Source organism: Pan paniscus, chromosome 3 (genome assembly GCF_029289425.2).
Source record: "Pan paniscus chromosome 3, NHGRI_mPanPan1-v2.0_pri, whole genome shotgun sequence".
In the NCBI taxonomy this organism is placed as follows: Eukaryota; Metazoa; Chordata; class Mammalia; order Primates; family Hominidae; genus Pan; species Pan paniscus.
The window spans coordinates 19,849,095-19,921,183 of NC_073252.2; positions in this window are offsets into that span (position 1 = coordinate 19,849,095).

The following is a 72,089-nucleotide window of genomic DNA, read 5'->3' on the forward strand; positions in this document are numbered from 1 at the left end:
TGTGGCCATGTCATGTAATCTCTCTCAGCCTCAACTCTAAAATTAATTCTGTGGACTCGTTAACCTCTAATACCTCTTTTAGTTATAACATATTTTTCCTCTGAAATTGAGATGAGATTCTGTCTTCTCTGTAGGACTTTTCTTCTCCCCATCACTCCCAAGACTGAGTTAGGTGCATTCCTATATCGAGATACTCTATTGTAATTTCTGTTTTCCTGTAGATATTTCCATAGTCATAGACCTGTTTCCTGTAGACAGAAATTCTGCCTTACTCGTGATTCGAGCTTCAGCTCTTTGCATAGCGTCTAGCCCATGGTAGACACTCAGTAATCACTGACTGAGTTAAAAAAGAAAGAAAGAATGAAATAAATGACTTAATGGTATTAATCATACAAACAACAGCTTTAAACAACAGTGAACCTCTTGAACATCCAATTTTTTTTTTTTACTTCTTGAGTGCAATACTGACACTAGAGAAGCCTAAAAGGTAAGAGAATATACCCCTCTTATTTCACACAGGATGGTATGAACAATAATAGCTAAAATGATTGGGTGCTTAGTGCAGACACCATGAATGAAGACGTCTTATTTAATATGCACAAAATCCTTGATACAAGTATAATTAACATCATCATTTTATGGACAAAAACCCTGAGTTTTAGAGTTTTCTAATCTGTTCAACATTTCACAGCTAGTGAGCAATGAAGTTTGGTTTGTGACCAATCTGAACCACTACGTAATTGTCTCCAAGCCCCAACCTCTACAGCCAACTCAGGGTCTGAACTACGACTCCAGTTCTAAACGTTGTCCCATACCTCTAGCACATTCTGTCAATCTTCATGAAAGCAAAGTCAGTCATAACTAACTATAATTGGAATTATCTGCCCACAAGTTTTTGAAAGTGGACTGATGTTAATTCACTAGGAGTTGCCCTTGTTGCTTGTGAGTTAATGAAGTAGGGGGATGCACCAAATCTATAAATTTCCTTAGTCAGTTTCAGTCACAAAGAAAAACAGAGCACCACTAACTACAAAAGAATATGCAAAAACAACGTGGATGATATAGTTGTAGCATTTCCATATTATCAAAAAAGAAAATACAATGAGGAAATGAAATTTGGTAAGATGTTTTCAGATTATAAAGCAAGGTACTTGGATGATATAATGGCTAAAACACATCTTAAAAGCAGGAGTGGAGTGTTCATTGAGAGAAATAAAGAACATATATATTTCTGTGTTTGTGGACACATTGTATAGTATGAAAACTGACAAAGTACATATATATATATTTAAATGCATGTATTCCATATATGTGTAGGTATATCTTAAGATTTTCTGAAGTGAGGTAATTGTTTATTCCTTCTGTTTATATGAAATCACCAAAAATATCTTTTTCACACCTTGCCACCTAAATGCCTCTGATAATGTCATGACATGACTTTTGCCTGCCTTTTTTATCTTTCATTTTTTTACCTGGTTATATAGCTCCCTTTTCCGCGTCAATAGACACTTTTTTGTTTTGCTTCTTCATTCTTCATGAAGATGGTGCCAACAGCTGAAGGCAGGTATATGCGGGTTTTTTTTTGTTTTTTGTTTTTTGTTTTAATTTATGGTAGCCGTAACTCCTTAGCAATAGTTTACATTGAATTTAGAAACAAGGGCCTTTAAACCCTGCTGTGAATCTAAAACTTTTCAGCTGTATAATGCCTATGGTGTTGGAAATGATAACAATTCAGCTATAATGTTTTTATTAAGTGCCTTTTGTTCAACCACGGATAGCAAAATAGTGCAAGAAAAAAAGAAAAAAACGTATCTTCTTTCCATTTAGACTTATTAAATATTCAAGTGATTCCTCAAATATACTCAGCCTTGCTGTGGCTTCATTAAAGTGCAGCTCCATTGCATTTTACAATGGAACACTGATACAATATGCTTCCTGCAGTGGCTACCCACAAGCAAACAGATTGCTGCATTCCTCACCAGCCGAAGCTCAAAAGTAGCCCAAAGTCAAGAGTATTATAGTAATCAAGGCCGCAGGTTAGAGGCATGGATAATGATGGCAAAATCCACATCAGTGAAAAAAGAGGCCACAACTTCCTCATCAAGTGCAGATGGAAATAACAAACAGCTATTCCTAGTCAAGGCTTAGTGCCCCTTATTTAAGAAGTCACTTCTGAAGATCTGCCTCAGAAAGCTTACATCTCCATCCGGAGGTCAATTCACTAGAGACAGTATTTGAAGTGATTAAAAATGAACATTTGACTATGTTAAAAAATAAACTAAATGCCTACTGTGAAAAAATAAATGAAATCAAATCACAACATGAAGGAATCAAGCACATTTGTGAATTTTGATTGCAATTGCTAAAAGTATATGGCCATAGGGACTGAGATTAGAAAAATACACAGCAAACCTTAAAACCTATAATGATAAGTTCCATTGTTTGAGCAACTATTTCAAGCATTTCTTGAGGCTTTTTATTTATATTATTGTATATAATTCTTTAAACAATCCAGATATGTAGATATAGGCACACATTTATAAATAGGAAAACAAAGCCACTGCTACAAAATGTGATGTGCCCAATGATATATAGCTAGATAAGCATATAAAACTGTGTTCTGTGGGACTCTAAATAATTTCCACTATGCTATATTACTTTCTCAGGATAAACATTATTTGGTCAGATGACAGAATTATACGTAAAATATATCTTTTATTTTTCTAATTGTATTAAACTCATTTTAAATTAACGTTTTTAAATCTTCTTTGGAATATACACAAATATCATGTTTGTGTCTAGCTGTAATAGTTCAGATGCTCCTTCCAGAGGTTTTTCTTACTTAAGTGCAGATACTGAGTCATGCTGGAGCTGCTTTTTGTTAGCTTTAGCTCAGATTGTCACTCTAGTCTTTTTAGAAGAAATCTGAACACAAGCTTATAGGGAACATTCAGCCTAGAAGGTTCAGTTTTGAAGTGAACTGTGCATTATACCATTTGAGGTGGAATTTTGAATCTACTTTGGAACATGTGATAGTCTCTTCCAAAGTCTTCTGCAAAACCTAATGATATATTGGTGTCATTACTTCTGAAGTTCTCAGAAGTCACCATAGTTATGCTAGGATGATCTATCTGTACAGATAATCCAATGGAAGTCTTTGGACATAAAATAATGAAATATATTTTAAGTAAAATATCTTTAACACCTGCATCCTCCATCTCCATCCCCTCCAACTTCTCTAGAAGAAACTGCCTTTAATTGTAGGTTGTAGTCAGATTTTCATTCATTCATATATGATAGAAATATTTGTGTGTGTTTTTATTGCTGGGTACTCTCACAGCCCTGGGGAAGGGAAGGCGCAGTAATTATCAATAGGCTGATAGACTCTCAGAGAAGAAAGTCAAGTAAAAAGGCAATTACAGTAGGATTACAAGCACATGACTCTTCAAGATTAATCTTTTGGCAAGTGTGAATAATAATGGCTCTTAAATAAGATAAACTTACAAACCTTCCATACCACTGCCTAACAGAACTGGAATAATTAGAAAGGTTTTTGTCTCTCTTCATAATCAATTGGTCATTTTGCAGGCTGCCTATGAAAATTCAGTAAATCAATTTTAGTGCAGTCCATAAAGAAAAGTCAATATATTCAGCCTGAATGCCCTCAACATATTTATTATTTTTTTGCAAAACATCAATACTTATCTTTGGAATATGTTAATTCATCTCCATCGCTCTTTTATGTAGGATATTTCTAAACATATCAGTGACCAGCTAGAGTCAACTACTGGCAAATACAAGAGACCTAAAATGTTTAAGAATTTAAAAAGCTAAAATTTAGAAGGAATGCAAGCTTATTTTATAACCCGTTTCTTCATTTGTTTCAATATTCATTCTCTTAAGGCAAGGAGAGAAAGCTATGTGTGTTGTGGGGATAGGGGTAGATGTGTAGGTGTGCGTGTACACTGCTAGGCATTCTGTGGGTTCAGGATCTGGGGAAGAAGATGAGGTATTATGCTCCTAAGTAGCTTATGGCTTCCATCTCCAAGGATCTTACAGTCGAGTGGGTACATATGAAATGAATAATTATCTCATCAAAAAGGGTAAAATAATAAGCATAAGAGATTGTTTGATAGAAGCTTAAAAGAAGAGAGAGAATGTCAATCTTAGGTCAAAGTTTTATAAGTGGCATTAAATAAAAAACTAAATTCAGAAGACCTTAAGCCCCAAAGGCTATAGTTTTTCAGGGAAGAGCCAAAGAAGAAGTCTTCTTTCTAGCTTTAAATTCAGTGATTTGACCCTATTCTGTGTGCTCCAGGTAAAGTAATGATGAAAATTATTTCTTCCTCATATGATACCCTAGAATTAAGGATTTTTTTAAATTGGGAAATAACTTCTATTAAAGATGGATATCAAGTTAAAAATTAGACTTAATATATCATAGATAAAATTAGTGTGTTTATTATTTTATTTGTCCTTATAAATGACATTTTTATTATTTTGTTTTATTTTTATTGGTATAAATTTAGTGAGGACAAGTGAAGTTTTGTTACATAGATGCATTATATAGTGGTGAAGTCTGGGCTTTTAGTATACTCATTGCTCAGTGGATACACTAAATTACTTACTGCACCCATTAAGTTTTTTCTCATCTCCCCTCCCCTTTCACCCTCCCTTCCTTCTGGCTCTCTAAGGACTGTATTAGTCCATTCTCACACTTCTATAAAGATCTACCTGAGAGTGGGTAATTTATGAAGAAAAGAGCTTTAATTGATTCACAGTTCCGTGGGTTTAACAGGGAGCGTGACTGGGAGGCCTCAGGAAACTTACAAACAGGGCGGAAGGTGAAGAAGGAGCAAGCACTTTCTTCACAAGGTGGTAGGAGAGAAAGCAAGAAAAGGGGTAAGTGCCACACACTTTTAAAACATCAGATTTTATGAAAACTCACTTACTATCATGAGAACAGCAAGGGGAAAATCAGCCCTCATGATTCAATCATCTCCCGCCAGACCCCTCCTCCAATTTGACATGAGTTTTGGGAGGGGACACAAATTCAAATGACAACACTATTATTCCACATTCTATGTCCATATCTATACTTTATTTAGCTCCCACTTATAAATGAGAACATGCAGTGATTGACTTGTATTAACAAATAAAAAAGTTGGTTCAAAGATTCTTGTCTTCCCAGTAATGTTTTCTTGTAAGTTACCCTAAATTGCTCATCCTGTCTTCCCCATATCCCGTCAGAGACAAAAATCAAATTTAGTGCATACACTCAGCTAAGTGAAGCTAGTAAGGGCTACCATGTGCCACAGTCTTTAATTACATCATTTAATGAATTCTCAATACAGCTTTATAGAGGTGATATATTCTTCCTCTTTGATAAAGAGGGATCTGTTCTTGCGATAGTTTACTGAGAATGATGATTTCCAATTTCATCCATGTCCCTACAAAGGACATGAACTCATCATTTTTTATGGCTGCATAGTATTCCATGGTGTATATGTGCCACATTTTCTTAACCCAGTCTATCATTGTTGGACATTTGGGTTGGTTCCAAGTCTTTGCTATTGTGAATAATGCTGCAATAAACATACGTGTGCATGTGTCTTTATAGCAGCATGATTTATAGTCCTTTGGGTATATACCCAGTAATGGGATGGCTGGGTCAAATGGTATTTCTAGTTCTAGATCCCTGAGGAATCGCCACACTGACTTCCACAATGGTTGGGAATTGAACAATGAGAACACATGGACACAGGAAGGGGAACATCACACTCTGAGGCCTGTTGTGGGGTCGGGGGAGAGGGGAGGGATAGCATTGGGAGATATACCTAATGCTAGATGACGAGTTAGTGGGTGCAGCGCACCAGCATGGCACATGTATACATATGTAACTAACCTGCACATTGTGCACACGTACCCTAAAACTTAAAGTATAATAATAATAAAAAAAAAGGATCTGATGTTAAATAAGCTATTTAGTAATATTTAAAGCCAAACATAATGTGTGTTAGTCTGTTTTGGCTTCTATCACAAAATGCTGTCAATTGGGTAGCTTATAAACAACATAAATTTATTTATCACACAGTTCTAGAGTCTAAGTCCAAGATCAAGGTGCTAGCAGGTTCCGTGTCTGAGGCAACCCATTTCCTGGTTTATGGATCATGTCTTCTGGCTGCATTCTTCCATGGTGTAAAGGGTCAGTTAGCTCTGTGTGGTCTCTTTTTTATGGGTGTTAATCTCATGAATGAGAGAGGATCCTTTAATGCCTAATTGCCTCCAAACGGGTCTGTCCCCCTAATATCATCACTATCATTTTTTATTGATAAATATACAGGCAAATTGATGCCATGATATTTGTTATTTCATAGCATTATGCACAGACCAGTGAACACATAAATGTTTTGAATAATGTAAATTTCATGGGCTTTAGGGGATTTTGTTTGCTTGTTTAATGTCATTTGGTAAAAATATTTTTCTTCTAAATTTTAATAGCATTTAAAGTTTTCATTTACTCTTAGACTAAGATGTAGAACAAGCATAAACAATAATTGAAAATTCTAGGTAATATAGATAGATGATGTATAAGGTGTAGGTTTAAGGGCAGCTGTAAGTAATAGAAATAGATATCAATATAGATGTAGACATATACAGATAGAGATAAAGATAGAGAGAGAGATATAGAGAGATCACACTAACATTTAAATTCTGCTTACTAAGCACAGGGCATGATTCTGAGTACATTATATAGATTGACTCCTTAATTCTCCTAAAACCTCTATGAAGCAAGTACTATTTTCACCCTCGCTTTACAGCTGGAGAAATTAAAGTAAAACTAGGTGTTACTCATTTCCTTTGGCATCTGCAGCAAATAATCACAAAGTGAGTGATTTAGAACAAGAGAAATTTATTCTCACAGTCTGGAAACCTGAGGTCCAAAATCATTATCATTGGGACAAATCAAGATGTCATCAGAGTTGCACCATCTCGGGGCTCTAGGGGCACATTGTTTCTTGCCTTTTCCAGCTTCTGGCTGCTCTCCTGGCATTCCTTCTTTGGGGTTGCATCACCCCTTTATGCCTTCATCTTCACACTGCTCTCACCTTTGTGTGTGTGCCCTTTGTCTTCTGTCTGTGTCAATATTCCTCTGCCTTTCTGTTATAGGACACTTGCTATTACAGTCATTGCCCAGCTGAAAATCCAGGACAAAATTATCATCCCAAGATTGTTAATTCAACCACATCTGCAAATATCATTTTTCCTTATTAGGTAACATTTACAGGTTCCAGAAATTAGGAATTGATATCATTGGGTGACTTTTATTCAACCTTCTCCACAGCTAGGCAACTTATGAAAAGATCACACAGCTTGAAATTTGGGGAGCCTGTCAAACACACAGTGCATATATATTCTATATATCAACAATTCTTATCACTGACCACTGCCTATTACTTCTTTCTAGAATATTGCTGAGGATAAAGTGATTCCAAGAGAATGAAATGTTTTCATTTTATAATAAATTAGTCTTAAATTATATCCACTTCATTCATAGTGACTGTGAACAACAGGTACCAATGACTGTCCACAGGAGGCCAGACCTAATCTGTGATAGTTGGGGCCAAACTATGTCATGTGAATCCATTGCTCAAAAATTGATATTTGAGTCCTTCTATGATGCCACAACAGAGTAATAAAAAGTAATCAGAATTTATTTCAATCTTTTAAAGTTTATCTCAAAGGCATGTTTTGATTCTAACAGAAAGCCCTTTCTTGCTTGCTTTATAAGTAATTATTTCATGTGGTTTAAACATTTTCCTAAATTTTATCTCATGGCAATATGAGGAAAATTTACAAAATAATCCGTTTTTTCAAAATAATCCAATTAATTTGACCCCAAATCATTAATGCCACATTTAAAATAGTGTGTTTATGCTTTAATTTGTCCTTACAAATGATGTTTTTATTATATTGTCTTACTTTTATTGGTATAAATTTAGAGGGGACAAGTGCAGTTTTGTCACATGGATGCATTATATAGTGGCGAAGTCTGGCATTATCCTATCATTGAGGATATTTTAATATTGATTTTCCCCAAGACCAGTGAAACCACCTGAAACACTGGATGCTTCCATCAACACTTTGCAATATAGCAGGATTACAAAGAACCTTCTGTTGAAGTTATTTAAATTCCTTAGTGACAGTGCTGCAAAGAAAATTACTCGAGTACAAACTTAGTTAATTTTATTCTGTGTAGGCAGTCTGATATTAATTATAAGGTATGGTATAACTACCACTTTCTGGATGGGTTGCATAATCAACTGAATAATAATGTGTTTATACTTAAGAATACAGTTGTTTGATAGATTTTCAAAGTGTTAAGGTTTGTGAATATTATGACATATTATGAAGGTAAGAATATAATATAAAATAATATATATGTATTTTGTTATATGTAATATCATATACTCTTGTACCCTCTTATGAAACGTCAGTGAAGATTTGAATACAGCTTAGAGAAAACTTGTCATTAGCACAGTATGAGCTGAGTGACACCACAGAACCATGGATATAGGATGAACTAGAGTTCTAAATATAAGGTTGATTTCCTGGCTTTCTATTAATTACTGGGTATAGAGTCTTGGACACTTTTGCTGATCTCTCTTAGGCTCAGTTTCCCTGTGCCACCTATCTTATAAGATGGTTGCATTGGTCGGAATTGAATAGGGTGTGTTTTTCAGACTGCATGTCACCTTCAAGTGTTTTCTGTCTACACTGTTAATGCATCCTGACATTTGAGGAGGGGAACCCTTTACATACGTGAAAGTCCCAAGGCTAAACCGGATGAAACTGTTGCTGTAGCAGGATGCCTAAGACCCATCCTCTATCCTCCCTTATTACTGCTCACCTAACCCCTACATCTGGCACCTGCATAATGGAAACCCAGGGATCGGGGGAGTAAACCCATAAACACACACTGCATTATCTGCCCTTAAAGATAAATGTTTTAATTCCTCTCTCTCTCCCTCCCCTACCTCTCTATTGAACATATATTTGACTAAGTGTCTCCTCCCATTCCGGGGGCAAGGGGCAAAGTACAAATGGATGCCCACATTATCATATGTCTAAATAATTACAACATAAGCTAATATTTATTCTGCTAAATAAAAAATATCTTCCCTCCTGTATTGAGACACTTGCTTCTAAATGACCTAGAAAGCCAAGTTCAAACTGAAAATTTTCAGATTTCTTGGAGTTCTGACCTCTGGTCCCTGACCCCCAGCATGTTCTCCCTCTTTTCCCATCTCCAATTTCATCCATACCATGACAGGTGTTGTACACACACAAGTGGACATTCCAACCAATATGTCAAAACTTTATCCATCCCAAACAGCAAAAAAGCTCATTCTATTCTTAACCACCACTGTGGCCTAGGGGTGCTTATATTGGCAGAATGATCATTCCTTAGGACTGATCTGGGAAATAGGCTCTGACAGACCATGAGAGAGGGTACAAAGCCTTTGGAGCTTGGACTCCCAGGGCTGCAGGTCCTTGACGCGTATGGTAGAAGGAGAGTTTTGCCTATTAAATGAACATGTGTTCTTAGTCCCTGTGACTCCTTATCCCATGGGAAAGGTAATTAATAAAGAAAGGATTTTTTTTCCTCTTTACAAATCTAAAGGGAGAAGAAGGTTCCCAATTTTGACATAATTTTTCAGTTGTAATATTGTTATAGTTGAGAGTTATTGTGTTGATCCAGGCATCTTTCCCTACAGTTGCTCCTGGTAACTGAAATCATTTACTTGACCAGCATTTCATAAGGAAATAAAATTCTGAAGGCAAATTAGAGACAATTCTTGTTTTCAGCTTCAATAGTAGGTGATGAATTTGGGTGGGTATATTAGTCTGCTAGGAATGCCATAACACAATATCACAGACTGAGTGGGTGGCTTAAATAACATAAATTAATTTTTCACAGTACTGAAGCCTGGGAGCCCAAGATGAAGGTGCTAGCAGGGTTGTTTTTTTCTGTGATCGTCTTTCCTGGATTGCAATCTTCTTCTTATGTCCTCACATGTCCTTTTCTCTATGCATGTGCACTCATGATGTCTCTGTCTCTTCTTATAAGGCCATCATTCCTATTGTATTATGTCCCCATTCTTATAATCTAATTTAAACTTAGTTGCCCTATCTCCAAATACAGTCACATTGGGGGTTAGGGCTTCAATACAGGATTTTAGGGAAGGGAGGCAAAATTCAGTCCATAATGGCGGGTCATATAGATTCCAATCAACAGGTTTAAATATCAGATACAAAGAACTGTGCTAGGTACTCTGGAGAATAAAAAGACTAAATGGCTTAACTTCACCCTCTTACTTCCCTGCACACTTACTCCCAAAACTTTGCAAGTTGGACAATCATAAAATTTTTGTTAACTAAAAAAGTTGGTCCAAAGTTTCTTACCTTTCCAGGATTGTTTTCTTGTAAAGTTAACGTAAAGTGTTCATCCTGTCTGCCTTATAACCTATGAAAGAGAAAAATCAAATTTATTACATGTTCTCAATTAAGAGAAGCTAGTAAGGGCCCACCATGTGCCAGGGTCTTTAATTCCATCATTTAATGAATTATCAGTACTACTCAATACAATATAAAAGTGATATATATCCTCCCTATAAAGGAGGAATCTGAAGTTCCTCCTTTAAATTGTTTAAATATTACTAAATAAGTTGCTTAGTAATCTTTGAAGCCAAAAACAATGTATCTTCATGTGTTTGAGATTCTATAACAAAATACCATAGACTGGGTAGCTTATAAACAATAGAAATTTATTTCTCACAGTTCTGGAGGCTGGGAAGTCCAAGATGAAGGTGCTAGCAGATTACCTGTCTGATAAGGGCCCATTTTCTGATTTATAAATACTGTCTTCTAGCTGCATCCTTACTTGGTGGAAATGACTAGTTAGTTCTGTGAGGTCTCCTTTCTACAGGTGCCATTCATAAGAGAGGATCCCTTACAACCTAATAATCTCCAAAAGGGCCTGCCCCTGTTAATGCCATCACTTTTGGGGTTAGAATTGTATATTAATCATGAGAGGGCAGAAATAGGCCATAGCACTGTGTGATATCACCACTTTGTCCTGTCGCAGTAGCTCTGCTGCAGGTAGACTGGGATCTTCCTTCCTACCCAGCTCATAGTTTCCTGAGGCAAAGCAGAAAAATAATATGCTGCACTACACAATTTAGATCACCACTAATTCTTTAAATGAATGGTAGTAGAGGCATAGCTCCAAGACCTAGATATCTCTATATTCTTGAATTGACAATAGCAATAACTTTGTATTAAAAAATTGATATAAATTGAAGATAATTTTTAAGCCATATGATTCCATAAAGTAAAATTTATCACAAAGTAATTGATCCTATTGTCTTTGGTTTATTTTTTTCTTTATCAATTCCTGCTAAAACATTATCCTTGATGAGAATGTGAAGGCTTCCTTGAAGGCAGTAAGGGAAATTTAACTCCCAATAATGGTAATCACAATAATGAACAAAGGAGGAACCCTAAAAATAAATCGAATTGAGAATATTACTTTGTTATTTTCTGGCAGTATTTTGATCACAATATCCCATCATTGCTGATTTGTAAGAAAAAGGGAGGAACTTAAGGCTTTTCTTTTAAATTCTTCTCTTCTTTGGAAGATAGTGACAGAGCAAAGCATTGGCTGCAGGAGACATTACTTGCTATAGCATTTGTCTCTCCTCATGGCTCCAGATGTGGTTTTACTGACTATATTGGAATTGCCTCTGGTCCTGGGTTTTTGGAAGAGGCTGTTCTGATTTAACTAGAAAACCTTTCTTCCTAGAAGCTGTTCTCCTTTGAATAACCTTCAATTTTAATTTGTAAACTAGGAAAAATATAAGTGAAAATTTTGGGGGTCTATTTTCCTGTAATACAAATATAAAGCAAGTCAAATATGCAAAAAATATAATTTTCATTTGACTCACTCTAGTTAAAATTGTGCAATTATAAGTAATAATATATAGATGATTGTTTCAGCAAATTTGGAATAATTCACTAAATACAGTGGCTTCTTTTTTTTTTTATTTATTTGTATTTAATTTTTTATTTTATTTTATTTTTTGAGACGGATTCTTGCTCTGTCACCCAGGCTGGAGTGCAATAGCACGATCTTGGCTCACTGCAACCTCTGCCTCCAGGGTTCAAGCCATTCTCAATGCCTCAGCCTCCTGAGTAGCTGGGACTACAGGCATGTGCCACCATGCCCGGCTAATTTTTGTATTTTTTTATTAGAGACGGGGTTTCACTATGTGGGCCAGGCCAGTCTTGAACTCCTGACCTCAAGTGATCCACCCACCTCAGCCTCCCAAAGTGTTGGAATTACAGGCATCAACCACAGTCCCCGTCCCAATTGCTTCTTTAAAGACAGATTTAATAATAGGAAAATATATGTTTTGCAGGTATTAATTTTATGATCATTATTATTATTAACCTAATTATAATGTTATGACATCAGAAACCTTTTTACTATTCTGTTATATAACAAGTTTTGCTTTTTATTTTTTCTATTTTTAAAATACCTATCAGGATAATTTTTGCAGAAAAGAGTAAGAAATGCAAGCATTCTCCAGATAACACGAATGATAGGAAGTTGAATGAGGATAATAATGGGAATTAGATTGATCCAATATGGACATGTTTCATAGATCTTTAAACTATATTAAATTATCATAATAAATAAACTATTTAAATTTTATTAAATTGTCCATTTAAAATGTTTATTTATGGGACAATGATGTGAGTTGAATGTGCAGAGTGTGGAACATAAAATGTAAATAGTTTGGTACATAGTATGGAAACAATAGTGCCACAGAACTAGTCTTTAAGCCTACCTAGATGGCATAAATAATAGAATCTTCTGGTTATTTTCCTAAAGATAATTTTCATGGCTAAGAAAGAAATAATATTCAAATGAGGTTGAGCTACCAAGTCATAAAAAAGACCTGAAGAACTTTAAAAGCATATTGCTAAGTGAAAGAAGCCAATCTAAAATGGCTACATCTATATTATTCTAACTACATGACATTTTAGAAAAGGCAAGACTATTAAGAGAGTAAAAAGATCATTCATTGGCTGGGGCATTGAGGGAGGGTGGATGTATAGGTGAAGTCTAGGAGAGTGTATGAGCCGTGAAACTACTTCGTATGATAATATAATGCTAAATATATGTCATTATACGTTTGTCAAAATCCAGAGACTGTACAATATGAAGAGTGAATTCTAATGTAAATTAGGAGCTCTAGTCACAAAGTGTCAATATTGGCTGATCAATTAAAACAAATATAACACACTAATGCAAAACATTAATAACGGGGGAAATGGAGAGGGGGGATTTGTGAGGTGATATATGAAAACTCTACTGTGAGCTCATTTTGCTGAATACTTACAACTGTTCTAACAGCAAAGTCTCAGGATACAAAATCAATGTACAAAAATCACAAGCATTCTTATACACCAATAACAGACAAACAGAGAGCCAAATCATGAGTGAACTCCCATTCACAACTGCTTCAAAGAGAATAAAATACCTAGGAATCCAACTTACAAGGGACTTGAAGGACCTCTTCAAGGAGAACTACAAACCACTGTTCAAGGAAATAAAAGAGGATACAAACAAATGGAAGAACATTCCATGCTCATGGGTAGGAAGAATCAGTATCATGAAAATGGCCATATTGCCCAAGGTAATTTATAGATTCAATGCCATCCCCATCAAGCTACCAATGACTTTCTTCACAGAATTGGAAAAAACTACTTTAAAGTTCATATGGAACCAAAAAAGAGCCTGCATTGCCAAGTCAATCCTAAGCCAAAAGAACAAAGCTGGAGGCATCATGCTACCTGACTTCAAACTATACTACAAGGCTACAGTAACCAAAACAGCATGGTACTGGTACCAAAACAGAGATATAGACCAATAGAACAGAACAGAGCCCTCAGAAATAATGCCACATATCTACAACCATCTGATCTTTGACAAACCTGACAAAAACAAGAAATAGGGAAAGGATTCCCTATTTAATAAATGGTGCTGGGAAAACTGGCTAGCCATATGGAGAAAACTGAAACTGGATCCCTTCCTTACACCTTATACAAAAATCAATTCAAGATGGATTAAAGACTTAAACGTTAGACCTAAAACCATAAAAACCCTAGACAATACCATTCAGGACATAGGCATGGGCAAGGACTTCATGTCTAAAACACCAAAAGCAATGGCAACAAAAGCCAAAATTGACAAATGGGATCTAATTAAACTAAAGAGCTTCTGCACAGCAAAAGAAACTACCATCAGCATGAACAGGCAACCTATAGAATGGGAGAAAATTTTTGCAATCTACTCATCTGACAAAGGGCTAATATCCAGAATCTACAATGAACTCAAACAAATTTACAAGAAAAAAACAAACAACCCCATCGAAAAGTGGGCAAAGGATATGAACAGACATTTCTCAAAAGAAGACATTTATGCAGCCAAAAGACACATGAAAAAATGCTCATCATCACTGGCCATCAGGGAAATGCAAATCAAAACTACAATGAGATACCGTCTCACACCAGTTAGAATGGCAATCATTAAAAAGTCAGGAAACAGCAGGTGCTGGAGAGGATGTGGAGAAATAGGAACACTTTTGCACTGTTGGTGGGACTGTAAACTAGTTCAACCATTGTGGAAGTCAGTGTGGCAATTCCTCAGGGATCTAAAACTAGAAATACTATTTGACCCAGCCATCCCATTACTGGGTATATACCCAAAGGATTATAAATCATGCTGCTATAAAGACACATGCACACGTACGTTTATTGCGGCACTATTCACAATAGCAAAGACTTGGAACCAACCCAAATGTCCAACAATGATAGACTGGATTAAGAAAATGTGGCACATATACACCATGGAATACTATGCAGCCATAGAAAATGATGAGTTCATGTCCTTTGTAGGGACATGGATGAAGCTGGAAACCGTCATTCTCAGCAAACTATCGCAAGGACAAAAAACCAAACACCGCATGTTCTCACTCATAGGTGGGAATCGAACAATGAGAACACATGGACACAGGAAGGGGAACATCACACACTGGGGCCTGTTGTGGGGTGGGAGGAGGGGGTAGGGATAACATTTGGAGATGTACCTAATGTTAAATGACGAGTTACTGGGTTCAGCACACCAACATGGCACATGTATACATATGTAACTAACCTACACGTTGTTCACATGTACCCTAAAATTTAAAGTATAATAATAAAAAGATCTATCTATATATATATATATATATAAAGTCTGTTAATTCAAAAAATAATAATCAGCTCCTCTCTAACAAGAGCAGCGATGGAGTATGCTGTTGGCATTCATATGTCCCTTCATACCACAAGAACATACAGATGAGCATAAAGATGACAGCTTTGACAGATGTCAAAAGACAGCTGTAAGGGACAGGGAAATTGACAGGTAACATTCCACTATTGAATTCCAGTTGTTACTGAAGTCCAAATTTATTTCTGATTTTCCTATATTTTTATTGCTCAACTGTTCTTACTTGTGTTCTGGGATCAGCATACTATTCTCCCTTCTCAATTTTCTCACTAAAATCATTAAAATTAAGTTGTTTGTTGGTTTGTTATGTATAGCTAAGAGTGCTAGTACTGCCAGAGACATGAAGAGTGAATTGTACCTAATCAGCAAGCTTATCTATCATTGCATTTCAAGATTCAAATAGGCAGTTGTGTACCATTGTGCCAGCTTTTACCCTTATGTTGATTATGTAAGTTAATTTTTAATCTTACCATAGCCACAGATAGAGAAATTGAAGACAGTGCATCTTTAACAATTGAGTGTTCGCAAAATCACAGGAAACAAAAGAAAAGTGTGTGCTTCCCAGTCATCTGCATATATTTCCTTCCTAAATAGGATCACCAATTTAGGAAGATGAAAGTGTAGTAAAAATTTAAAAAACAGCTGTCTGTACCTAACATGTGAAACATGGGGTTGGGAAATAGAGCTATTGTGAAGATTTAGAAATCACTCTAATTGTACATGAGCACCCCCAGGATTATTATTATTTTAACATACAGTAGGACAAAGTCATTCACTTTTCTATTTTCTAGACCTAAGAAAGTTTGGTGCATGGTCCCAGTATCTCCATCATAGTCCTTCAAAATTTAGGCCTTGGGGGTCAGGTGTGGTGGTGCACACCTGTAATTCCAGCACTTTGGGAGTCCGAGTTGGGTGGATCACCTGAGGTCAGGAGTTCGAAACCAGCCTGACCAACACGGTAAAACCCCATCTCTGTTAAATACAAAAAATTAGCTAGGTGTGGTGGTGCATGCCTGTAATCCTAGCTACTTGGGAGGCTGAGGTAGGAGAATCACTTGAACCCAGGAGGCAGAGGCAGAGGTTGTAGTGAGCCGAGATGGTGCCATTGCACTCCAGCCTGGCCAACAAGAGTGAAACTCCATCTAAAAAAAAAAAAAAGAAAAAGCAATTTAGGCCTTGGATAATTGTTCTAATTTTGTGTTCCCCAGGGTTGTCAATCTTTGATGTCATTGGTTTCAATGTTAGAAAAATGCTAGATTTCTGCAGAAGATCATTCATAAATACTGAAAGATATTGCCTACTGGTTTCAAAGGTTTAAAGTCTGGGATATATTGATAGGGTTCATGGACTCTATTCTACATATAGATAGAAAAATGCATGCAACATACTATCCTTTTCAGGTATTAAATCAGCTGACCAAAGGGTATCTGTGTTTCTTCCTTTATCTTATATTTTTAAATGATATCTCTACATTACTGTGTTTTCAGACCTAATAATGAGGAGATAAGTTGTACAGATTTGAAAGCATTTTGTACTACTTATGCAGTTGCAATAAATTATCTTTTTAAATTATTTATCTTCTCATATATATTTCAAACTGTATTATTATGTAGATTTTCCACAGCATTTCAGATAATTAGTGTAACCTCGACCCTGATGTTCAGAAAAATTTGCAACCAAAAAATAATATTTTGATTTATTTTGATTTCTTAACAATACTTTGATGTACTTGGTTGTATAAATGAATAGAACCAGAATTCATTATTTTTACAAGGAAGTAATTATAAAATATACTTAAAAATAATATGTAAGTGATATCACACCACAATACGTGTGCATTTAAAAAATGCTGAAAAAACTGTTTTCAAATGAATAATGGTTAAAAGTTGACTATAATATATTAGTACCTTTGTAGAGTTTCAGATTGTCATTATATAATTTCACTTATTTGTTCATCACAATAGGACATTTCTCCCCTTCCCTTTTATACATAAAAGAACAATGAACCTCAGGAATTTAAGTGACTAAAGTGCCCAGAAATCAGGCAGACAAGCTGGGTCATGTTTTTGCTTGGACTTGAACCACAATATTCTACCCTTATATTCATTGCATAATCTGCTGGCCCACAACAACATTGACCCATTCTTTCGCCAAGTATTTTTAAAGTACACTATATAAGCCACATTCTGAGGATTTCTTTGTAATGTGCAAAAGTTATACTTTTCTCCATGGTTGTTTCAATCTAATGAGTAAAACAGTGATCCAAGTAACAATTGAAAATGTAATCAAGAGGATCTTCAAGAGAGCTGACTTGAAGCATCTGCTACTCACCCCCTCCACAAGAAGAACTAAAATAGAGAGTAGATAATCACACTAGAATAGATCATCTAAGAAAGAACATTGGAATTCAACAGAGAAGTGAGAGGAAACACCTAAAGCAAGAAAGGAGAGGGAAATGAGCCAGCCTACTTGGCCATGATCAGCTCAGAGCCTTGAGAGTCTTCCAAATGCAGGGAAAGCATAAGCGAATGACCCCCAGCAGTCCACATTGGCACTGCAGACTTCTGGAAGTCTGCAGCCATGAGAAAGCCCTTAGACTCATGTGGACCCTAAGACTGACTTAGGGAGCTGCCTGGAGACTGTGGGAAGACATTGCTCCAGAGAGGAAGATAATCCTGGGTCCCACACACCCCCCACCCATGCTCTAAGCAGCTACAGCAAGATGCCATTTGGAGAGCCCAGCCGCCACCAACCCCCATCCTACCTGGGAGCCAGTAGCTTCTGTATCTCCACATCTGTGGAGCCACATTGACATTTCCTGCCCACAGCTCCTGTTGTCAGGGCTGAAGCATAAGCCATTGCCAAAGACCTTCCTACATCCAGCAATGACACCTCAGCACATATTTACACATTTGTAGGGCAAGCTCCCTTGACCACAGCAACTGCTGCTGTGGGCTGCCATTGCCAGGGAGGAAATGCAAGAGAAGTGTGTGCTTCCCAGTCATTTGCATACAGCTGTTGCCACTGAAAGCAACCCCTCTCACTTGGAGCAGGGCTGCAGTGCAGCCACTGCCATCATGACCTGAGCATTACAGCATAGGTCTAGTATCACCTCCCACCCACACCTACTCCAAGAAGCACCTGCACACATCACCAGAGGTCCTGAGAACAGGTCTGACTGGTCTGGCTCCAACCCCCAAGTGCCCAAGCACACCTTCTGGGGGCCAGAGGATTGCATAGCCCAGTCCACGACAGTTGACACCTGAGAATTCCTCCCAGGTGACTGAGTTTGGGCGCACCAAACCTGCTGCTATCAGCTACCTGTGGACCTGGTACTGGCCTGCCAAGCCAATCACTGTCGCTGTCAATACCGGGATAGACAACTCAGAAGCCAGAGGTTTGTCCTGCCACGGCTACTGATATTGCCCATAGCATACTTCATGCCCAGGAGCCCAAAAACCTGCCCACCCAACTGGCCTACTGCTGTCACTACCAGTAACCAGGCAAGCCACCTGGAGGTTCAAGAATCAGCTATCTGGACTAGCTAACACTAATGCCATTATACACTGCCCTAGATCCCAAGGAAAGGAATATTTGGCCTACCACTGCCGTGACTAGAACCTGAAGACACGCCTACCTGGCATCCAAGTCACCAGCAAAACTTCACCATAGCCTGTACTAACAACTGCACCTTAAGCCACTGAGGAAATCACAGACACTGCTGACACTTATAACAGCTGAAGAAATAATATGTAGATTACACTACTGCAAACACCCTGAATTGAAACCAAAATGTCCTGCCCAAGCAACATCATAGATAATATGTTTAGGAAAAAGTTCTTCCCTACAATAGCAAAATCAAAAATTTGAAAAAGTGACTGTCACAGCCGATGCAGAGATAGCAATATAACAACATAAGAATCATAAAAAAACAAGGAAATATAATACCTCCAAAAGAAAACTATAATTCTTCAGTAAAATATTCGAATGAAAAACTATAAAAAATCACAGAAAAATAATTTATATTAACAATATTAAATAAGCCAAATGACATACAAAGAATGCAGAAAAACAATACAAAGAAATCAGAAAAACAACTCAGGATACTAATGACAAACTTACTGAAGAGAAGTATCACAAAAAAGAATCAAACAGAAATTCTGGAACTGAAGAATTTATTAGATGGAATACAAAATATATTCAAAAGTTTCAACAATAGAATAGATGAAGCAGAAGAAAGAATTTTAGACAAAGATTTTTCACAGGAATTTGTTTAAAAAGCTAATTTGACATATGGGACATCATAAAGCAAATAAATGTTTGAATTTTCTGGATCCCACAAGGTTAAAAAAAGGGATAGAAATGCTATTTAACAAAATAATAGCTGAAAACTTCTTAAGTCTAGCAAGAGATTTAGAAATCCAGTTACAGGAAGTTCAGAGATACCCAAACAGGCACAATTCCAAAAAGTATTCTCCATAAGATATTATAGTTAAATTCTAAAAAGTCAAAGACAGAGAGAATTCTAAAAGCAGCAAGAAAAAATGTCTAGTCACCTATAACGGAACCCCCATTCGACTAACAGAGGGTTTCTCACCAGTAACCTTAAAAGCCAAGAGAACATGGGATGATATATTCAAAGCACTGAAAGAAAAATATTGCCAGCCAGGGATACTATACCCAGAAAACTTATCATTCATACATAAAGACTGGTCCTACAAGAAATGGGAGTCCTGCACCTGGAAGTAAAAGGACAATATGTACCATTATGAAAGTACATGAAAGTCTGAAGCCTGCTAGTAAAGCAAACACACAAATAAAGAAGAGAAAGAACTCAAATGTTACCAATACAGAAAAACCACCAAATGACAATAAGAAAAAATAAAAGAGAAGGAAAGGAATAAAGAATAACAAAAGATAGGAAACAACCAGAAATTATTTAATATAATGACAGAAATAAGCTCTTGCATGTCAATATAAGCCTCACATTGAATGTAAATGGTTAAAATTCCATTTACATGGAATTTTATAAAAGATATGTTTTATAAAATATATAAATTTTATAAAAGATATAAAGTAACTGGCTATATGCAAATAAATGAGTAAACAAAAAAGACCCTGCTATATGTTGCCTACAAGAAAACTCATCTCACCAATAAAGACACATGTACAGTGAAAATAAAGGAATAGAAAATATATTCTATGCAAATGGAAACCAAAACAATTCTAAGTAGCTATATTTATATCAGGTAAAACAGACTCTAAGTCAAAAATAATAAAAAGAGACAAAGAAGGTTGCTATGTAATAATAATAAAGTATCAAATAAAATAATTTAGAACAATCCTAAACATATGCACACCCAACACTGCAGTAACCAAAAGTATAAAGCAAATCTTATGCCAATACAATAGTAGTTGGGACAGCAAAACCACACTGTCAGCATTAGACAGATCATCCAGACAAAAACTTTAGAAGGAAATATTGGAGTTAAACTGCAATTTAGAACAAATGGAAACAGCAGACATATGCAGAATATTTCATCCAATAGCTACAGAATACACATTATCCTCATTAGCATATGAAATACTCTTTAGGAAAGGCCATATATCAGGCCACAAAACAAGTGTCAACAATTTTTTTAAAATCAGGTTATATCAAGTATCTGTTTGGACCATAATAAAATAAAAATAGAAATAAATAATTTTTTAAAAACTTTGTAAATTGTACAAATCCATGGAGATTAAACAGCATGCTCCTGAATTGCCAATGGGTCAAGGAAGAAATTAAGAAAAAAATCAAAATATTTCTTGAAATAAATTAAAAATTTAAAAAATCTTAACAAAACCTGTGACATATGGCAAAAGCAGTACTAATAAGAAACTGTATAGCAATAAATGCCTATCTCAGAAAAGTATAAGTATTTTTAATAAAGAATACAATAATGCACCTCAAAAAAAATGGAAAAGCAAGAGGAAACCAGGCACAAAATTAGTAGAAAGAAAGAAAGGATAAAGATCACAGCAGAATGAAAGTACTGGAGATTAGAAAAAAAAAACAATAAGCTTTGTATTTCATTATATATAGATATAGTATATATATTCATAATGTATGTATATACATATAAAATACAAAGAACAAATGAAATGAAAAATTTGTTTTCTGAAAAGACAGACAAAATCAACAAATTGTTAACTGGACTAAGCAAATCAAAAAGAGGAAGACAGCCTAAATACACAAAATCAGAAATGAAAAAGGAGACGTTACAATTGATACTACTGAAAAACAAATGATTATTACAGACTACTATGAACACCTATATGCTAACAAACTGGAGAACCTAGAGGAAATGGATAAATTCCTCAATCCATACAACCTACCATGTTAGAATTAAGAAGAGAAAATCTGAATAGATCAATAATAAACAATGAGATGTTGTCAGTAATAAAAGGTTTCCCAACAAAGAAAAGTCAAGGACAAAATGGCTTCACTGTCAAATTCTACCAAACTGCTAAAGAAACACTAACACTAATTGTTATCAAACTTTACCAAAATATTGAAAAGGTGGAAATTCTATTTCTATGAGGCCAATATTACCCTAATACCAAAACCAGATGAGGAGACAACAACAAAAGAAAACTGTAGGCCAATAACCCTGATGAACACACATAGATGCAAATATCCTCCACAAAATACTAGCAAACTGAATCTAACAGCACATCAAAAAGATAACGCAGGGCAGGCATGGTGGCTCACTCCTCTAATCCCAGCACTCAGGGAGGCCAAGACAAGTGGATCACTTGAGTTCGGGAGTTCGAGATCAGCCTGGCCAACATGGTGAAACCCTGTCTCTACTAGAAATACAAAAATTAGCTGGGCATGGTGGCAGGCACTTGTGATCCCAGCTACTCGGGTGGCTGAGGCAGGAGAATGGCTTGAACCTGGGAGGTGGAGGTTGCAGTGGGCCGAGATTGCACCACTGCACTCCACCCTGGGCGACAGAAGGAGACTCTGTCCAAAAAAAAAAAAAAAGGTAATGCATCACAATTAAGTGGGTTTCCCACCCCACCCCCCCAGGGATTCAAGTATGGCTCAACATATTCAAATCAATAAATTCAATTCACCACATAAGCAGAATTAAAAACAAAAAACATATAATTATCTCAATAGATGCAGAGAAAGCATTTGATAAAATCCCTCAACAATTTAGGCATTGAAAACACATACCTTGCAATTATAAAAGCCAAATATGACAAACCCACGGCCAACATCATACTTAATTGGCAAAAGTTGGGATCATTTATTCTAAGAACTAGAACAAGACAAGGATGCCTATTTTCACCATAGTACTGGAAGTCATATTTAACCTATCACTGGAAGTCCTAGCCAGAGCATTTAGACGAAAGAAATAAAAGTCATTCAAACTGGAAAAGAGGAAGTCAAATTTCCTCTGTTCAATGACGACATGATCTTATATACAGAAAATCCTAAACACTTCTCCAAGATACTGTAATTGATAAATCACTTCAGTAAAGTTTCAGGATACAAAATCAACCTTAAAAAATTAGTAACATTTCTATACACCAATAACATTCAAGCTAAAAACCAAATCAAGAACTCAATCCCTTTTACAATAGCCACACACAAACACAGATATGCAGGGATACATTTAACTAAAGAGACTGGCAAAAGAAATCTCTACGCAAATACTACAAAACATCAATTAAAGAAAATACAGGCAACACAAACAGATAAATATCTCATGCTCGTGGATTGGAATAATAAATAGCATTAGAATGTTAATACTGCTCAAAGCAATCTACAGATTCAATACAATTCCTATCAAAATATCAACATAATTTTTCACAGAATTAGAAAAAAAATTTTAAATTTACATGAAACCAAAAGTGCCTGAATAGCCAAATCAATCCTAAGCAAAAATAACAAAGCTGTATGCATCACATTTGCCAACTTCAAATTATAATCCAGGGATATGTTAACCAAAACAGTATAATACTAGCATAAAAATCAACACATAGATGAATGAAATAGAATAGAAAACCCAGAAATAAGTTATTTACCTACAAGCAACTGATCTTCAACAAAGTTGACAAAATATACAATAGGGAAAAGACATCCTCCTATTCAATTAATGATGCTGGGAAAATTTGCTAGCCATATTCAAAATAATGAAGCTAAACACTTAGCTCTCACCAGTTACAAAAAAGTGATTCATCATGGAGTAAAGACTTAAATGTAAGACCTGGCACTGCAAAAATTATAGAAGATAACCTAGGAAAAAGTCTTCAGGATAGTGTCTTAGGCAAAGAATTTATGACTAAGATCTCAAAAGTAAATGCAATGTACACCAAAATAGACACAGAAATTCTATCAAACTGAAAAACTTCACAGCAATAGTAATAATAATCAACAGAGTAAACAGCCTGCAGAATGGGAAAAATATTTGCAAACTACGCATCCAACAGAGGGCTAATATCTAGAACCTAGAAGGAACTCAAACAACCCAAAAATATAACAAATAACCTCATTACAAAATGGGCAAATGACATGAACAGACATTTCTCAAGAAATGGACATATCAACAGCCAACAAACATATTAAACAATGTCCAACATCAGAGGAATGATAATTAAAACCACCCTAAGTTAGCATCTCACCCAGTCAGAATGGGTGTTACAAAAATGAAAAAATAATGTGGGCAAGGATGAAGAGAAAAAGGGAACACTTACATTCTGATGGTGGGAATGTAAACTAGCACAAACTCTATGCAGAACAGTATGAAGATATTTCAATCAACTGAAAACAGAAATACCATTTTATGCACCAACCCCACTACAGGATATATACAGAAAGGAAAATAAATTATTGCCTCACAAATACACCTGCACTTGTATGTTTATTGCAGCACTATTTACAATAGCAAAATCATAGACTCAACCAAATTGTCCATCAATGGATGACTGAAACTGGATAAAGAACATGTGGTACATATACAGAATACCATGCAATCATTATGAAGAATAAAATCATGTCTTTTGCAGCAACATGGAACTGGAGGCCCTTATCCTAAGTGAGATAATTCATAAGCAAAAAGTCAAAAACCACATGTTCTCACTTATAAGAGGGAGCTCAAAAATGGGTGCACCTATGGACATACAGAGGGGCATATTAGACCCTGGGGACTACAAAACTGAAGAGTGGGAGGGGGGTGAGAATTGAAAAATTAGCTATTGGGTATAATGTTCACTATTGATTTAATGGGAACACTAGATGCCCAAGCCCCACTACTACACAGTCTGTCCATGTAACAAACCTGTACATGTACTCCTCAAATCCATAAAAATTAAAAACAAACAAATACATAAATAATTAAATATAACTCATACAAATGGCCAACTCACTAATAATCAGATAAATGCAAATCAAAACCACAAAGAGATATTATCTTACCCAGTTATAATGGCTATTATTAAAAAGACAAAAATACTGAGAAGGCTGTGCAAAAAAAAGGAATTATTGGTGGTGGGAATGTAAATTAGGTCAGCCACTATGGAAAACAGTATAAAGATTTCTGTAAAAAGCCAAAACAGAGCTTCCATGTGATCCAGCAATCCACTACTAGGTTGATACGATTTGCCTCTACCCCACCCAAATCTCATCTTGTAGCTTCCATAATTCCCACAGGTTGTGGGAGGGACCCAATGGGAGATCATTGAATTATAGGGGAGGGTCTTTCCCATGCTGTTCTCATGATAGTGAATAAGTCTTACAAAATTTGATGGTTTAAAAATGGTAGTTCCCCTGCATAAGCTCTCCTTGCCTGCTGCCATCCATGTAAGATGTGACTTGCTGCTTTCTGCCTTCCAGCATGATTGTGAGGCCTCCCCAGCTATGTGTAACTATAAGTCCATTAAACGTCTTTTTCTTTCCAGTTTTGGGTGCATCTTGATCAGCAGAATAAAAACAGACTAATACATGTGTATTTATCCAAAGGAAAATAAATAGTATATCAAAGGCATACCTTTATTTATTATTTATTTATTACAGCATTATTCACAATTACAAAGATAGGGAAGCAATGTAATGTTCATTAACAGGTGAATGGATAAAACGTTAAATATATATGCCCAGTGAAATACTATTTGGCCTTAGTGAATAATGAAATCTTGTTATTTGCAGCAAAATTAATGGGACTGGTGGTCATTGTGTTAAGTGAAGTAAGCCAGGCACAGAAGGGCAAATATTGCCTACTGTCACTCATATGTGGGAGCTAAGAGGTTGAACTCATGGAGGTAGAGAGTAGAGTGACAGATACCAGACACTGGGAAGGATGTGTGGTTGGGGGTAGATAAAGAGATATTGGTTAATGGTTAAAAACATACAGTTAAACAGAAGGAATAAATTATAATGTTTCATAGTAGACAGAAGGAATAAATTATAATGTTTGATAGCAGACAGAAGGAATAAAATGTTTGTTAGTAGAGTAGGGTCACCATACCTTACAACAGTGTATTGTATATTGCAAAATAGCTAGGACAGAGGACTAGAAATGATGCCAACACATAGAAGTGATAAATACTCAAGGACACACTCAAGGATAAATACTCAAGGGCACCTGACTTCATCATTGCACAGGCTATGCATATAATAAAATGTCACTTGTACACCATAAACGTGTACACATATGTGTATGTATTATGTATATTTACACATAATAATATTTTCTCAAAAACTTAAACATGAAACTTTCATGCAATCCATCATTTCTCCTTTAGGGTATAAACCCAAAGGAGTTCAAGCAGGGACTCAAATATTTGTACACTGAGGTTCATAGGATGATTTTTCATAATAGCCAAATGAGAGAAAAAATCCAAATGCGCATTGATTGGTGAATGGATAAGCATAACGTAATATATATGTACAATGAAATATTCAAGCTCAAAAAGGAAGGGAATACTGACGGATGCCACAAAATAGATGTGCCTTAAGATGTTATACTAAGTGAAACAAGTCACTCACAAAAGACAAATATTTATGTGGTTCCATTTTATATGAATAAGAACATAAACTTGTGAGAATCTAAAAGACATTTTTTACAAATTTCAGATAAGCCCAGAAACTTTTACAAGACCATCATTTAAAAATTTGCATATCAAGCATTATCTATATCCCAAATACTCCCAAGTGAAAAATAATTTGCTTATTTCATTTAGAGAAAGATAGATGTTAAAGTTTAGGTTTCAAGAATTATTCAGAAATGTCCATTTAGTATGAATACTTTGTATTTTTAGTAGACCACATGTAAAGAATGTGTCTGTTTTTTTTTTATGAAATACATTTTGGGTTGCAAATTTCTTTTGTTTAACAATAGTCTGTGTCCCACCAGTAGCAGGAAAGAATCATGGAGGCATTTAAATATATTTATGATAAATCCAGGTTTGTTTGTTTTTTTCATTCTAGCTGACAGTTCAGGAGGAAAGTTTCTTGGCTCTGACAGATAGCCCACTCCTCTACCTCCACAAAATACTGAGATACACACAGGGGAACAATGCATATTTTCATTGTTGTTTTTTGAATTTGAAATTTTAGTTGCGTCATGAGTCTGATACCAAAAAGCAGCCTTAGAGGAAAATACCTTTTATTGACTGCAATAGTATTGTGAAAAGTTTCAATCATGTGGATGCGTATAGACCTTGTGTTTGAAGATAAACATTCAATTGCAGTAATCTTATTTTGGTATTGGGTGTCTTATTAGGAAATGGCATAACTCACTGCTCAGTGAGTCATATAAGTGGGTCAAAAGAGGTGAATGCAAGTTTATGGTTTGGGACCAACCAATTTGATAGTGATTATTTTGATATTTCTTAAAATCAAGTTGACCATTTATGGTCAAAATAATAATAGAAAAACACAATATGTCCATTGTACCTTGGCTTAAAAAATACATGAACATCATTTTCTAAATAGCATTTTGTATTATCTACCTGGCTTGTAAAGTAGGTAGAGCAAATCTGGAAACAAAGACACAAGAACGTGTCTGAAAACCTAAAATTAAAAGTATAAATATAGGGCATTGGATTTGCCTTTGTTTTGGTTTTATTTTTAAATTATATTTAAAAATTGATAGATAAAATTTTATGTATTTACCATGTATAACATAGTGTTTTCAAGCATATGTCTATTGTGAAATGACAAAATCTAACCATTCAAAATCTACGTTACCTCACATTGTCATCATTTTTGTGTTGGAAACATTTTGCATAGGAGCATCAGATTTGAAATTTAAAACAAGTCTTCCATTGATCATTTCAAATCATTACACATATTTTGAATGTATACATCTACTTGTCTTCACAAAACTTTTCTCTTTTATTCTAAAGTTTCCTTTTGGCTTATGAGTATGCTCCATAACAACTACTTCCGTGCTAAATTTATTAATTTTTTTATTTATTTTTTAAACTTTAAGTTCAGAGTACATGTGCAGGCTTGTTATATAGGTAAACTAGTGGCATGGGGGTTTGTTGTACAGATTATTTCATTACCCAGGTATTAAGCCTAGTACACATTAGTTATTTTTCCTGATCCTCTCCCACCTTCTCCTGCCCTTCACCTTCCAGTAGGCTCCAGTGTCTGTGTGTGCCCCCTCTGTATGTCCATGTATTCTCCTCCTTTAGCTCCCACTTATAAGAGAGACGGTGAGATTTGGTTTCTGTTCCTTCGTTAGTTTGCTGAGGATAATGGCCTCTAGCTTCAGCCATGTTCCTGAAAAGGACATGAACTTGTTCTTTTTTATGGCTACATAGTATTCCATGGCATATATGTGCCACATGTTCTTTATTTAAGAAACCATTGGTGAGCATTTAAGTTGATACCATATCTCTGCTATTGTGAATAGTGCTGCAGTGAACATACATGTGCATGTATCTTTATGACAGATTGATTTATATTCCTTTGGGTATACCCAGTGATATGGTTTGGCTCTGTGTCCCCACCCAAGTCTCATCTCAAATTGTAATCCCTATGCATCAAGGGAGTGACTTGGTAGGAGGTGATTGGCTCATGGGGGTGGTTTCCCCCACGCTGTGAGAATGAGGGAGTTCTCATGAAATCTAATGGTTTTAAACTTCCTTGCTCTGTCTTGCTCTTGTCTGCCACATATAAGATGTGCTTCGCTTCCCCTTTACCTTCCGTCATGATTGTAAGTTTCCTGAGTCTTCTCCAGCCATGCAGAGCTGTGAGTCAGTTAAACCTCTTTTGTTTACAAATTACCCAGTCTCAGGTAGTGTCTTTATAGCAGTATGAAAATGGACTAACATACCCAGTAATGGGATTGGATTGCTGAGTTGAATGATAGTTCTGTTTTTAGCTCATATAGGAAAAACCCACACTGCTTTCCACAATGACTGAACTAAGTTACACTCCCACAAACAGTGTATAAGCATTCCTTTTTCTCTGCAACCTCACCAGCATCTATTATTTTTTTCACTTTTTAATAGTAGCCATTCTGACTGGTGTTAGATGGCATCTCATTGTGGTTTTGATTTTCATTTATCTAATGATCAGTGATGGTGAGCTTTTTTTTATGTGCTTGTTGGCCACATGTATGTCTTCTTTTGAAAAATGTCTGTTCATGTCTTCTGCCCACTTTTTTGTGGGGTAGTTTGTTTTCTTGTAAATTCATTTAACTTCCTTATAGATACTGTATATTAGACCTTTGTCAGATGCATAGTTTGCAAAATTTTCTCTCACTGTAGATTATCTGTTTATGCTGCTTATAGTTTCTTTTGCTGTGCAGAAGCTCTTTAGTTTAATTAGCTAACATTTCTCAATATTTGCTTTTTTTGCAGTTGCTTTTGGCATCTTCTTCATGACGTCTTCACCCTTGCCTATGTCCAGAATGGTATTTCCTAGGTTGTCTTCCAGGGCTTTTGCAGTTTTGCATTTTACATTTAAATCTTTAACCCATCTCGAGTTGACTTTTTTTATATGGTGTAAGGAAAAGGTCCAGTTTGAATCTTCTGCATATGCCATATCCCAGCACCATTTATTTACAATGGAGTCCTTTTCCTATTGCTTATTTTTGTCAGCTTTGTCAAATATCAGTTGGTTTTAGGTGTGTGGCCCTATTTCTTGGCCTCTATTCTGTTCCACTGGGCTATGTGTCTGTTTTTGTACCAGTACCATGATGTTTTGGTTATTGTAGCCCTGTATCATAGTTTGAAGTTGAGTAATGCGATGCCTCCACCTTTGTTCTTTTTGCTTAAAATCGCCTTGGTTATTTGGACTCTTTTGTGGTTCCATATGAATTTTAAAATAGTTTTTTTTTCTAGTTCTGTGAAGAATATCATTGGTAATTGGGTAGGAATAGCATTAAATCTATAAATTGCTTTGGAGAGGATGACAGCCCTAAATTTAAATGAGCTTTTCTTAATAGACATTTATTTCATGTTTACCTATTCTATGGTTTCTCAACCATGGCACTATACACATTTTGGCTCATATAATTCATTGTTCTGGAGGTTGTCCACTGCATTGTAGGATGTTTAGCAGCATCCCTGGCCCCTCTACCCACCAGATGCCAGAATTATCCTTGCTTTCCCAGTTGTGACAACTGAAGATGTCTTCAAACATTGCAAAATGTCATCTGGGGTTTTAAATAACATCCAACTGAGAACAACCAATTTATGCAAAATATTTATATAACTTCATTTACTATTTGGATATGTTTGGGTACTGATAAGCCTAAAGATTCTTCCTTTAGTTCAGTTGCTTGCTCCTTGCTTAAGTCTTTGGGCTGGTTCACAGGGAATTAAGTAAAAGCCATTGTCCCACAACGGGTCTTATGGTGGGTATATTTCTCCTTTTAGGAAGACGTACAGGCTGGTTGACATAAGTACCAACAACTCTAGCACTGGCTGAATGTGTTTTGCCAACTGAGTAATCTAGGTTGATAAGCCAAACACAGTTGGCAGGAGGATATCTTTCTCACCAGAAGCCTTGGCCTTGAAGTGATTCTAGTTGTGGGTACATGATTTTATCTTTGTAAACTTCTTGTTATGGATTATAATATTGGTAATTATCATCAACTAATAATTAACAAGAAGAAGGGTATTTAATGTAGACCCAAGGCAGAAGTTGATTTCCCCCCCTTTTTTAGTAAAGGAAATAACAATTCCAGGTTTTAATGATCCTGGTGGTACTGAGTCCCTGACCAGTTTTTTAGGAATTATCAAAGATAAATCTGGATTCCATTTTAACATTAGGAAATCCAGCTTAATACTCTTAAATTCAAACCAGTATGCTAAGTGTATCCGTTTTCCCAAACTTTAATTACTCAAGCAACAGAATATGGCATACTAGAAATCTATAGAAGGCAGGTAGCATTTTTTGGCTCCTTCTAATTCCGTATACTCAGTAAGAACTTGAACTTATCACGTTATTTTAATATTTACAGTGCTTATTGCCTAATCTTACCATCACACCCTCAAAGAGGTTAAGTAACTTACCCAATGTCTAACAGCTAGGAACAAGTAGCGCCATGGTTCAAATTCAAGTATTTCTGTTTTCAGAGCCCACTCTTTCTAAACTACTCTGCCTTTAGTGACAATGAATCATTTTTCCTGAAGAAAGAGATGATGTTTCACACTGCATTTGAGCGTAGTACAGCACACCTGATGTAGAGAAAGTAATTGTTTCTTTCTCTTTGTTTATCTTTAGAGATGCATACTTTATATACTTCTGCTGAGAGGAATAGGACATAAAGATTCCTACCACTAATAAACTGCTACTGGTTTGATTACTGAGCCTTAATAAGTCCATTCAAGAGCGTTATTTGTAAGGCATGGAATAATATAATTCTGATATAGTGCATAAAGTGTGCGAGGAAACTCATAAGCTCATAAAAAGTGAGAATTTATACTTTTGATTCCGAAGTATTATTATCTATTTTATGCCTGTCTTCCACATGCCGACTTTATGCTAGGTATTTGGGGTAAAACGTTATATAAGCATAGTCTGTTTCCTTAGTTCCTAGGGCTGCTATAACAAATCACCACAAATGTGGTGGCTTAATATGACATACATTTTATTCTATCACAGTTCTTTAGGACAGAAACAGAAATCAAGGTATCAGTAGTACCATGGCCACTCTGAAGGTTATGAGGGAAAGATTCCTCCTTGCCTCTTTGAGCTTCTGAATGTGGCTCCCAGAATTCCTTGGCCTTTGGCTGTATGACACTAATCTCTGCCTCTGTCTTCACATGCTCTTATCCTCTGTCTGTGCTTTTCTCCTTTGTCTGTTATAAGGACATGTATCATTGGATTTAGGACCCTTGCAATCCCTGCCCTTACAACTTAGATCTGGGAGGGTTTATTGTTAAGCAGAAGATTTCTAATATAGAAAGTGTGATCTATTTTAGTCTTCACTATGATGTCATATTAAACTTGAAACTTGTGTTTAGGAAGAAACTGGACATGTTGACTGGGGGCCAGGACATCTTCTGGTCACTGGCTATTTCTGTTCCTTCAAAGGCCTGGCCTGCTAATCAAAAAGAACTCATCTGATATCCACATCACTCTATATGTGGCCCCAAATCCCATAATATTCTTACACAGCATGATAACTACTGGCAACACCAAATCATACATTGCTGTAGGTCAGACAATATTTGGGCTCTTCGCATGGCTGTAGATTTGGAGACGTTTGGACTTGCTTGTTTTCAGATAACAAATGTCCACCTAAATCTGATAATTGGTTTATTATGTAATTTATTGGTTTTATTTTAGTAGAGAGTGGTAACCTACGGTAAGATTTTCAGATAACCTGGTAATCAGATAACTCAGATAATCCAGGATGATGTTATTTTGATATCCCTAACTTAATTACTTCTGCAAAGACCCCTTTTCCAAAGAGAGTCACATTCAAAAGACCTGGGGTGTCGGGCATGGCATACTTTTGGGGGCCACCGGTCAAGCCACTGCAATTTCTTCTCTGGAGGAATTCAAAATTTAACATTGGAAATTGTCAGGCAAACAAATACATGCTAGAATTTTACAGATCCTGTGACAGAAGTCTGTACATGGCATAGTAGAGGACACAAAGGAGTAAAACACGTACCATCTGGAGGGAATTCAAGAAAGGCTGCATTTAAAAAAAGATACTTCTTCAACTTGTTCTTGAAACCAAAGAATGAAAATATAGGAGAAAGAAATTATTTGGGCTTCCTAAGCAGAAGTAATACACTGTATTTCATTGCCTGCAGATGTATTTTGTTTGGCCCATACCATATTTGCCTACACAATGTTTAAAAATTAACTGAATTAGTTGTCAACGTTTAAATCCTGAAACATTTTGCACAATAATCTGGATTTCCTGCTTCTTTTTAAAAAGTGGAAGATCTAGCATTATTAGTCCTATATTAATGTTTGACAAAAATCAGCTGGAGCTGAGTGGAAATACTACCTTTGGATGAACCTGCACTTTCCAGTTCTAAAATATCCATAGAACTCCCTCTCATTTATGACATAATTAGGCCAAGTGTCAAGTGGCATTTGTTGTTGTTGCTGCTATCATACTTGTGCTGTTTTCTGCATGATAGAGTTAGGAGTAAAGACAAACATTAACTGTGTCTCTATGAAAAAAAGCTAAGTAATGATAGAGAGGACTTTGTTATTTAAAACAATGTGAGAGTGCATACTTGTATATAGAAGGAAATAACTTTTTTGTCTTTAATATGCAAAGTGTGTCTGGGCTGAAAATAGAAAATGTTCTTATCCTTGCTCACTTGATTCACTTGATTTATTGATGTTCCCTGTGCATTTTGCTTCTGTGGGCATTGGAATTGCAACCCCCGCCCTTACAACTTAGATCTGGGAGGGTTTATTGTTAAGCAGAAGATTTCTAATATAGAAAGTGTGATCTATTTTTGTCCTCACTATGATGTCATATTAAGCTTGAAACTTATGTTTAGGAAGAAACTGGACATGTCGACTAGGGGCCAGGACATTTTCTGGGCACTAGCTATTTCTGTTCCTTCAAAGGCCTGGCCTGCTAATCAAAAAGAACTCATTTGATATCCACATCACTCTATATGTGGCCCCAAATCCCATAATATTCTTGCACAGCACGATAACTAATGGCAACACCAAATCATACATTGCTGTAGTCCAAAGAATATTTGGGCTCTTCGCATGGCTGTAGATTTGGAGACGTTTGGACTTGCATGTTTTCAGATGACAAATGTCCACCTAAATCTGATAACTGGCTTATTATGTAATTTATTGGTGTTATTATAGTAGAGATTGGTAATCTACAGTAAGATTTTCAGTTAGGATTTGAGATTATGATAATAACTAATAGAATATTTCTAAATTGGAATTAGAAGATTGTTGTATGACAGAGAGTCAGGACTTGCCATTTGGCAAACATCAAAGTCATTGTTTGGTGTGTAATAGTACAAAATCATCTTGCTTAACAGAGAAAGGATATCTGTTGCTCCCGAATGAAACAATTTTCCTGAAATAGAGGGCCCAGAATTGGTCTCTGACAATTAATAAAGACATCAAAGATAGCAAAATAATTTTTATATCTTAGGGCCAATACTACCAATTTAATAATTAAAACAAGTTCTGGTGAGCTCTGAACTTGGCAGAATTGGTGGCAACATAGACTTTGGATTTTCCAAATTCCCCACATAAAACAAAGGGGATCAACTAGATAGAAAAACCAGAAACCTTTGGAAATATCTGTTAAAAAAAGAAAAAAAAAACTTGCAGTAAGCAAGTGCAAAAACGTAAACAAAACAAACAACAACAACAAAAACACCAATAGTCACAAAACTCTTATATCATCACTGGAAATCACGGAAGGATACTTGACAACAGCTGAATCTGAGGAGGTCTTTGTTCACTCAAAAAATTAGTTAATACAAGGGGTTGTTGTCAGAGATTTTAGGGGCTAAAACTGTCTATTCCCTATGAATTCTAGAAATGGACTATCTGGGGAGCTGTATTAAAACAGAACCGAACACTGGAAACAGTGCTGTAAATGGAAGAAGAACTGAGAAGGATAAAATAAAAATAGATGAATAATAGATATGATTAAAATACAAGTGGAAGGGGAAAACAAAGCCAGGGAATCTCAGGAAATCAAGACATTATATTTTAGTTTACACCACAAAAACAACAGAAAATGAAAAAAATTAGAAATACATAACTTTAGAAAAATATAATTTCTTCTAAAAGTTAAAAAGCTAAATTTATATAAAAATAAATGACAGAAATTTATAAAGCCAAAATCCGATGCAATGTTACTATAAAACATAAAAAGAATAAAGAGCAAAATAACATCCCTGGAAATCATGAAAGCACACTGCATAGACATGCTCACAAAATCAATGCTGTAATATACAGTATCAAAGCAAGCTAGAAGACATTAGAAGATGATACCAGAGTGAAACAATATAAACCATAATTTAAGAAAACTAATAAAATACTTGAAAATAGTCAACAAAGAATTAAAAATAAAACCTTTTTCAGAATTAAACACAAAATATGAATAAAATTAAGAACTAACAAACACAGCAAATAATGATTCAAAAGAAATAAATACTGAAAAGCATAAAACTTTATAACAAAAAAAGAGCTAAAAGGATTCAAAAGAGAAAGAATATTAAAAATAGGTAAAGAAGATACAACTTATAAACAATAGAAGTCCCTGAATAATAAAAACAAAGCAAGAGAATAGAAGAAATACTAAATGCTACAATAAAGAAATCTTTCTTAAAATTAAGGAGAGAGAGAGAGAGACAGAGAGAGAGAGAGAGAACTACATATCAGAAACATACATTATATGTCAAATCAGGAAAATCAACACTAAAACATATTCTAGTAAAGTTACGTGAAAGAAAACAAATCATTTAAATAATGGACCAAAAATAGCACACAATATATAATTAGACTTTTATCTGACTTCTTGACAGCAACACTTTATCCCAGAAGATAATGAAGTAAATTTTTTAGGAAAAGGAAAAGAATGTGAACCAAAGAGTTTATATTTAGCAAAGCTGAATGAAGAGCATAAATAAAATGTGGTCAGCATGCAATAATTCAACAAAAGCCTAAGTTATTCTTAAATCTACTAGTGAATGATGTCAGACAACCAAAATGACTAGAGAGACATGTATATTAAGACTAGTAAAGATAATTAAATATGTAAGTTTTTATAGAATTGCTATTGAGGATTAAAGGAAGATACTAACCTGTGTAATAGCTATGTGATCTGACAATATGGACATAGACAAACTCTAAAAAGGGACACTGGAGATAGCATGCATGAAAATATTTAATTGTTTTTAGTAATCACAAATGAATACTTTTTTAAAAATTCTTTATACCCTTGAGGACCTGGATTCTCAGTTTGGAATCAAGGAGATAAGAATGTAATAGAGAAGAAATTACAATATGGTAAAAACACCATATTTCTGAATTTAAATGGGAAATTGTGGATGAACTCAGTGTGCATCATCTATCTATAAACAATAAATAACTCAATGTCAGTGAGTATCTCTAGCACCCAGATTTTGGTCCTAAAATACTATCTATTATTAAAAATGTTGAGACTTTTGCAGAAAAGATGGCTGATTTCAAGTCTGAAGAAAAAATGCACACTAAAACTGGAACATCTTTATACATCACAAATGAGACTACTAGTGTCATATTAATAGACTCAGAGGCAAACATGAAGAGCTCACCACTGACTTCAAATAGGAAATTTTTAGCTCCAGTAAGGATAACAATGTTAGTGGATTGAAACTCATCAAATATATTTAAACTCATGAGTTTATAATAACATTAAAAAACAGCTAATTGGTAATTTTGAAAGATGATGAGGAACCAACTTATTATCTTGAAAACTGAATATGTAATGGAAGAAGTCAAGCATTTATTTTTCTTTTCTATATGAACTGCACAACTGAGTAACCAAATAGTGTGTAAATAAAATCACTACCTTATAAAGTTATCTCTGTTAAAATAAAAGCCAAATTACAAAATTTAAATCCAGACATTCAATGTCAATGGCTGCTAACAACACAAAAGAGAAAGCAGGTACAATGATAAAAGAACAAATCTATCCAAAAGTTTATCACAGGGATAGAACTCAAGTCTGATCAAGACTCCACCAGTCCATTTACACTAAATACAGAGTTCAGAAGAACATGTTGGAACACAGCACAATATACCATCAACAAAATCCAGATTGTAGGGAATTCTGTGGGTCAAATGTTCTGGGTCTTTGAGAGATAAATTATTAAGGAAAAAAAAAATAAAGAGAGAAAGACATGGAGTGGAAACTATAGCTTTAAATAAAAGACATTGTCAAGTTGAAAGAAAATGTGCTGGCCATGTTCTGCCTAAGTTTGAAAAAAATGGTCTAGAATTTCTACCTTTAAGTCACATGACATCTAGACTGTTACTAATCTCAGTTTGACATTCTTCTAAGCAGTTCAATAAACATGCGACTTTCTGGAATTAGAAAGTAATTTTCCAACTGGAATAGTTGTTTACAAAACATGTTAAGAATTTTTAGGATAAAAAGGAAGAATATATGTTTATTTTAACTCAATTTTGTCCTCTTTCCCTACTCAGTGCTTTCAAATATGCCATTTTCTGTGTCTGAAATTGGATCTGATAGCTCATCATCCTTCATTTCTGTGTCTAACATGTCAAATTTTGAGACAAGCTCCTCTGTGATCACTCTTTAAGCCAACTTCTGTTCCTTATGAAAACAAATTCTTGTTTTATTGACTCTGCCCATGCTGTGTAGAGTTGCCCATGTGAGAAGTGTTGCCCGTATCTCAATCAGTAGCAATTTTGGGGATCTCATTAGAAACCTGTTGGGGAACAGGACCCCAAATCTGGCCATAAACTGGCCCCAAAATTGGCCATAAACAAAATCTCTGCAGCACTGTGACATGTTTGTGATGGCCATGACTCCCACGCTGAAGGTTGTGGGTTTACCAGAATGAGGGCAAGAAACACCTGGCCTACTCAGGGTGGAAAAACCGCTTAAAGGCATTCCTAAGCCACAAACGATAGCATGAGCAATCTGTGCCTTAAGGACATGTTCCTGCTGCAGATAACTAGCCAGAGCCCATCGCTTTGTTTCTGCCCATCCCTTTGTTTCCCATAAGGAATATTTTTGGTAAATCTATAATCTACAGAAACAATGCTTACCACTGGTTTGCTATCAATAAATATGTGGGGAAATCTCTGTCCGAGGCTCTCAGCTTTGAAGGCTGTGAGACCCCTGATTTCCCACTCCACACACTATATTTCTGTGTGTGTGTGTCTTTAATTCCTCTAGTGCCAATGGGTTAGGGTCTCCACAACCGAGCTGGTCTTGGCAGAAACCACCCCTTGTTTTCTCTATCCATTGCAACCGAGTATCTGTTAAATGTCTCTCACAGGCCTCTCATTACACTGTATATTTTGCAACTCTGGAAAATGTTTTTCTTTAATATTTCCCAAAACATACACAGAATCTCAAGAAGCAAATTTATTATAGGCTGTGTAGCTTATAATCATACCTTTTAATGTATATCCTTGAATTTCGTGATCATTTTTAGTCATCTTTTTAAAAAATGTGGCAACATACATGCAAAAAATTTTGCATATATATGTATACATTGTATTCTTTATATATTTATTGCCCAGTGTCCCTACACATTAGAAATGATGGTTCATGAAAGCATTAAATGTGTATCTATATATTTTTTCATCACAATTCCCAGTTCCTAGCATTATACATGAAAGAGAAGCCTGTTGATATCTATTAAGTAAATGCCTAAGTGTCTAAACAAATTTAATTTGTTAGTATCTTTCTTTATGTGCATTACCCAGTATAAATACATGATTCCAAATGTGATCTATGGCAGAGTGCAGTGATTCCACATGTTCCCTTAATCTGAATGTCCTCCAACCAACTTTTATTATTGACATTTTTAATACAGTGAAATTTGATTGTTATTTATCTTTGTTAAATTTTCTTTTACATTTTCTAATCTAGGAGTCCAACTTGTTGAGATCATTTTGGATATTCCAAAATATGAGCTGTCTTTCCCAGATTTATAGAAGCAACAAATTTGCCTTCATACAAGGCATTGACAAAAATATTGCACAATGAAGCCCACTATAGAATACTGAGGGCCTAAATGGCCTTTTCTTTTATAGGCGAGGGTCTCAAAATCAACTACATTTATAATATTCTTCCTCAGAATTGTAATCCAACTCTACTTTATTCTTTCTGTTTCCAAAGGTTGCTTGAGGAAATTTCTCAAATGATGGGATGAAAACAAAGTGAGACTGAAACTTAAAGAGAGAAACAGAGGAAATGGGAAAGAGAGAACTATTGATTAAATAATCCGTTAATGTGATCAAGATGAAAATGAGGATCATTTGGCATAGTTTATTTTTAACAAAAGTATTTTTGAATTCCTGTGATACTGCCTTTATTTCTGAGTCCTAAAATATTATTCAGTTAGCATTGCTTTCTCAGAAAGTTGTGGAATTCATTCATTGTTTCCCTAGTTTAGTTTTTAAAATATATACCTTCTTTCCCTTGGAAATTTGAGAAAATATTTGCATAAACACCAGCCTTTATCAACCTTAAACATTTTGTATAATTATGCTTGATGGATTTCAAGAGGCTTTATAGTAAAATATACATATTAATTTTATAATAAATATTTATCAGATATTAATTTTGTCAGAGTGTTGGGAATCTGGCCATACTCTAATAGATATTACAGATAGGTGCATTTATTTGTTGAAAAATATTTGGAATATTTTTCAGCAGCATCTGATAAAGACTAAGATTTAATTTTTACATCTAATTTATTTTACATCTAATTTATTTATAAACTTTCTTGATCAATTCTGATGGCTCAGACTTTGACTTCACTTCTAACCGTTGCTACTGCCACTTAACTAGACAGGTAAACTTTTCCCCATTTCTTAAACTTGCCAGCCTTTCTCCTATTTGTGTTATGAGATAATAGTCCTTTACATAATACAGTTTTGAAAAATGAAAGTAAAGTGGTAGATTTAAGGCAATTTTCATAGTACTTAACACCTAAAAATATCTCAATAAATGTTTATTTTCATAATAACTTCCATAATGAAAAAGACTGCAACTGCTCATTAATGTGCATTTGTGCAATTCATCTATTAATACATTATAAATGAGCTAGAATAGAACCTAAAACCATAAAGTGTATTTTTCTGTATGCATATGTTTATATTCTCCTTATTTTGGATCACCCAGCCTAATGCAATCCAGATTTGACAGAGGACAGAGAAAAATTAGGTTGGGTGGAGCCTTGTAAACTTCATAACATAACAGTAGGGGGCTGTTTTTGGAGTAAGATTGTTTTATAGCCAAACAACAACAACAACAACAATTCTGAAGAAGCAATGGTATATATTCTGAGACTTGGCCTGAAAGACACCAAGCAATTCAGTTTCCTGACCAAAAATAGTTTCTGTTATTTCTTTACCACAAAAATCAGAACAGTCTGTAACATGCTTTTGGGAAATGAAAAGATACCAAAGTTCAAATTAGGAAAATATATGGAAATATGAGAAATGAAAGACTTGAACCAATTTGGCTTTATCTACATTTTATAATAAAGAGGTTTAAATCATTGGGATTTTTCTGACTATCAGGCTTAGAAACATTGTCATTAAAATAAAACATGTGGTGGCCATATTAAAAATGAGAACAACTAGTTTCTTCATTCTTAAGAAAATGCATCATCAGGCTTGATTTTGCCTCTGAACTCTGAAATATGGAATGAAAAAGAAAACCCATGAAAGAACTAAACTTGGGCTTAATTTGTTTTGAAATTATTATTCTCTTTGGAAAAAAAGAACAAAAAAATCATGTTCCTCCTTATTAGTAAATTAGAAGACCCTTAAGAATTTTCTGAGAAACTTCTGTAAGTCTGCCCAATAATACTCTGAAGAATGTTTGCAAACTATTCTCACTTAAGATTACAGGTTATCCTGGCAAAATATAATTTTTCTTGGTCACAATAAGTAGGTTTGATTCTCAGCTACCTCACCTCTTATGTCATTGTGGAGAAATTACTTAATCTCTCTAAGGCTCAGTGTCATCATCTGTAGTAAGGTGACAACAGTTTTAAAGATTAAACATGATAAAGAGTATAAAGTACTAAGCACAATACTAGGTACATGTAGGGTCAATAATAAAAATAATAATATAAAATGTATATTAATAATATATAAATATATATTATGTTTATAAATGTTATTAATTATATTCAACTAGTAATTATAAATGTACAATATATTTATAATATAGTATAACTTTATAATAAATATAATATAATAATATTAGTAGTATCATTGTTTTTGTTATTTGAAGTCAAACTGTTCAGTTGTAAATCATCCCAACTCTGCACTTCATTAGTTATGGCATCTAGAACAAGTGAGAATCATTTTGTGACTTAGATGTTCATCTGTAAAATGGGAATAACAGTAGCACTTACCTCTTAAAATTGCTTTTAAAGATTTATTGAGTTAGGGTATGAAAAATATTCACATACAAAGAACTTGCACACAGACACAGCCAGCTACCTAAGAGCCAGTGTTATTATTTTTTCCTTCTTTCCTCCTTCCCTTCCCTCGCCTCCCCTCCCCTCCTCTCCCCTCCTCTCTCCTTTCCGTTCCTTTCCTATTTTTTTTTCTCTTTTTTCAAGACAGGGTCTCACTCTGCTGTCGTCCAGGCTGGAGTGCAGTGGTGCCATCATAGCTCACTGTATCCTCAACATCCCAGGCTCAAGTGATTCTCCTGCGTCAGCCTCCTGAGTAGCTGGGACTACAGGCACGTGCGACCATGTTTGGCTAATTTTTTTTTTTTAACTATTATACTTTAAGTTTTAGGGTATATGTGCACAATGTGCAGGTTAGTTACATATGTATACATGTGCTGCTGGTGCACTGCACCCAATAACTCATCATCTAGCATTAGATATATCTCCCATTGCTATCCCTCCCCCCTCCCCCCACCCCACAACAGGCCCCAGAGTGTGATATTCCCCTTCCTGTGTCCATGTGTTCTCATTGTTCAGTTCCCACCTATGAGTGAGAATATGCGGTGTTTGGTTTTTTTTCTTGCGATAGTCTACTGAGAATGATGATTTCCAATTTCATCCATGTCCCTACAAAGGACATGAACTCATCATTTTTTATGGCTGCATAGTATTCCGTGGTGTATATGTGCCACATTTTCTTAATCCAGTCTATCATTGTTGGACATTTGGGTTGGTTCCAAGTCTTTGCTATTGTGAATAATGCCGCAATAAACATACGTGTGCATGTGTCTTTATAGCAGCATGATTTATAGTCCTTTGGGTATATACCCAGTAATGGGATGACTGGGTCAAATGGTATTTCTAGTTCTAGATCCCTGAGGAATCGCCACACTGACTTCCACAATGGTTGAACTAGTTTACAGTCCCACCAACAGTGTAAAAGTGTTCCTATTTCTCCACATCCTCTCCGGCACCTGTTGTTTCCTGACTTTTTAATGATCGCCATTCTAACTGATGTGAGATGATATCTCATTGTGGATTTGATTTGCATTTCTTTGATGGCCAGTGATGGTGAGCATTTTTTCATGTGTTTTTTGGCTGCATAAATGTCTTCTTTTGAGAAGTGTCTGTTCATGTCCTTCGCCCACTTTTTGATGGGGTTGTTTGTTTTTTTCTTGTAAATTTGTTTGAGTTCATTGTGGATTCTGGATATTAGCCCTTTGTCAGATGAGTAGGTTGTGAAAATTTTCTCCCATTTTGTAGACTGCCTGTTCACTCTGATGGTAGTTTCTTTTGCTGTGCAGAAGCTCTTTAGTTTAATGGGATCCCATTTGTCAATTTTGGCTTTTGTTGCCATTGCTTTTGGTGTTTTAGACATGAAGTCTTTGTCCATGCCTATGTCCTGAATGGTAAAGCCTAGGTTTTCTTCTAGGGTTTTTATGGTTTTAGGTCTAACATTTAAGTCTTTAATCCATCTTGAATTAATTTTTGTATAAGGTGTAAGGAAAGGATCCAGTTTCAGCTTTCTACATATGGCTAGCCAGTTTTCCCAGCACCATTTATTAAATAGGGAATACTTTCCCCGTTGCTTGTTTTTCTCAGGTTTGTCAAAGATCAGATAGTTGTAGATATGCGACGTTATTCCTGAGGGCTCTGTTCCGTTCCATTGATCTATATCTCTGTTTTGGTACCAGTACCATGCTGTTTTGGTTACTGTAGCCTTGTAGTATAGTTTGAAGTCAGGTAGTGTGATGCCTCCAGGTTTGTTCTTTTGACTTAGGATTGACTTGGCGATGCGGGCTCTTTTTTGGTTCTATATGAACTTTAAAGTAGTTTTTCCAATTCTGTGAAGAAAGTCATTGGTAGCTTGATGGGGATGGCATTGAATCTGTAAATTACCTTGGGCAGTATGGCCATTTTCACGATACTGATTCTTCCTACCCATGAGCATGGAATGTTCTTCCATTTGTTTGTATCCTCTTTTATTTCCTTGAGCAGTGGTTTGTAGTTCTCCTTGAAGAGGTCCTTCACATCCCTTGTAAGTTGGATTCCTAGGTATTTTATTCTCTTTGAAGCAATTGTGAATGGGAGTTCACTCATGATTTGGCTCTCTGTTTGTCTATTGTTGGTGTATAAGAATGCTTGTGATTTTTTACATTGATTTTGTATCCTGAGACTTTGCTGAAGTTGCTTATCAGCTTAAGGAGATTTTGGGCTGAGACAATGGGGTTTTCTAGATATACAATCATGTCATCTGCAAACAGGGACAATTTGACTTCCTCTTTTCCTAATTGAATACCCTTTATTTCTGTCTCCTGCCTAATTACCCTGGCCAGAACTTCCAACACTATGTTGAATAGGAGTAGCGAGAGAGGGCATCCCTGTCTTGTGCCAGTTTTCAAAGGGAAAGCTTCCAGTTTTTGCCCATTCAGTATGCTATTGGCTGTGGGTTTGTCATAGATAGCTCTTGTTATTTTGAGATACACCCCATCAATACCTAATTTATTGAGAGTTTTTAGCATGAAGGGTTGTTGAATATTGTCAAAGGCCTTTTCTGCATCTATTGAGATAATCATGTGGTTTTTGTCTTTGGTTCTGTTTATATGCTGGATTACATTTATTGATTTGCGTATATTGAACCAGCCTTGCATCCCAGGGATGAAGCCCACTTGATCATGATGGATAAGCTTTTTGATGTGCTGCTGGATTCGGTTTGCCAGTATTTTATTGAGGATTTTTGCATCAATGTTCATCAAGGGTATTGGTCTAAAATTCTCTTTTTTTGTTGTGTCTCTGCCCGGCTTTGGTATCAGGATGATGCTAATTTTTTGTATTTTTTGTAGGGGTGGGGTTGGTTTCCCTACGTTGCCTGTGCTGGTCTCGAACTCCTGGGCTCAAGTGATCCACTGGCCTTGGCCTCCCTAATTGCTGGGATTACAGGTGTGAGCCACCATGCCTGGCCTATCTTCTGTTCACTATAGATAATTGCTTTTTGTGTTTTTCATCTTTCCCTACCAAGTTGGAATCTGTGGCAGTGCCAAAGAAAGCATTAGTGGATGAAAAAATTGAGCATATTATCTTCTACCTACATATAAGTGAATATTTTTGTTTTTTCTCTTAAAGAGAAAGCTATTTTCTGCATCCAGGGCTTTGCCATGATTTCCTGTTTGTCCAGTGGCTATATTTTACTCCTCTCTTGGTTCTTTGTAGTCATCCTTCAGGTCTCCATGTAGACAACTACACTAGAAAGCCTTCCCTGAACCTCCTCTAAGAGTGGACTCTCATGTACTCCAGTGATGTTCTGTATTTTATTCCCCATATCACACCACCACATTGACTTACAATTGCCTGTGCAATCACTACCTTTTCTTGCAAAACAATAACCTCCTTGATGGTAGGGCCCATATTTATTTTTTCATCATTATATCCTCAGCAATATAATCAGTTGTCTGGTATGGCATAATATATTGTCTTCGTATTTATTAGTTTAATTAACAAGCAGATGAATCTGCACAGACCAGCATGTAACATTTGCATGGCTTGGGGCAAAAGTTAAATTGAAGCCCAAATTAACAGATGTCCAAATATTTAAAAGTTATATGCCGCTTTAACGAGTTTTTTTTGGTGTAAATTTAAGGGGTACAACTGCAATTTAGTTACATCGATAAAGTGCACAGTGGCGAAGTCTGAGCTTTCAGTGTATCCATCACCCAAAAAATGTACGTTGTACCTGTTAAGTAATTTCTCATCATCCAACCCCCTGATCCCAATGTTCTTTTGAGCCTTCATTGTCTATCATTATACACCCTATGTCCATGTATACATATTTTGCTCCCATTGTACCTGAAAACATGCAGTATTTTTGTTTCTGTTTCTCAGTTGTTTCACTTAAGAAAATGTCCTCCAATTCCATCCATGTTTCTACAAAATACATGATGGTATTCATTTTATGGATGATTTGTATTCCATCGTGTATATATACCAAATTTTCTTTATTAAATCATCTGTTGATGGACAGTTAGGTTGCTTCCAAATCTTTGCTATTCTGAATAGTGCTACAATAAACATACAAATGCAGGTATCTTTTGGATAATGATGATTTTTTTTCCTTTGCGTAGATTCTCAGTAGTGGAATTGTTGGATTGAATGGTAGGTAGTACCATAGTGTTTTCCATAAGGATTATACTAATTTACAACCCCACAAACAGTAGGAAATGTAAATCTCCATACTGTTTTCCATAAAGATTATACTAATTTACATTCCCACAAACAGTGTATAAGTGTTCCCTTTTCCCTCCATCCTTACCAACAACATCTGTTATTTTTTGTCTTTTTAATAATAGCCATTCTGACTGGTATGATAGCTCATTGTGGTTTTAATTTGCATTTCTCTGATAATTAGTGATGCTGAACATTTTTACCATGTGTTTATTGGCCAATTTTATTTCTTCTTTTGAAAAATGTTTATTCATGTCGTTTGCCCAATTTTGAAGGGGTTATTTCTTGTTGTTGTTGTTGTTGTTGAGTTGTTTTACTTGTTTATTTCAGATATTGGTACCCTGTCAGATGCACAGTTTGCAAATATTTCTCCCATTTTGCAAGTTGTCTGTTCACTTTGTTGATTATTTGTTTTGCTGTGCAGTAGCTTTTTAGTTTAACTGAGTCCAGCTTGTCTATTTTTGGTTTTGTGACATGTGCTTTTGATGTCTTAGTCATAAATTATTTACCCAGACCAATGTCCAGAAGTTTTTCTAGGTTTTCTCTTAGGATTGTATAGTGTCAGGTCTATCATCTAAGTATTTAATTCACCTTAAGTTGATTTTTTTTTTTAACATGGTGAGAGATAGGGGATCCACTTGCGTTCTTCTGCAGATGATAATCTTATTTTCCCAGCAACATTTATTTAAAAGGCTGCACTTTCCTTAATGTATGTTTTTGTCGACTTTGTCCAAGATCTTTTTGCTAAAGATATGTGGCTTTAGGATATGTGGCTTTAAGGAACCACAAATAGTGGGTTCCTTATTCTGTCCTATTAATCTATATGTCTATTTTTATTGTGTTACCTTATTGTGTTGGTTACTATAGGTTTGTAGTATAATTTGATGTCAAGTAGTGTGATGCCCCCAGCTTTCTTATTGGTGCTTAGGATTGCTTTGGCTATTCAACTTCCTTTTTTGATTCCATATGAATATTAGGGATTTTTTTTCCCTAATTCTGTGAAAAATGATGTTGGTATTTTGATAGGGTTTGCATTGTATCTGTAGATTGCTTTGGACAGTATGGTCATTTAAACAATATTAATTATTCTTATCCATGGCCCTGAGATGTTTTTCAGTTTGTTTGTTTCATCTACAATTTATTTCATCAGTGTTTTGTAGTTTTTCATGTAGAGATCTTTCACCTTTTTTGTTTACATATATTCCTGGGTATTTTAATTTTTTACAGCCTTTGCAAATGGAATTGAATTTTTTATTTTTTTATTCTTCATTTGATTCTCCGATAGATCATTATTGGTGTATAGAAATGCAACTGATTCTTGTATATTGATTTTGTATTCCAAAACTATACTGAATTTATTTATCAAATCTGAGTTTTTTTCATAGAATTGTAGGGTTTTCTAAATATAAGATTATGTCATCAGTGGGAGAGATAATTTGTCTTCCTCTCTTCCAATTTGAGTGCCTTTTTTTTCCCTCTTTCCTGATTGCTCTGGCTATCATTTCATGTACTATGTTGAAATGTGAAAGTGGGCATCCTTTCCTTGTTCCAGTTCTTACAGGGAATATTTTTAACTTTTTCCCATTCAGTATAATGTTGGCTGTAGGTTTGTTGTATATGGCCTTTATCAGGTTGAGATATTTTCCTTCCATGCCTAGTTTGTTGAGGATTTTTATCATGAAAGAATGCTAAATTTTATCAAATGCTTTTTCTGCATTTATTAAGATGATCATATGATTTTTTTACTTAATTGTGTTTTTGTGATGAATCAAATATACTGATTTGTATATATGAAACATTCTTGCACCCCTGGTATAAAATTCACTTGATCATGTTGTATTATTGATGTGCTGTTGGATTTTATTTGCTAGTATTTTCTTGAAGATTTTTGCATGTACCTTTATCAGGGATATTGGTGTGTACTTTTACTTTTTGTTGAGTTTTGTCTGGTTTTGGTATCAGGGTGGTACTGGCTTTGTAGAATAAGTTAAGGAGAATTATCTTCCCTTATTTTGGGGGGAACAGTTTTGGGAGGATTTGTATCAGTTCATCATTGTTTGTTTAGTAGAATTTGGCTGTGAATTCATCTGGTTCTATGTGTTTTCCATTGAGAGATACTTTTTTTTTTTATTACTGCTTCAGTCACACCACTCACTACTGGTAGTATCTATTCTCTTATTTTGATATGCTTAAGTCTATGATTTTTATATAATTAAAATTTAGTAAAAATGTTAAAAATGAATTAAAGTATTGCAAGTGTCTGGGAGTTCTACTGATGGTCTGGAGATATTTGGAAGAGTAATTTTTAAAGGAGTAGAAATATATGATATGGTTTTGCTGTGTCCCCATCCAAATCTCATCTTGAATTCCCACATGGTATGAGAGGGAACTGCTGGGAGGTAATTGAATTATGGGGGCAGCTCTTTCCCATGCTGTTCTCATGGTAGTGAATAAGTATCATGAGATCTGATCAAGCTCTCTTTGCCTGCTGCCATCCATGTAAAGTGTGACTAGCTCCTCCTTGACTTCCACCATGATTGTGAGGCCTCCTCAGCCACTTGGAATTGTAAATCCATTAAACCTCTTTCTTTTGTAAATTGCCCAGTCTCAGGTATGTATTTATCAGCAGTGTGAAAATGAACTAAATAAATATATATGTATATAATGTCTCATAATTTTGTTCTTGAAAAATTGTTATGTAGTAAAATTAAGATATTCATATGTTTATTCAAATAATGATAATCAAATGAATTAAAGTAAAATGTAATTGCATTATAACTATTCACAATCTGAATATACATTCACAAAATAAAGAGCAGCTTAAAATAAAACATGATTTCACGTTTTTCAAAACATAGTTTTCTTCTCAAATATTAAATAACTTTAAAATTAAAAACTAAGTAAAAAGAATAATAAATTAATAGTAATTTTTAAATTTAATAAATCAAGGTTGACATTTCATTTAATTTTTAATTCAAAATAATTTGCAGTATAGTATTTTATATTATATTGCACCCAATATAGATGTAATATGGTGATGTTAACATTATATTATGTACTATATATGTATATATTTTAATGCATGAACCACACATTGGAACTCTAGAACTATATAAGAAATTGGACATATTTTGATATGTAAGAATATATTGTTTCCATGCTATCTCAGATAAGGAAACTGACAATTTGGCCAAGTTGTCTTTGCTTTTATTTATGCACTGCACTGTCAAATTCTTTCTCAACTCCAAAGTAGCCTTCTTCTCCAACATCAGAAGCAGAGCAACCACAAACATTTACAGAACTCAGATGCACTTGCCTTTTGTTTCAAGGACATAGGCACAGAGAAGTAGAGAAATATTACTCTGAGGCCTGAACAGTATCAGTCATGAGATCACATATTTAAGGTTACTGGTTTATGCTGCAATACGAATGAACACTGTACCTCAAGTCACAGAGGCATCCATGAATTGTTTAATACATTTATTCACTTTTTCCCTGTGAAGTCCTCTAAAGCAAGGGACTGTGGGAAAAGACCCTTCTTACCTTCATGATACAAATCTGCATCACTGTGCATATTGTAAAAGTCTTTATGAATTGCCTGAATGCTTAATTCCAAACAAAAGTCAGCCCATTGAAGGCAGAGACTGTAATTTTTCATTTTTATTAAGTAACAAATGCAGTGCCAGCTACAAGAACTCACTTAATGCAAACGCTTTAAAAAATGAATGAATAATTGAATGAATAGGTTAATATTATTGTGGTAAGTACCATCTAACTTCCATAGAGGCTTAGAAAGCTTTCTTCTAGGACTTTAAATCATCTAACTTCCATAGAGCCTTAGAAAGCTTTCTTCTAGGACTTTAAATCGCTAAAGCATCATATTTTTCCTATTTAGTTCCCAGTGGTTATAGTTTACATCATTGACATTCAAAAGTAAAAATGTGATTTTTTTATACATCTTCACTCAGTAATGACAAGAAAAAAATATTTTCTTGGTTTAGGCTAGGACATCATTTACATTCTATTTCCATCCATAAATATTAAGACATTCACCTTGATCTACATATATATAATTTTATTGCTTAAAATCTGTTTACTATTTTATTTAAAAATATTGTTTTTGATTTTTTTATGTTTACAGCTCAAACATATACTGCAAGACTACTAGAGGGCTTGCGATTTTAATTTAAGATGGACGTGGGAACTACTGCAATATCTATCTCAATGACTTTTTGAAATTTTTTGAAAAAGATCAGTGATTTTCTATGCAAATGTATATGAAACACACAAATACACAAGTCCCTATGATGAAGAAATACTAGGAATATTCATAATGGAAAGCCTTTTTGTGTATGTCTGTGAATGTCCTGTATTATCAATAGGGCTTTTCAAGATAATTAAATGATACCAGGCAAATTTTGTCTGCACTTAGAAAAGTTTTCTTCTTAGATATTCAAAGAAAGCAGTTGTCAAATGTCCTCTTGCAAGTTCACCTAATGTATTGTTTCCACATGTGTTAAACTTATAGCTCACTGCTAACTTGGAGACGAGGGTATCTGGTTGTCAAAGCTTTCAATAATAGGCTGTTTAATTCATTTTACTATGGTGATGTTTGGGAAACATTTTCATTCAACAAATTATAAAAGGTCACTTTACGCAAACTTGTAGTTTAACATTAGAGAATCTTTCCACTAAATAAAATCTTAATGTTTCATGTCTGCGCTTGAGATGAAATTTTAGAGCACATTCTTTATCTTCATTTCTCAGTAAAATTTACAGACTTGTACATCTTTCAGTTTGGTCACAGACAAAAATCTAGATGAATACACACAGCATAAAATCCAGTACGTGTTTATGTGTTGCCTACTCAGTGAAAAGATTTTACTGTTTAATTCATCACCTGTATTAGTCAGGGTTCTCTAGAGGGACAGATCTAATAGGATACACGTATATATAAAGGGGAGTTTATCAGGATAATTGACTCACACGATCACAAGGTGAAGTCCCCACAATAGGCCATCTGCAAGTTGAGAAGCCAGGAAGCCAGTACGAGTCCCCAAATCTCAAAAGTAGGGAAGCCAATAGGGCAGTCTTTAGTCTGTGTCCAAAGGCCCAAAAGCCCCTGGCAAATTACTAGTGTAAGTCCAGGAATCCAAAAGCTGAAGAACTTGGATTCTATTATTCAAGGACAGGAAGCATCCAGCACAGGAGAAAGATGGAGGCCAGAAGCCTTAGCCAATCTAGTCTTTCCATGTTCTTCTGCCTGCTTTTATTCTGGCTGTACTAGCAGCTGGTTAGATTGTGCCTACCCAGATTGAGGGTGAGTCTGCCTTTCCCAGTCCACTGACTCAAGTGTTAATCTCCTTTGGCAACATCCCCACAGACACACCCAGGAATAATACTTTGCATCCTTCAATCCAATCAAGTTGACAACATTGACCATCACAAGTCTACCCTGTGTCAACTTGAACCCATAAACATCTTCTCAAAAAATTGGTTTTTCTTTTCTAACGTATTGTCAGGCTGCAAATTTTCTGAACTTTTATGCTCTGCTTCTCTTTTAAACATAAGGTCCAATTCCCAACCGCATTGTTGTGAAAACACAAAACGTAATGCTTTTAACAGCACCCAAGTCATCTCTTGAATGTTTTGCTGCTTAAAAATTCCTTCCACCAGATACTCTAAATCATCTCTCTCAAGTTCAAAGTTCCACAGATCACTAGGGCAGGGGCAAAATGCTGCCAGTCTTCTTGCTAAAGCATGATAAGAGTCACCTTTGCTCCAGTTCCCAACAAGTTCCTCATCTCCATCTGAGACCACCTCAACCTGGACTTCATTGTCCATGTCACAATCAGCATTTTGGTAAAAGCCATTCAACAAGTCTCTAGGAAGTTTCCCAGATTTTCCTGTTTTCTGAGCCCTCCAAACTCTTCCAACCTCTACCTGTTACCCAGTTCCAAAGTCACTTCCACATTTTCAGGTATCTTTACAGCAGCACCAAATCCTGGTTCCAATTTACTGTATTAGTCTGTTCTCACACTGCTAATAAAGACATACTTGAGACTGGGTAATTTACAATGGAGACAATATTTAATGGACTCACAGTTCCACATGGGTGGGGAGGTCTCACAATCATGGTGGAAGGCAAAGGAAGAGCAAGGCATGTCTTCCATGGTGGCAGGCAAGAGAGCATGTGCAGGGGAACTCCCCTTTATAATATCTTCAGGTCTCATGAGACTCATTCACTGTCACAAGAACAGCATGGGAAAAACTCGCCCCATGATTCAAGTACATCCCACTGGGTGCCTCCCACAACACATGGGGATTATTACAATTCAAGTTGAGATTTGGTCTTGGACATAGAGTCACCCTTGATACTTTGTATCTGATGATACAAAAAGTTTACATATTTTAAACCAAAAAATTGTCCGCATATATATGCACTTGTCATTGTGGTACCTGCTTGTCATTAAAAAAAAAATGGTCTGTAGTTATAGCCAAAAGATGTCTTATGCATTCTCATGTTTCTCTTCCTCTCTCTCTCTCTCTCTCTGTCTCTTTCTTTCTCTCTCTCTCTTTCTCCTTTAACTTGACAAATTTTTCAATGTTAAGTATGTGCTAGGTGCTATTGTAGACTTCAAATGGTGGGGTTTGAATAAGAAACAAGGCAGAGATCCTTGTATAATGGATCTTATATTTGAAAGGCCAACAAGCTGTGCTATTAAATAAGAAAATTTGTAGGAAAAATAAGAAAGAGAATGATAGGTGTAAAGAAAATGACTCAAGAGAGTAGAGAATGGAAAGTTTCTTCAGAGATGTGATGATGTCAGGTGGGTAAACAGGAGGGGATGCTCTCTGAAGTGACAGAAGGGATGGGCAGCTTCCTGTCTAAAACTGACCCTTCTACCAGTTCTCCAGATCTCATCCAGTTTTCTTGGAAATCTTCTTCTATTAATTTATTATTTCTCTAACTGGTATCTTCAACTCCTCCTCTATACTGAACACCAATGTATTTTTGCTTTTAAGCCCCCTTTTTCCCTTTTACTGGAAACATCAACCATCCTAAAGAGAACAATTCCTCCACCATCTCTAATTGTTTCAATGGCATTCTAAGTCATAGTTTTCCACCCCCTCTGGATTGTAGTAGGATGGTGCCTACTACGATCCTGGCCAATTATATTTTATAGTCCTCTACTCATAGCTAATGTCTCAGAGATGGACAGATGAACCTAATCTGATCAAAGTTCTCTAAGATTATATGTGTGCTGATGCTGTGAGAGTGATATTTTCTTATTTATATGGAATGTGAAACAACATCATTTGGAGCCCTGGATTCTCAGTCAGTCCCATTCCTGAATATCGCTGATTTCTGATTTAGTACCTATCCTTTAATTTTCTTTAATTATTTGATATAAGTCTCTGCAACCAGAAGAGTCCTGAATATGTGTCCACTGCTTTGGTTCTTCTTTCCATTATGTAGATATGCTCAATCCTTTCCTGTTAAAAGAAAAATAAATTGCCTATTCTCATACGATGTTCTTATCTAGATACTGTTTCTCTTATTCTCTCTCTCTCCCTCTTTCTCTTCTTTTACACTAAGTACTTAATAAAGTTGTATGCCTTAATGTATCTATTCCCTTACTTCACCATTTTATTCCTTATTTTATTAACTAGTCATTTTTCAGTTTGATTTCTGTTCCCACCACAGAACTCTGAAATTATTTGTAACAAAATTATTACTAATGACCTTGTTGAAAAATTGAATGAACATTGCTCAGATCTTGCTCCACTTGATGTGAAATACAGAAATATTTTGTGCTGTTGCTGGTGAAGGCATCAGTCCTGACTTGGTTTTCCACTTACCTCTCTACTGACTCTCTCTCCTGATTATTGTTCACATTTATGTCTCTTACATATTTGGTGTTTCCTGTGGTGCTCTCTTTGTATCTCTTCTCTTGTGGTTCCTTCTCTATAGACTGTCTCAAGCTTTCTTAGGGTTCCAATTGCCACATATTCTTCATGAATACAAAATCAACATTTCCTGCCACTAACCTGAATTCAAAGATCCAGACACACATAGATATTAAGGCTTTAAATATTTTCTATACTTCAACAGGACCTTAAATGCGATAGGTGCAAAACTGAGCTCATCATATTATTTCTGTATCTCCATCCTGAGTTCCCCATCTCATTAAAGAGCACTACAGACCACCTGTGTTTCAAGCCAGACACTGGCATCTAAAAGGCAATTTAACTTAAGGGCTATTCTGAGACCTAAATAACATAGAAATTACCTAACGGTTATCCTAGCCTAACATGCTCAATTAAGAGCATGAATGCAAAAAACATGCTCTAAAACAATAAAGAGAATATTACACATTTTAATAAATAAGGCTTCTTACTGTCACTCTCAGTATAAACATCCATTTTAAGAACAGACCTATTTTAAGAAATTGTGACATGGATAATATTCACCTTTCACACAGATAAATAGGATCAAGGTCATTCCATCTCATTTATGTAGTGTTTCATTAAAAGAAAATCTCCACTTCCTCAGCACAAAGCCCTTTCTACTTCCTAACACAGGCTGTAGCTGTGTTTGAAAAATCCCTGCTCATTCTTAAGACTGCATGCCAACCATTGCTTTCTCAGAGAAGCCTCTGAACATTGATTCCTTCCCACTGAGGGCTCCCCCAGCTTCTGGTGCATTCTCCTGTAAGAACATTTATCATGTTCTACAGCCATTGTTTGTTTATGAGTGAGTCCCCTGCTGTATGCTTGGAACTTCTTGAACATGAGGGCTTTGTCTTCACCAACACTACATCTCTAAATTTAAATTGATGAGAACTTTCTGTGAAACATGCACATTTTACATGGACTATAAAATCCTCCCTTTCCTAATTACAAACTTGTGAGTTGTGAGACATTCCCAGAAAAGCAGAGTGACTGACTACAGCAGTCAAAGAGATGCTTCCCTTATAATTCACAGTTGTATAGTAAATCAACATTTTTTCCTGTGTACCTCCGGCCATATAAGACATATATGTAAAATGGCATTTATCAATTGGGTCTTCATTTTGAATACCCACAAAGCTGTACATGGGATTGTCCTGACCATCGTCTTAGATTTAGAAAGTTTGTTGTGAAGAACATTTGCTTATCTCAGCTGTCTTTGATTTACTCTGTAGCTTGACTTTCAAATGGAATCTTCTGATTTGAGTTTATTTCATGACTAATGCTGTGAAATGCTGATTGCTTGAATTAAATCCTCTTTGCTCCTACAGCCGCTTAAACACGCAATCACTAACAAAAAGAACAAAACAATGTGAGCTTTCCAAGATTCAAAAGCACTCTGTGCAGTGTTTCCAGGTAGGCTAAATAAGAAATGACGGAAAGTGGTGGTAGAAAGGTGCTTAATCTCAGCATGCATCCATGAAGGGTGATTTCTAGGTCTTGGTTCGTATTTTTGAACGTCTTTTATAAAATTATCAAAAATGTGTGATTCAAGAAATCCAGTCTACCCTTACAGCTCAATGACCTTCAATACATTTATAAAAATATCTGTATGTTTCCTATAGATAGCATAAAAATTACTATAAATTTATTATCTTAACAACACAAATGTTTTGCATCATAGTTCTAGAGGTCAGAAGTCCAACAATGGTCTCCCTAAGCTTAAATCAAGATGTCAGAAGTGATGGATTCCTTACTACAGGTTCGAGGGGAGAATTCATTTTCTGGCCTCTTCCAGCTTCTAGAGGCCAGTCACTTCCTTGGCTCACAGCACCCTCCTCCATCTTCAAAGCCTGCAATGTTGGGCTGAGTGCTTCTTACACCGCCATCTCTCTAGTTCACTCTTCTGCCTCCATCTCTCACTTAAAAATCTCTGGTGATCACATTGGGCCCACCTAGATTATCCGGGGTAATCTTCCCATGTCAGCATCAGTGCAGTAGCAAACTTGATTTAATCTGCGACATTATTTTCCTTTGCTATGTAACCTAGGTTCTGAAAGTTAAGACATCAACATCTTTCAGGGCTATTATTCTGCCTACCATAACATATGAGAAACATCTTTGTTGAAAGCTACCAGACACAGGATACTCAAATAAATTTGATTTTCTGATAAATAGTATTTTCAGTGTAATTATGTCCAATGTAGTATTAGTAGATCTTAGATATATGTGAATATGAAAAAATTATTTGTCATTTATCTAAAATTCAAATTTAACTGGGTATTTTGTATTTTTACTAATTTTAGCAATTGTACCAGGAATAAGTGAAGTAATCTTGGACTATATTCCAGACACAAAAGCACCTAAAATAGTTTCTTGACTGCTTTTGATACTTACTACACTGTTATATTTAAATGTAAAATTTATAAATCCAACCCTGTGGGGATCGTTAATAAAATGTAAAGTATCTTTTTCATGAATAATATATGCCCAAAATGTTATTTTATTAATTCTGTTAGTTTACAGAAAAAATTCATTTCACTTAAGGTTATGAGAAAGCAGGATACACAATTACACGCAAAGTATAATTTTTTTTTTTTTTTTTTGAGACAGAGTCTCACTCTGTCACCAGGCTGGGGTGCAGAGGCGCAATCTCAGCTCCCTGCAACCTCCGCCTCCTGGGCTTCAAGCAATTCTCCTGCCTCAGCCTCCCGAGTAGCTGGGACTACAGGCGCCCACCACCATGCCCGGCTAATGTTTGTATTTTTAGTAGAGACGAGGTTTCACCATATTGGCCAGGCTGGTCTCAAACTCCTGACCTTGTGATCTGCCCGCCTCAGCCTCCCAAAGTGCTTGGATTACAGGCATGAGCCATCCCTCCCAGCATAGTATAATTATAGCAACATAAACAAAAGAGGTTAGGCCCATAAAGATAATAGAAGCAAATCGGCGAGGTGTGGTGGCTAATGCCTGTAATCACAGCACTTTGGAGGCTGAGCTGGGCAGATCACCTAAGGTTAGGAGTTCAAGAGCAGCCTGAGCAACATGGAGAAACCCTGTCTCTACTAAAAATACAAAATTAGCCGGGCGTGGTGGCACATGCCTGTAATCCCAGCTACTCAGTAGGCTGAGGCAGGAGAATCACTTGAACTCAGGAGGTTGAGGTTGCTGTGAACTGAGATCGTGCATTGCAATCTAGCCTGGGCAACAAGAGCGAAACTCCATCTCCGAAAAAATAAAAAATAAAAAATAATAATTATAATAGAAGCAAATACTTCAAAATGTTGAGAGGTTGGTCTTTCTTGATGGGAATGGGGCGATTATTTTAAAATTTCTTTTTTTAATGTTACATAATAATTGCACATATTTATGGGAACATGGAAAATACTGATAAAAACATACAATGTGTAATGATCAAATCAAGGTAATTGGGATATCAATTCCCTTTTTTGTATTTTTCCCTTAATTTCTTTAATGTATAGCATTCATTGTCTAAAAATATAATAAGATATCCTATGAGTAGATAATAGTAGCGTTTATCCTGCTTCTCAGAGTAATATTATTTTTATGGCAGAGCTAGTTAGCCTACATTGGATTAATAAAAGAAAAATTAGCATATGCTCCATTTATTCACCATTTGTGAAAGGAAAATATTATGTATTGCTGTCATTTCACAAATATTTTACACTCGATTCTGTCCAAAAGTAAAGAGTAAAAATGTAGATTTTGTTTCCTTTAAAGTAAATGTATTGAAATTTGAAATGCCTATTGGTTTAATAATACTTGAGAAAACACGTCACATTGTGGGTATTTAAAGTTGTGATACAATCATGCAGATAACAGTGGCAGGAATCAGTGTCATACAACTTCAATGCCTTTGCTAATTAGCAACGTTTGTGAGAACCTGGTCATTTCCAGAAACTTGCTCTTTTGATTAATGCCTTGAAACTAAAGCCAGCTGTTAATTACGTTAACAACCAATTCCTTGGGAATCATCATAATCCATTTTAATGGACTGACAATTATTATTAATAAAATCCAGAGACCTGAAGTGTCACAAACTTGAAAATTCAGCTTTGTTGTGCATTGGGGTATATAAGATGTGTGTGAATGCAAAGAATAACAAAATTGTCATTTATTTTTTTAACGAAGAAAGTAGGTTTTTTCCTAAATCTGTGAGTAGTTCTTACATTGTACTGTTTAATTAAGCTTCCTTACCTGATGCATAACAGCCAGATACAGAGTGGAAAAAGTAATTCAAAATTAGTTGCTTGGCATATTTCAGAAAAGAAAAGGGATGTTAGACTTCAGTGAGAAACATAAAACAAAATCTGACATTATGAGCATAAATTCGAGAGAAAGTTCATTGAAAGAGGAAAGAAACTGGAAAAGTCTTAGAAGAGGGTGTAGGAGAACTTGGTGAGTCTCGTTCTTCCCTCACCTTTCCACACCTTCTAACATTTGCCACTTCTATTTATTTGTTTTTTGTAAATATATCAAGGGCCCAATGACATGCAAACCACTGATATCATGGACAATGTCACATGCATTAGTTCCTTTTCACTGAAATTACTGGTTTTAATTATAATTATTTTCATACATTTGAAAAAGATTGAAGTAACATAATTAAGTTATGCCATTTTGCATTTCTAGTTAACAGATCTATATCAATGGCATTAAATCATCCATTTATTCATTCGTTCATGTATTTTTTAAATTTTAGACTGTGTCTCATTCTGTGGCCCAGGCTGGAATGCAGTGGGGCAATCTCAGCTCACTGCAATCTCCACCTCCTGGGTTCAAGTGATTCTTCTGTCTCAGCCTTCCAACTAACTGGGATTACAGGCGTGCGCCACCACGCCCCAGCTAATTTTTGTAGTTTTAGTAGAGATGGGGTTTCCTCATGTTAGTCAGGCTGGTCTTGAACTCCTGACCTCAGATAATCCACCCACCTTGGCCTCCCAAAGTGCTGGGATTACAGGCATGAGCCACTGCCCCTGGCCTCGTTCATGTATTTATTAACTCCTTTGTTTATCTGACATTAATTATTGAACTCCTACAAAGGCGCTGTTGTAAGTGCTACAGATACAGAGATGTCAAGAATGTCAAGAAAGATACAGCCTTGGCTTTAGGGAGCTTATGGCGTGCTGAGTGGAGGATAGCAGACATGAAAGTCAGTGAATACACACATAATTCAGGTAATGCTAATTTGGTGGTAAGAATTGCAAAGGGAAAAAAGGACAATGTGATAGAGAATCAAGAGGGGATGGGAAAGGAATGATAATTTAGATGGGATAAACAGTGGAAGATTCTCTGAGGATGTCACATTTGTACAGAAACCTGAATAACTAGAAGGAATCAGCCGGGCAAAATCCTGGCAGAACAACATTCTGGGCAGAGGGTGCTAGCACACCGCCTCTAGTGTGGAAAGGCATTTAAGTTGTTTGAGGGATGAAAAGAGACCTGTGGGCTCCGCTTATAGTGAGCAACAAAGTGGAGAATGACAAAATTGGAGCTGTAGATCAAAGAACAGATGTCAACAGGCCTCATAGGCCATAGAGAGGGTTTGTTGAGATTGCAGTGGAAAGTGATTGACCTGTTAAACAGATCAATGGCATCCGAAATTAACACATTCCTAAGAGCAAAGATTTTTCAAATGGATAATGGCAGAAATAATTGATGGAATATACACAGGAGTAGGTTTTGAAAGCAAATCAAATGTTTTCCTCATCTTTGTTTTTCAACAAAACACCTCTAACATCCAACAAAAAAGGATTTTGATATTGCATTAATATGCATATAATTTGTCTAATACTCTTTTTTTGTGAACCTCATTGATTATTCAAAAATGTCTCTTCAATTACAGACACTCAGTCATATACTGTATTAATCATCTATCCTAACCAGTCTGTCTCTGATAAAAAAGGGAAGTTTCCCAGTATGGATCTTCAAGGCTGTCAATACAAATGGGGTGTTAGAATATGGCAAAGATCAGGGGTTTTCAGATATTAGGCAAAAACTGTGCCTAAAGTCTCACTATAGATTTATTTTCTATTTATACTGTGTCCTTGATGAGTTTGGCCTCCAACCTTACTTGCTGTCTTTGCATCACTTTTTTAACATTCGAAGGCTTTTGATAAGCATCCAGCTATTAGAAAGAGCCCCGGCCAGGCGTGGTGGCTCACGCCTGTAATCCCAGCACTTTGGGAGGCCTAGGCGGGTGGATCACGAGGTCAGGAGATCAAGACTATCCTGGCTAACACGGTGAAACCCCGTCTCTACTAAAAATACAAAAAAAATTAGCCGGGCGTGGTGGCGGGCACCTGTAGTCCCAGCTACTCGGGAGGCTGAGACAGGAGAACGGCGTGAACCCGGGAGGCGGAGCTTACAGTGAGCCAAGATCGCACCACTGCACTCCAGCCTGGGCGACAGAGCCAGACTTCGTCTCGAAAAAAAAAAAAAAAAGAAGAAGAAGAAAGAACGAAAAAGCCCCGTGGGAGTTTTGGGTATATTATTAGGAGTTAAAAAATAACTTCCCATGAAATCCTTTATTGAACACATGAAACAGGAACATAACTAGAACCCAAGTTCTCTATTTCTTATAGCACGTACTTTCCATTACACCAAGAGGTCTATCTTGCTTTGTATTTATGGAAACCCAGGCACATCCACTTGTCAGAGCTTGGCACAGACAAGTGGCACATTGCCTTTTCTTATTAATGTGAAGAATGAGCCAAATCGCTTCCTTAGCCTATGTATCCTTAGCTATGTATAGCCTATCTATCGAGATCTAAAACAGGCATAAAATACTATAACTTTTGTAGCTCTAAAGAGCTTAGGAAAACATTTTGTGTAGTATAAACACAGACACACACACATACATATATTCAATGCTATATATGAATTAGAGTTTTGAAATATTTCAATGAATTTGTCATAGATCATTGTTTCATAGAAAAATAAAAAGGATAAGAATCTTAGAGAAATTCTGGAAAAATTGTTGACCCCAATTAATAAATGATATGCTGTTATATTTGATATATGGCTATTCTTTTGCCATGGTTAGAACAAAAGTAGACTTCAATTCGATATTTGAATAATATGTAAGTGTTGGGGCAAGATTTTCTTCAATGCTATTTGTGATAAGTGTGGTGTAGGTGAGAGTAAGACCAATGTCTTGCTTTTGCAGGAAAAAAGAAAAACACACTGACTGGGATATAGCAGTCCTGAATGCCAATTTGAGACAAATTCCAGCAAGCAATGTGATCTAGGTGAAAATATTGCATAGCTGTAAGTCCTCAGTTATCCTTCTGTATAATGAGGCAGTAATAGGAAAGTCTTTCTAAAATCCCTTTCTGTAATTCCATGATGTTTCAGAAGTAGGAAGAGCCACAGATTGTCAAGCTGGCCCTAATTGTGCCACCAACTAATTGTGTGACTTTATTCCCTAACTCCTCCCTTTCTGAGCTCAAGTCATTTTCTCTATACACATGAAGGACTATGACTTGCAATTTCCCTTGCAGATTAAAATTCCATTTAATGACCAGAAAAAGGATAAGGCTTTCTGCATTACATTGTTTGTATACTGGCAAGATTACTTTGTGCTGCCTGTTTTCTCAGACCTCTTGCCCATCAAATATGTGGGTTTATAGCTTGAGCATCTGGCATTTGCCTCGTGCATGATTACGTAAGAAAAGATATCATACTCAGGAGAGTGTATAGACAATATGAAGGGGATGGATGTATATTGTTTTAGGTTTGAAAAAATTTCCTGAAAAGATTTAAATCACGCAATGATACCAATGCATTTCAAATTGTATAGCATTGTCTAAGTATAAAAAAGTTTATAAGTGTTCTCTACTCACAAAAATAATAAATTATTTTTTTACAGATTTTTGAAACTACAAAAACCACAAGTATAACTCACTTCTAATTCTATGATCTGTGACAATCTGTATTATATTGGTACACTTCTGTTCCGTATTTTTATATTTGCATATACTTTGGATTACAATATAAATGTTTAGTATCAAATTCAGCTAAAATATTTTAAATATTTTTGGCACATGAATGCTCTTTTAAATATATTTTTAAATATCTTTGTCAGCATTAAAGAAACTTACCCTTACATCATTGTTTTTTCCTAATTTGTTTTCTATGATTCTAAATTATCACCTTATTATTTCTAAATTCCTTTTCATTATATTCTATTTTAGCATTGCCATATTATATTATACGCAATTTATTTCTGCATCAGACATTTACTAGGCACTTTCTAGCTTTCAGTGTTCCTGATAGTGTTAGGTTCTGGGATGCCCATTGATGAGTATATAGTAGCTGTGTTTGAAGAATTTACACCTTAGCTAGAGGAAAAACATGCAAAGAATATAACAGATATAATTGTAAAAATAATAAAAATAGAGGCCTAGGAGAACAGAAAATAGAGAGAACTTATATCTATCCAGTAATGTTTGAGGAAGCAAGAAAAGAAAGTTAGAACTCCATCTGAAATAAAAAGTGGGAGTTGATCAGACCAAATTTGTGGAAAACGCATATATGCAAATACATAAGGGAAAGCCCATTATGACCAGGGAAATGTCTAGAATTACCCAGACCAGCTCAACCAAAGGCTTAGGAGGAGATAACTAGCAATGAGCTAATAAAATAAACTAGAACCAACCAGAGGCCACAGGTATCATGGGAATGATTTTGAAAAAAAATCTAATCATAAAGTTAATGACTAAGATAACATTTACAGCATGTTTCCTTTGGGCCAAATACTGTGCTTACCACTTAATCTTCTGAGATCACCACTATTACTATACTCCTCTTAAACATGAAGAAATGGAGTCATAGAGAGAATGATTAACTCAGCAGTACACAGGTAACAATGAAGCTGGAGCTTAACCTCAGTGCCACCTGACACCATCACGGCGTTCTTAGCAATCCACTTAGCTACAGCTCCTTGACGCCTCTCCATAGGTCACAGCACAGTATCAAAGAAGTATAAAAGTAGAAGTGCAAACCCATGATTTACAGAAATTTCTTTATTAGGAGGAAAATGCTTGTTTCTTCATCTGGCAATCTCCCGTGCCTCCAATACTGTAGCATCTTTGAATTACAATAAAGATAACTCTTTTGATTTATATTTAGCTGAATTTACTTCCCAGAACACGACTGAAGAAAGTTTCCTACAATTGTTTAAAGCTTTAGTTTTTGACCACAGGCCAAGAAAAGTGCTTTTCTTATCAACTTCTCTCATCATTTTTTCACTGGATCATCAAACAGATCCCCTCATTTTTCCTGTGATATTAATTTATTTATACTAACACTACTGTTCAGTGGCTTCATCTACGGATATCACGGAATATTTAAATGATATTGAGCAGGGTTTGAATGCCATAATTTCAGGGCCAAGCCTATTTTTACTTGAGGACCTTGACTAGTTACAGGAGCCACTGGGAAATTCATTAGCACTCAGCGACATGGCTTCCATGGTAGGCAGGCAGGAAATGAGCTCTGGGTGAGTTTCTTGGAATCTTTAGCTAATCATATATTTATCAGAGACCAGGATATGTGGGTAAAGCTTTGTAAATCTTCTTAAACTTAACCTCAACTTTAAGTCTTCTTACTCTTCATCTGTTTTAACCTACTGGATTATTTCAAAAGCACTTGGGGGATTTGTTACACTTGGTGGACCCTGTAGCTTATTGTAGATATAGACATCTGAATAACCTGGAAAATGCCCAAGAGAAGGCAATGGAATTGATTTAAGAGTTGGGAAGTAGATCATAAAGGAAAACTAGAGAAGCCAAGGAGAAATGAAGAGGAAAGGGTGCTTAACATATCTTGATGTTCTGGAGGGATGTTTTACAGATGGAGGCAATGAATTTGTTTCCTTCCTTCTCATTTAGATCAAGGGAAAATGAGCCATGCTAATGTAGAAGTATAAGGCATTAAGATGTGAGTTTACAGATATGTACATAAAGCAAATATTATAATCAAAGCACAAAGAAAACATGTTCTAGTATCTTTCCCTGAAGTTTGTTTTTTCTTAACATGGTAATTTATTAGATTTAATTAATACAGCATCAAATATATGCCTCAAGAACTCAAGTACCATGAAGATAGAGATAAATAAGCCATTCAGTAGTTTGTAGAAAATAGTAGAGGGAAATATGTATAGGAATAGTAGAGGAAAATATGTGTAGGAATGTGTATAGGAATAGTAGAGGAAAATATGCTTTGGATAGTGCTAAAATAGAGATAACTAGAAGACAAGATGGCAGCACCAATATATCCAGTACACAGTTGGAAACTGAAGGTTAGAATCGTCATCTAAAAATAAATATGCATCAATCATCAGATTAGAGGTGATATTTTGAGGAAATTGCCAAAGAATAGTCAATAAGCACCAAATCTAGTTTTAGTGATGTTAATCATATGATCAGACACTAATTTGTGATTATAAAAATATTTTCCCAGCAAATCCATATATGTAAATATTGTAGATATGTATTTTATTTTTAATGTATGTTGTCTCAGTTTTTTGTGCATTAATAGGTATTGAAAAGGAAAAAAACAGTGTTGGTAATTCCAAGTAGGAGCAGCCAGGCAGTGCATGTTGAGATCCTTCTAAAGTTGAGCCCATATAACAGGTGGAACCATAATGAAGAGTGTAAGGTGAAATTCTTTCACTTCCAGGAGCTGATAATCCACCTGGGAGAGAACACAAACATTTATAAAGTTCAAAGTGATAAAAGACAGCTTATTTTAACACATGGCACCAGAATTCATAAGGTGGAAGGGACATATTATTTACATGGTTTTGAAAAAATGAAACATCTCTCTTTCAAATGTTGAGGAAGATGTTGCTACAGTAGAGTATTTGAGATCTGCAAGAAGAGAACTTTGCTTTTTTCTTTGAGGGAAAAATGTAGCGTGCAAGGATGTTGAGAATAGAGTTTCAAAAAAGGGATAGAAATTGTAGATAATCTATCTTAATAAAAAGTAAAGCCAAGTAATATGATGGTTATTGTTAATAATGAGATGCTTAGTCAATTCAAAATTATGTTTATAATTCCCACATCTTTCTTCCAACTAGAAAAAAATAAGTATTCTCAATGTAATTTTCAAGCATTGTCAGTGACAAAATAGGAAATTCAGATTAAACCTCTTGTTGAGAATTTTTTTAGATAGGCAAATGAGTGTTTTTTCTGCTCAAAGACATCCAAAAGCTAAAAAGGCAGTAAGGATAACAGGGCCAGGATTCAGGAAAAGGTGGTTCTGTGCTTGTCCTAGTGGCACTTGCCAATTGCAGAAGAAAATACTGAGAGCCTAACAGAGATCTTGATAGTCTTATGAGCTGAGAGATCTAAAATGTGGGGTCCAAGGCCAACCACAGGTAGGTGCATGATAAAACCCACACACGTTAGGTTGGGGCCTTGAAAGACTATGCTTTTAAAGAAGGGGCCGGGCGCAGTGGCTCACACCTGTAATCCCAGCACTTTGGGAGGCTGAGACGGTCGGATCACGAGGTCAGGGGATCGAGACCATCATGGCTAACACGGTGAAACCCTGTCTCTACTAAAAATACAAAAAATTAGCCAGGTGTGGTGGCGGGCACCTGTAGTCCCAGCTACTCGGGAGGCTGAGACAGAAGAATGGCGTGAACCCGGGAGGCGGAGCTTGCAGTGAGCTGAGATCGGGCCACTGCACTCCAGTCTGGGTGACAGAGTGAGACTTCATCTCAAAAAAACTAACTAAATAAATAACATAAAATAAAAATAAAATAAGGAAGGGATGAACCGCAAGTAGAAAAATTCTAGCATGGATGAAACCAGCTTTAACTCTTACCAATCCCTAAAATAGGACTTAGGTCATATGGCATCACCAGTGCCCCAGCATCCTTGTAGAAGACAGGGGAAATGCATCTATTCTGAAGAAATATAACATCATCTTAAGTTTCAAATTATTTGTACAATCTGTTCACATACAATGCACAGCAGTCAATGAAAAAATCACCAGACACATATAAACCCCAGAAAAATATAGGGACAGACAGGGATTCCAGATAATGGAATTATTTGGCATAGAGGTTAAAGTAACTGCTTAGTACATTAAGTAATAAAAGATAGGATGGATTATTTGGACATAGAACTGAAATTGTTTAAGGAATAAAAGAACCAAATAGCAATCCTGGAGCTGAAATATATAATATCAAAAATTAATAATTCAATGGACTGACTTAACGGAGTACTTGGCACTGAAGAAGTTACAATACATTAGGTAATAGGTCAGAAGAAAAATTCAGAAATGATGGAGAAATGCAAAAGAGAGACTAAAAGACATAGTGAATAAAGTAGAAAAAAAATCACATGTTTAATTGGAGTCCTAGAAGGAGAGGAGAGAAAAAAATATGACAAAGAATATATTAAGAAATTATAACAGAAAAATTTACAAGCTTTCAAAGACCTCAAATCATAGGATGAAAAGACTGCTATAAAACTTCCTTCCAGCTTTGACATAATAAGCACATTCCAACATCATCATTTCACAAACAACAATAAAAACCATAGACAATTTACTAAAACAACTCACCAAATGCTATAATAGTTGGAGCAAAGGAAGTCTACCTGGGAGTCGCAGGACTTGAGGAACAACACGATGGAATTTCTGTTCTGCAGCTACAGATGCTATGGGCAATACCCAGTCTTTATTGACAATTCTGCAATAACAAGGAAATGCACCCCCTCATAACAATAGAGTTGGGGGATGAATTCAGAGAGGATGAAGTTGCAGGAAAGGATTGTCAAACTCGGTATGAGCCTGAATTCCCCAGCAGACCTCTGAGTGACCCGAGCATAAAAATGACAAGAAACAGCAAAGCAAAAGAGTGGAGAACTGAGCCCTCGTCTGGAACATCACCCAGGATTCAGGTAAGCCTCTGGCAAACACAAATGAGGCAGTCCGAATTAGCACTGCAAAGGCTTTGAAAACCAAACTGACATTTGGACCACAACCCACAAAAGTAGACAAGTGTATGTATTTTGGAGCTAAATAGGCTTACTGCCTGCTAAATAGAAGATGCAAATCAGAGCCAAAGTCTTGTAATATAATTATTATAATGTATAGTATAATTCAAAATTATTCATTTTAGCAAGAGCCAATATAATGTTGATATCAACTTAAAAGACAATTAGTAGATACTAAAACTGAGATGACACAAATGTTAAAATTATTTGACAATGATATTAAAGCAATGTTGTGGACTTCATGATTGTGCCACACAAATTTGTTGGTTTAAGCCCTAACTAACCCCTAATGTGATGGTATTTGGAGATGGGGCCTTTGGGAGGTAATTAGCAACAGAATATATCATGAGAATGAGGTCTTCGTATGACAGAATTAGTGTCTTTATAAAAAGAGACACCAGAGAGCTTCTCTCTTTCTCTCTGCCCTGTGAGGATATAGCCAGAAGGCGGACACCTACAAGGGAGTAAGAAAGCCCTCATTAGAACCCAACCAGGCTGGGACCCTGATCTCAAACTCCCAGCATCCACAACCATGAAAAACACATTTCCATTGTTGAAGCCTTTCAGTCCATGGTGTTTTCTTATGGTAGCCCACTGTGACTAAGATAAGCAACTAGCTTAAAAATGTTCCAGAAAACAATTACAAACCCTCTTGCCACAAGCTTTTTAAAATAGGTAGTCTTGGTTAAAAAAAAATAGAAGGTATAAGGTAGAACTAAATGAGAATTTTAAACTAAAAATACATTAAGAAACTACAAAAAAACTAACCTCACAATTGTGTTCAATAAGAGAATGGAGATGAGAGGAGAAAATGTAATAAATTGGAAAATCTATCAAAATAAATTGTCCAATCTGAAAAATAGAAGGTAGATGGAGACAAAAATTTACAAAACATTGCAGATAAGAGAGAGCTCAGGAACAATAACAAAGGAGCTGACATTAATGTAATCAAAGTCCCAGAAAGAAAAGAAAAAGTGTAGGATTAAAAAACTATCTGTGCGATATTGGCATAAGGAGAGATGTACAGAATAATAAAACAGAATAGATTCTACACATAGAGCACACATATAAAGTCAATTCATTTTTGTCAAAAGTACCAAAGTATTTTAATGAAGAAATAAAATTATTTTCAATAAATGGTACTGGAACTAGATAACCATATTTTTAAAAATTAGTAACCTTAATCTTTACCACCTACTAAATGAAAAAATTAATGTGAAATGAAACATAGAAACAAAAGCAAACATCAAAGGAAATCTTTATAATCATGCAGTGAGCAAAGTTTGTGTTATTCTTTAAGACAGAGATTCTAAACCCATAACTGTAAAGAAAAAAAATAGTAAATTGTATTTCATCAAAATTTTAAAAAATTCTGCTTTTAAAGAAACACTATGAATAAAATGAAAAGACAAGCTTATAAGACACACACACTGGGTAAAAATATTTGTAAACTTTTTCTAAGAATATACTTTATCCAGATTACATAAACAATTTATAATAAAAAGAGAAGAAAACACAGTTTTTAAAATGGGCAAAAATGTGAACACTCTAGCAAAAAAGAAACACAAATGGCTAATCAGCACATGAAAAAGTACTCAACATTAGTTATCAAAGAAATGAAAATTAAAACCACAGCATGCGTCAATATTCACTAAAAGAGCTAAAATTTAAAAAAGACTGACACTAGCAAATTTTTCCAGAGATATAAAGACATGTAAATTATTATGTATTGCAAGGGAAGAAAAAAATGTGAAAAAGACATTGGAGAACCTAAGAACTACTTTGGGTGTTTTTTATAAATTTAAACATACAACTTCAGAATGACAGAAATTTCCCTCCTGGATACCTATTAATAGAAATGCAAACATATATGGACACAAATATCTATACAACAATGGTTGTAGCAGCCTTTTTCATAATAGTTCCAGGTTGGAAACAACTCAATTGTCCATCAATAGGTGAATAGATAAACAAACTTGAATTTGTTCAATCAAATTACTAATGACCAAAAAAGAAACAGCACGTATGGATCTCAAAGGCTTTATGATGAGTGAATGCAGAAAGATACAAAAGGGGCCTGCTGTATTTTCCTATATACAGAAATATTAGAACAGGTTAAACTAATTGCTAGTGGTAAAAAGCAGATCTGTGTTTGCTTCATCTGTAATGAGATTATGGAGACTGATATAAAAGAGGACAAGAAACTCAATGGGATGATGAAATGTTGGTTCTCTTGATAATGGTGGTAGATACATTTTTCAAAATTCATCAACTTGTATGCTTAAATGGATACATTTTATCGAATATAAATTATATCTCAACCAAGTTATACATGCATATTTATGTATATATATGTTTAAATATATATAATGCATATGACTTGATGTGTGTGTATGTGTGTGTATGTGTATAGTTTTCCAGAAAGAAAGAAATGAAAACTTTGTCAGTGTGCCCTGAAGAAAGATTTTTTTAGGAACAAATTATTCTAGAATGTCCAGTACTACAATTCACCACCCAAAATAAGAAAACTAAAAAATGCCCATAGAATTGAATACAATTAAAATCACAAAAATAATTATTGCATTACATTATTCTCAGTTATGCATTCTTTGGCCTCCATAACTTTTTGTCTTAAAACAAAATTATTAAATGCAGTCAGGAATACACTATTTAGGGGACTTTACAGTAGCAGTTGATGAAGTGGTGTTTTATTTTCTAAGGCAACCAATTTTCTCCTGATGTGACAATTTTGTAAAGCTGAATTGTTATTTTAAGGTGTTCTTAAAATTTAAATATATTTGTACGTGTCATAGACTCGTATGGAAATAATATATTTTATTTTCTTCTGCAGCCAGAAAGATGGTTATCAATGCTAATATCCTTTTGCTGAAAAAATAAATCAGAACAAGCTTCTAGATTTCATAAAGTTGTTGCTTCACTATTAACCTGCCTGTAATATTATTTAACAGGCACATTTTTACATCTTAATTGGCTATTAAATATTTGGGGAGAAATGAACTGCAAATTTGATGTAAATGATATTTGAGAAATGTGTCCTTTAGTGGCAATTAATTATTTCAGTCCTTGGTAATTTTCATAAGTCTCTAGAGAGAAGTGGGGAAAAGTCTATTTCCTTTTCTTCTTCTTTCTTTTTTTTTTGTTTTAAACATCTGTGTTTGGGGTAATGTTCCCTTCTAAGTGAAATTGTATTGCTGATTTCACAATCCCCGAAGTTTTGATTTTTTTTTTTAAAGACGTGAATTTCAAAGATAATTTGAGATTTCCAGGTCATTACATTTCTGCCTTGTTTCCTTTGGTATAAATGGAGTAAATACCCTGAGAATATTAAATAACAAACACAAAATATGTACACAAAATTAAGCCGCATTTTTCGTTTGTAGCTAGCAATGGCATATACTCCACAACTCACATTTTTACTTCAAACAGATTTATTAACAAAATTTGAAGGGCTTAATAATTTTCAAAGAAAAATATTGCCTCTGGGAGTCAAGGGCCTTTTGTGTTGTGAGCCAAACCTGTCTTCTGTGTTCCAGATACCTCTCAACTTTCTAGTGGGAGTTTTGCAACATGCCGTTTTTATTAAGGATAAGAATTATTGGATCAAATGTGGACGTAAACCCAAATAAAAAATAATAATTAACAATACGAACTTGAAAAACATTTATTTTATTTCTCAAGTACCATTTGTTCTTTATTTGAACAGTTTTAAATTTCCTGCAGTTGTGCAGAGAGCAAATTCTATGCTGGTCACGTAGACCAGCATAGAATCATGGTAGCATACCCATTGAGTTTAGCCAGTTGTACTGTGTTTGACACATACAAATCAGAATTCTTTGTTTTTCTTTTCCCCCAGTAACTCAGGAAAAAATCATAACAAAAGGTAAAAAAATGAATAAATTTATTCTTCCCCAACCCACATTCTTTCCTCACCTAAGGCAGCCCCATCACAAATGTCACAAATCTTAGCATATGTTGAATATCTTGGCCTTTTTCTAATTAAAGGCGGCTGCTCAATTCCCAAGGCAGTGCAAAAACCCTTCAGGTCCTAAAAAGAAATGACTTCCAAATCGAAAAGCTAGTAAATAAGTCAGTTTGGGACCCAAAGCAATTATCATTACAAGGAAGTATCGTGTTAAAAGTCTATCTTGAGTTAGCTAGTTTTGGTCTTCTAGTAATTTGGAGGCAGACAGGCAGCAATTTCAGTCCCAAACATATACAAATGCAATTTCTCCATATTGTGATGATGTTTAGTTGAAAGTACTTGTGCTAGAAAGGCCTAAACAGCAGCTTGAATTCTTTACCTGCAAAAAATCTGAGGATAATGAAACAAATTTGTTCTAAACAGCATATAAGTAATTCTAATTATACTTGCATTGCCAGCCATTTTAACTGGTTATATAATACTATTCAATTGATGATCTGAGTGTTTATTAGATGCAAAGTACTGTGTTAAACTTCAGCAGGGAAAGTATTATCAAGGTGGTTAAAGTACACAGAACTTGAAATTTGCAAAAGAAGGAGACAAAATTCCAGAGCATAAGGCCTAAGAGAAATTCTCAGGCCTTATGCTCTGTGTGAAAGGCACACGGCCTTGGGAATATTAGAAGGAGAAACAAGAGCATATGGAACTGGGGAAAGGGAGAGGTGATGAGGAAAGATTTCATGGAGAACATGATGTTCCAGAAGGTCTTTGTGAGCCAACATTATTTCCATAAGCAAAGTTGAGAAAACAGGGCTTTCTAGGAAGTAGAAGAGCATGGTTAAAAGCCTGGAGATGGAAGAGTTTGGGGGTATGTTGTGAAAGTATAAACCATACGGTTTCAAAGGAGGAGAGAAAATGAATAAGGTAAAAATAGACAATGTTTCTCCACTCAAACTGTGACGAATATGTGAAATTTCCTATTTTCAAGACCTAGGCAGCCAATAAAGTATTTTTAGCACAGAATAATAGGAATATGTCTCCATGCAGAATAGTAGATTGAAGGTGGTAGGAGCAGAGGTAGGAGGAGTTGTGAATCACTAGTGGTGACTGAAGCAAGAGAATTAGATAAAATGAATGACTGATTAACTCTCAAGCCCTTGGAATAGCAGAAGAGGAGTTATGTGAATTATTAAAATTCATATTTGAATTACATAAAAGGCATAATATGAAAAACTCACAAAATGCTTAAGATGGTAAAAGAGAGAGAAGAAGGAAATTCTTATAACTTAAAGTTTAAAAATTTGGCAAGATGCGACCTGAAGCAGGTTGGGATGTCGCCTCACCTGGGAAGTGCAAGTGGTTGGGGGAATTCCCTTTCCTATCCAAGAGAAACCAAGAGAAACTGTACCAGGAGGAATGGTGCATTCCAGCCCAGATACTGTGCTTTTCACAGGGTCTTCACCACCAGCAAACCAGGAGGTTCTCTCTGGTGCCTGACTCGGCTGGCTCAGCGGGTCCCACCCCTATGGAGCCCAGCAAGCTAAGATCCACTGGCTTGAAATTCTCCCTGCTAGTACAACAGTCTGAGGTAGACCTGGGAAGGTGTCAGGGGAGGGGCATCCGCCATTGCTAAGGTTTGAATAGGTGGTTTTACCTTCATAGGGTAAACAAAGACGCCAGGAAGTTGGAACTGGGTGGAGTCCATAGCAGCTCCCTGGGACAGAGCACATGTGGGAAGGGGCAGCTGATTTCAGCAGACTTAAATGTCCTTGTCTGACAGCTCTGAAGAGAGCAGTGGCTCTCCCAGCACAGTATACAAGCTCTGATAAAGGCAGACTGCCTGCTTCCTCAAGTGGGTCCCTGACCCCCTTGTATCCTGACTGGGAGACACCTCCTGGCAGGGGTCAAC